Source organism: Sminthopsis crassicaudata, chromosome 1 (genome assembly GCF_048593235.1).
Source record: "Sminthopsis crassicaudata isolate SCR6 chromosome 1, ASM4859323v1, whole genome shotgun sequence".
In the NCBI taxonomy this organism is placed as follows: domain Eukaryota; kingdom Metazoa; phylum Chordata; class Mammalia; order Dasyuromorphia; family Dasyuridae; genus Sminthopsis; species Sminthopsis crassicaudata.
In genome coordinates this window covers 528,194,120-528,266,208 of record NC_133617.1, presented here as the reverse complement: position 1 = coordinate 528,266,208, position 72,089 = coordinate 528,194,120, and positions in this window count along the sequence as shown.

Here is a 72,089-nt window from a genome sequence, read left to right as displayed (position 1 = left end):
TAATATTCTAATCATCCTATTAATGAATACTGTTATTCTTGTATGCTTAGCATTTTATATCAGTAGGAATTAACCACCTTCCCCACATCTAATTTTTAATAATATGTGGGGAGAATTGTCCCCTATATGCAGTATCAATGGTATTGTTGTATGACTTAAAGGAAGGCAGAAGAGACATTTTAGCTTTCCCTTCTTCCCCTCTCCCTACCCTCTTCTCCAAAACAGACTTTAATTCCTCATAGGAAGAAAGCAGGAGTTTAGAACCAGAAGCTTGGCCACTCTACTCTCCTCAAAGAGAGAAGGACACTAGACTAGAATTATTCCCTTAAATTATCTCCTTAAAATTATTCATTTAAATGTTGTTAATCTAGGGGATATGATTTTCAGATTCAATCTAACTTTTGATCACTCTTTCATTATTGGGAGAAATGGGCCCCCAAACTTTATATCTAAAGCTTAAACCCTTTCTCACCAAACACCAGTTTCACAATTAACATGTACATCAAATAGCAAAGAAAGCCATTTATTTAAATTACTGCAAAACAGAAATCAGAGATGGTATAGATAAGGGATTATATAGCAGACTATAATATAGAGTGAAGAAGCATTCCACTGGAAGCAAGATAACTCAGCTCAACCAAGAAAAAGATTCCTAGATTTCACTTAAAGGCAAGTTGCCTAAAATCTCTAGTGTGGCAAGTTGAGGACAAGGACATGATGGAGACTGCCAACTCCTCCCATGCCAACATCTGCCTAGAATTATTTTCCCTTTAGCAATCTGAAGTGACATTAGCATCTTCCATTTCTCTCTCAAAGCAGGAAGCAGACTTGGCAGAAGTTCATGAAGAATCTGAAAAGCCATGAAGAAATCTCAAGAGCTAAGAGACTAGTGTTCTCTGGTTTTTACCAACTCTTCCCAGCCCTTCACAAAGGCATGGATCATTGATCTCCACCAATAAGGAAAGAATCTTATACTAGGGACTGCAGTCACACATGTGTATGCATGCATATGGGTATGCACATACATATAATATAATATAATATATGTAATCTATTTATATGCATGTGCATATGCATGTGTGTGATCCCTCTTTTTCCCTTTGGGAAAGAATTGGACCTCAGCCAAATTCCAATATATGGTCTCTTTGACCCTGAGTTCAGAGTTTAATGAGTCAAATGAACATGAAAATAATGAGCCTAATTCCCCTAGGTGGAGCTCCGACTCCCCCCAGAACCCATAGTCACTAGGCTAGGGTACCTACTCCTTCCTATTTTTATGGTCTCTTCAGCCATAAAAAGTAAATATAAGGAATTCAGAGAAACATGGGGAAACATTAAGTGTTACAGAATTAAATAAGTAGAAAGAGGGAAAAATACACAGAATAATTTGAATAATGTAAACATAACACTACAATGAAACCAAATGTCAATCTTGGCCCCAGAGGAAAGGTGAAGAAATTTTCACCATTCTTTCTTCTAGAGATGGGGGAGATTATAAATGAAAAATAATTGGAGCAGTTTTATTGATTTTACTTAAATCTTCTTTGTGAAAAGTTTACTCACTGGGTCCTAGCCTCCTCTTAGGTTCAAAGCCTAGTTTGATATAGAATTGGATGACCCAGCAAAGTGAAGTAGCACAGGTACCTTATGTATATGTAACACCATTGGGTTGTATATTGTATATTATCAATAAACCTAATCATCAACAATTGATTTCAGAACTATGCTTCTATTGCTTAAAAGCAGAGCTAGATCAAGGCTTCTTAAATTTTTTCCACTCATGATCCCTTTTCACTCAAGAAATGAGCCTGGGTGTATAGATTTATGTAAAAGGTATACAAATTAAACATTTTACTGATAATAAATCATAATTTTGCCACCCTCACTTTCAGTTAAAAGACCCCATATGGGGATATTGAACCACATTTCAAAGAAGCTGGGTACTACATGATAGAAGTAGAATTCAAAAATAGTTTTGAAAGACTAATTTGATGGGTTGAACCTAATAAGATAAAATTTAGCAAGAAAAATAAATGTAGAGAATGTTATGTTTACAGTTACATTCAAAAGAAATCAATGACACAACTAAAAGATGGGGATTAGATTCATGTGAAAAAGATCTGAAACTATTCACAACCCAGGGCACTTGTTCAAGCTATGCAGACAATTAAGTTCCTAAGTAAATTTGGGAACAAATCAGTTTTCAAGAGTGAAGATGAGGGTATAATGTGAAGAAAATGTAACTTTGATTCATAAATAAAATCCTTGTTTACCACCATGTCCTTAGTCTCTAGGGACAGAGGGATTAAGCTCAGTCACAAAGAGGCAAATATACAGATCCCAGATGAATCTTCATCCTCATCATCATAAAACAAAACTCCCACAAAATCTTTCCACCTTTCTCAGGAAATTTTCAGTTAGGTACCACACAGAGAGAGAACAAATGCATAAAAAAGGCACAGGACAACAATAGTCCAACTATTTCACCAATTCTCAGATTCATAATTCAACCACCTGCTTCCCACAGTTTCCCATATACTAGATGATAAATAGCCTCCAAAGCCAGCCAGTTTGACATCTATACACAGTATTTTCCTCCACATTTTTTCTATTCCACCTGAAGCAGGGCCAACAGGTGCCAGTGATTAAACAAATCCCTGGTTTGGGGTGTAAGGAGGAGGGGAATAGTAATTTCCACTTGGGAAAGAGGAAAAGGCATCCAAGTTGGGAGTATTGGCAAACAACCTGGGAAGACAGGCTGTTCTCTTCTGTACTTATCTGAATGCAGGATAGGACTCAGCTGAATTTGATTGAACAAGCATTTATGAGGCACTTAGAGTATGCTAAGCCCTGTTCTAGAGATTGAGATCACAAATATAAAGCTAATGAAGATTTAAAAATCACAAGGATGATTTTTATACGCTTTAATAGAGTTTATATTCTTCTGTTACAAAGAAAAACAAATATGCACACAAATAAATAAAAAGTTTTGGGCCTGGGAGATGACTTACAAAATGGAGAAACAAGAAATGCTTCTTGATGCATGAAAGAGCTTTGAAGAAAGTGAGTCAATAATCAATAAGTTTTTAAGTACCTAATGTGTACCAGGTGCTATGCTAAGCACTAAGTATTCCAAGGGGCTGAGGTGAGAAAATAGACTAATCAAAGCATGTGCCTAGTCACCCATGTGAGAGACAAAATTCCTTTATAAAAGGAATTTAAAAATAGGTCAATGGGGCTGGAACAGAGAAAATATGAGGAAGATTAGAAAATAAATTTTAAAAGAGAATTGACGAGTTTTAAAAGCCACACAGAGGTGTTTGTATTTTGCCCTGGAGGCAATAGGAAATTAATGAAACTTATTGAGAAGAGGAATGGAATGACCGGTCAGACCTACTCATGCTTTAGTAACATAAATTATTATAGCTAGCATTCATATAATGCCTTAAGGTTTTAAAAAATGCTTGTTCTTCACTATAATGCCAAGAGATAAATGCTATTATCCTCATTTTACAGATAAAGAAACTGAGGCACAGAGAGAATAAATGACTTACCTAGTGTTATAAAACTAACAAGAATCTGAGGTATATTCAAATTCTGTCCACTGTACCACCTGGCTACCTGGGCAGTAGTCATGTAGAAGATGATGAAGAGGAAAGAGAATAAAGGTGAGGAGTCTTATAAGGTAGGTAGCTACTTCAGTAATCTACATGAGAAATAAAAAATAAAAAAAAAAGAATTGTCCTTTCAGGTGTGTGAAGTGTAGTAGGGCCCATCTATAAAAATAATTTAATTTTAAAATGTATGAGAAAATTCATGGACCTGTGTGATGTATACTAATTTGTTAATGATGATTTATAAGAGTTAGCCTAGAACATTCATCTTTGCATAAGAAATATTATAATTTAAAACACTGAACTCTATAGAGCTGAAATGAATATCTAATTACTATTATGATCCACACAATCACTCTATAATTTAAGAAAATGAAATTAAGTAGGATTTATGTTTCATTCATTGAAACAAGCGTCTATGAATATTTCCACATTAAACATTGTATTATACCTTGGTTGGGTTTTAGAGTTTCTTGTTTACCACAAGTTATATTAATATGAACATGAAAAATATAAAACAACTAAAATATTCCAGTTTATACAAATATCATTGAGCTTCTAATTTAATGTTATTTAATGAAGGATGCCTTTGTACCAAATATGAACAGCTAGTGTATGTGATTTACTTTGATGATAATATTCAATTCGCCCTTTCTTTAGACAGGAAATTTTTAAAATTTAAGCTTCTTGAAGTTACTTTCATAACATTAGTGATTATGGTATCTTTTATTTTATTTTTAATAACAGCTTTTTGTTTTCAAAATATATGCAAAAAAGATTTAAACATTCACTTTTGCAAAATCTTGTGCTCTAAATTTTTCTCTCTCCCTTCCTCCCACCCATCTCCCCTATATAGTAAGTAATCCAATGTATGTTAAAAATGTGCAATTTTATACATAATTCTACATTTATTATGCTGCACAAGAAAAATAAGAATTAAGATATATTTTAAAAATAAATTTGAAGAAATAATATTTTGTGAATAAATAAGGATTTAGGTAAAAACAGGGAAATTTTTAAAGCAACCAATGTAAGATATGCTAGAAATACAAAGAAGCAAATACAGGATGTCAAAAGCACTTGACTGCTCAGAACAGAGTTGGGTACTAACATCAGTAAAGATTTTTAAAATAATATTTAGTCAAGAACGAAAAGTATTTGTGCCATTAATGAAAAAATTATAATTAGTTCACCTTTATCTCCTTTTTGATATTATATATGTTTCATGATGTGACATATTAGTAGAATAGTACATGTATATAAGGGCAGTTAGGTGGCACAGTGAATTAAGTACTGGACCTGAAATTTTCTTGAATTCAAAAAAAGCCCCAAAGCTAGGCAAGTCACTTATCCTTTTTTGCCTTGGTTTCCTCATCTGTAAATGATCTGAGAAGGAAATGGCAAATTTTATATCTTTGCCAAGAAAACCCCAAATATCAATAATAAATATACACTAAAAATTAAAGTGAAATATTTTACTGATAGAAGTGCACTGTCAATAGTTTGGAATTTATTGATCCAGAGCACTGAGACTTTAAGCTCTAACCTAAGCTACTTTTCAACGGATCCTTACATTTGCCTCCTTTAAGATCAAATCTTCTGCTCCTAGCAACTCCCACTGTGATCCCCAAATCAAAAGAGAACTTAAAAATGTTTCCAAATACAAATATACTAGTTCTGAGGTTTCAAGGATAATGATAATAGAAAAAGAGCAAGACTTAGACTCAGGAAGACCTAAGTTCAAATGCTTTCTCATATATGTACCATAATTATATGGCTCTGGGCAAGTCACAATCTTTTTCTATCTCAATTTCCCCACCTGTAAGGTAGGGATAATAATGTCATCAATCTATCAGAGGATTGTGAAGATTAAATGATATAACATATGGAAAGTACTATATGAATGTTATATAGATTTGATGGTGATTGATAATGATGATGATGATGATGATGATGATGATAATGATGATGATGATGATGATGATGTCATCTCCATAGTATTCTTGGTCCATTCGATGGTGTTTAGGGATAGAAGGGAAAGAAATACTCAGAGGAGGGACATGATATTGAAAAGCCTCTCTTGCATTTACCCATCTCATCCTGGTGTTGGATAGAAGATCCAAGATGCCTTTAGTGATGTTATTTTTCTCTACCACTTCCACAACCTCCCTGGCTAGCATGGAAGCTCCAATTCATGCAGGTCTATCTGGGTATGTTGGTCAGGTTCTAGACAAACAGGGGACACAGTGTGCAGTTATGTCAGCACAAGGATTTTCTTGACCCATTTCTACTCCTACCTAAAGTTTCTTTACCACAGAGATTACAGAGGGGTGAATTTTAAACTCACTTGGAGTTAAGTTCATTCTGAGTGAGCTGGGAGTGGAAATCCACTCACTGATGCCTCTACAACTTGACAAAACATCCCCTTAAGTTCCAAATACAGAAGGGAGAAAAGCTTCAAGTTTTGTAGAGCATTAAATATCAATAATTTTGTATTTGTTCCTAGAGGTGATAGAGAATTTTTGAGTTTATTGAATAAGGGGAAGAGGGAAGGGAAGGAGAAAAGGATGGAGGGGAGAATGGGGAAGGAATGGAGGGATAAAGGGAGAGAAGGAGGGAGAGAAGTATGGAGAGAAAGAGGGAGGGAAAAAGGGAAGGAGGGAGGGAAGGAGGAAGAAAATCCTTCTGCCTTGGCTTAGACTATCTTGAAAAGTTACTGATATCCTAAGAGTTGCATTTCTCCTTGGACTGTGAAGAAAGAAAGCTAACAGCCATTAGAACCAGAAGGGAACATTTTCCTCCTTTAGCAAAAGTGGTGAGAATGATTTGTAGATGCATTGATGGGAGAGAGGTAGCTCCCTCAACTAACTTTGCTGATCCCAGCTTGGGAGGAAGCCATATAACTTTCTCCTCTGAATGTTCTCTTTCCATTCAAGAAAGAGAAATCTTTAAAACTTCCATTATAGAGAGAAAACTTTTTTCCTTAGTCCTGATCTCCAATAACTTTTCTTCATGAGCTGAAAAGACTTTAACAACTTAGGTCTCCTGGTAAGGCCATTACTAGTCTATGCCTTTTCAGAAGTAATGTTAGGCAGGCAAACAACAAAATCAAAACAAAACCATATCTGAAAATAGGCACCTCATTCTACACCCATAATTCTATTACCTCTCTCTGCCAAGAGGCAGAGATCTTTTTCATAATTAGTCTTTTGAAGTTATATTTAATCATGAATTGATTAGTTCTAAAGTTTTTCCCAGTCATTTCCCTTTACTTTATTGTGGTAATTATCTAAATTGTTCCTTTTGGTTCTATGTGTTTTATTCTGCTATTTCATCCCAAGAGTTTTTGAATTCTTCCTATTTGTCATATGTTACAGCACAATCCTGTACTATATTTATAAACCATTGTATATTCCCCAATTGATAGCAACAATTTCATTTCCAATTCTTTACTACCAAAAAGAATGCTACTATAAACTAATTTTGCATATATGAGGACTCTTCCTCTTTATTGACTGCCAATGGAGTTGGGGACACATCTCTTCCATTGTCCTTCCTTGCCAACTCATCCTGTGCTATGTCTACCTCAGCTTTTTCTTCTTCACACTATATGACCTCAATACTATTAAACCTATTGCTCTTCAGATCTGGAATCATTTTTGTTTTCCTCAGAGCCCCTCCAATTTCTCTATAGTTTTCCATACTGAATTATAATTTTGATAAAAAATAATATTTTCCGATTTTCTTGTACAGCAAGATAACTGTATAAATATGTATACATATACTATATTTAACATATACTTTAACATATTTAACATGTATTAAGCTACCTGCCATCTAGAGGAAAGGTTGGGGGGGAAGGGAGAAAGTTGAAACAGAAGGTTTTGCAAGGGTCAATGTTGAAAAATTACCCATGCATATGTTTTGTCAATAAAAAGCTATAATAAAAAAAATTACAAAAAAAAATTAAATAATATTTCTACATAAAGCAGTTATTATTATACACATAAAATATAAGGGATCTTCAAAACAATGTAATAATTCACCTTCATACCAGTACTCGCTAATTTTAAAAACTTTGTGTTGTTTGGGTCAATAAAATACTTTAGCTTCTATGTCTCAGTAAGTCCTGACTGTCACCGAAATGAGGATAAATGTTGTTTCAGTCTTCCAATTTTTTAGCTGGGCAGCAGAAAGAACAGGAGAGGAAGCAAATAGCTGAGTATGACAGATGGTTTATTATGCAGCTATGCAAGGGCAAGGTGAGGACAAACCAGAATAAAGGAAAGTAAGAAGTCTATCTGCATGTGTCTTCCAAGTGTTGCTTCTAGACCAGAATTCCAGGCTCCCATTTAAATTATAAGCAATTGAGATGAGAACCTTGGTATCTCTGAAATACCCACACTCTCTCTGAACATGCCTTTTTTTCCCATTAAGATGAAAAGACCACCCAATGCAAGACAAATGACATATTAATTCAACTTTCATTCCTCTCCCATTCCAGAAAACCTATTCTCTTCTAGGTCACAAATGGATGAGATGATCTTCTTAGTTCAGTTCAGTAACCACTGCCTGCTATATCTATTGCAATGTAATGCGCTAGCCACTGGTAATATGAATAGAGCAACCCTACCAGGCTGAAGCAATGACATCAATTTCACAGTCAAAGATGGGCCTAGGATCCTGTGGGAGATTACAGAGGATTAAGATAACTTTTTAAGTGATTGGGAAATTTGGAAAGTGGCTACTGTTATAGTAACTGCCTGTATCTACTACTACTAATAATAATGTCTCATGTTTGTGATGCACTTTGAGAGCAATGTTACCTCATATGATCCTCATAACAATCCTTTGAGTAAGACCTATTATTATCCTCAATTTACAGATGAAGAATGTTTAAAGAAGAATTTGAATTCAGATATTTCCAACTAACCATCCAATGTTTGATCATTGTGCCACCTTTTATCTTCAGACTTTACTAGTGTATCCATGAACCAGATCTAGGAATGTAAAGTGAATACACTTAAGTAAATGAGGATTACCTGGAAAAGCTGGGTTGTGGGCTCCCATGAACAGTTCCAAAATCTGGGCAAAATGATAGACACATAATAAGCATGCTGTGCCTTCTTTAGTAAGAGAGCAGAAGTATTTCCCTGTTCCAGCAAAATTTACTTCCATATTTCAGATTGTATGACATAGGATAATTTGAGTGCAGAAAAGTTAGACGGGTGGTTGTGGGGATAAATAAATGAGAGGTAATGATGATCCTCACTGATGCATTTGTTTTATTGTGCTTCTATAAGATACACTATGGGCTACTAGATGGTGTACTGGATTGATGATGTGGCTATGAATCAGGAAGATTCATCTTCATGAGGTCAAATAGGGCCTCAGACACTTAGTAGTTGTATGACCTTGAGCAAAACATTTAGCTTTGTTTGCCTTAACCTGAAAAATGAACTGAAGAAGAAAATGGCAAATCACTCCAGTATCTTTGCCAAAACAAACAAAAACAAAAACAAAAATCAAATGGGCTCACAAAGAGTCAATGAAATTATTCAATAACAAGGTACACTGTCCTTTTAAAATAAATGAATAAGTTTGGTGATGAAAGAGCTAAAGGGTATTTTAGTTTCATGAAAAATAATTTATTGTGACTGTCAAATATGTAGGATATTACTGATATTATGGATGAACATTTTCATACTTAATTTAGAAGAGATAAACCTTTAGTTTAATATACACTGTTAGATAAGCATTGTAATCCATGCCTGTAATCCTAGCTACCAGAAAAGCTGAAGCCAGTGGATTTCTTGAATTCTGACTTGTAGTAGGCTATGGTGATTAGGTGACTGTAATAAATTTAACATTAATATGATGAGCCCCCAGAAATGGAAGACTGGTGGGGAAGGAGAAAGAAGTGGAACTAAATTATCTAACAAGGGACAAACCAGTCCAGTTTTTAAAAGTAATATATGAAATATGTCAAGGACTAATTAGTAGTAGACTCAGGACATGGGCAAATTCTATGCTTATAGTCTGGGTGAGTAGGAAAATATGTGTGTGTGTGTGTGTGTGTTTAGATATATATTTATTTTTAAATGTGAACCTATGTATGTATCCCAATATGTTTTATCTGAAAGGAAATGAATCTACTTTACTTTTTACAAATCCATTTTCTTATTATGATTGAGTATAACTTGGGGTGTGACCATTTGAAAGAAAGAGAAAAAAAGAGGATTGCTTACTTCCAATACATCATCTACAGGCTAAATGAGTGAGTCCAACAGGACCAAGAAGCAATCCAGAATTTCCTATACTTATAAACCAAAGGGGCAGATTTTAATTCAATCTGGTTTCAATAACCAGTCCCTTCTTTCTTTTCTTCTAAGGATTGGTTGTTCTGGATCTCTCCCCACTACTCTCACCTTACTTTCAACCAGGGTTTCTTCCTCCTCTACTCTCCTCCTCCACCACCACAAAATAAATGAAATCTCAGCTTTTCCCTTAACACCCTGCTCTGAAGAAAGCATTTTGACTTTTTCTAAGATTTTTTGACAGCTAGTAGCATAAGTTAATAGACAGGAGTTTAAAAGGGTCTCTCATATTCTCCCCCACTCCTCCTCCTTATTTCTATTTTTGGCTTAGTTGTGTAAGAAAGCTAGTCATATATAAGTAGGAAAAGTGTTTGGTACTTTGAGTGTACAAAGAGCTAAGGAAAGATTCATTAAAATTCAGAGTCAAAAATAGTGTGAGGAGTTTCCTGAGAATTTCATCTGAGGTGAAAAGTAGAGAATGAGATGCCTGCACTCAGGTATTAGGAGAAGAACTGGGACTTGCTGGTTCTGAGACTACAGTGGGTATGGGAAAAAGAGAAGCATTTCCACGACCTTGAACTTTCTGTTCCTGGCCTTTTGGGGCATTTTCACTTTCAGGAGAAAGTCCATCAGAAAGTTTTTCTTTTACTCTGGGGGCCACATCTCTCTCTCTCTCTCTCTCTCTCTCTCTCTCTCTCTCTCTCTCTCTCTCTCTCTCTCTCTCTCTCTCTCTCTCTCTCTCTTTTGCAGGTTCTTTTTAGAGTCTAAGTTCTGACTTCAGAGAATCAAATTTTAAAGATTACACTTTCATATTTCTTCATAATACCCATAGCATCTCCTTTACTATTTTTCTTAGTTGTAGTGATGGGAGTGGAGCAGCAGAAGAAAGAAAAATCAATCAACAAGCATTAATTAATGTGCTGGACATATAATGATTGTGACTCTAGGAAAATCACTTAATCCATCATTGGCCTAGATGACTCTAAGACTGAATGAAGTGCAGAAGTCATTGATCTGAATTGGTAGAAAAGGGTTCCTTAAAGGGAGCTCCCAACATCAAAGGTGTCAAACATACAAGAAGAGGCATGCATTGACAACATCCAAAAGCAAACTAAATATAAATGGGAAATATTTAACAAAATAAATAAGAATATAATAAAACATATTTATGGCCAGCAAGGGATCTTTATGTATGGTTTAGTGGCTTCCATTTCTATTTGCATTTAATACCACAGCCATAAACCAATCTAATTTTACTTCTAGACAAAAATGTACCAGAGCCTCTGCTAGGCATTGGGAATAGAAATCAGAAGTGAGACAGTATCTGACCTTAAGGACCATAAACTGTTTTAAAGACTTAAAGGCAAAAATTAAGGCAGAAAAAGAGAGGGAAGACAAAGAAGGAAAGAAGGAAGGAAGGAAGGAAAGAAGGAAGGAAGGAAGGAAGGAAGGAAGGAAGGAAGGAAGGAAGGAAGGAAGGAAGGAAGGAAGGAAGGAAGGAAGGAAGGAAGGAAGGAAGGAAGGAAGGAAGGAAGGAAGGAAGGAAGGAAGGAAGGAAGGAAGGAAGGAAGGAAGGAAGGAAGGAAAGAAGGAAGGAAGGAAGGAAGGAAGGAAGGAAGGAAGGAAAGAAGAAGGAAGGAAGGAAGAAGGAAGGAAGGAAGGGAAAGAGAGGGAGGGAAGGAGGGAAAAAACTTTAAGAAAAAGAAGAAGAGAGAAACTAGAAAGTAACATACATATGGGACAATTCAGTTTCCTTTTAGGTTAGAAGCTAAATTTATGGTTCTTACAAGCCCTTGAACAGAATAAGGAGAAAAAAGGAAATCTTCTTCCCCTTTACTTCTCAGTGATAGTATAACCTCAAGCATTCTGTAAGACTCACTTTCTTTGTAAATGTTGAACAGGTCACCTTCATGTCTGAGAGAAAGTAGTTACTATGACTATAAAGCAAGTGGAGCTCACAGCAAAGACAGAATAGATTCTTTTAATCCCTTAATGGATTCCAGAATGGAAGCTCTTCTTGTGGCTAACCTGACATCAGATGCCCTGCAAGACATCAATTGTTTTAAAGGACTCATAAGTGCTTTGCTTGGAACATAGGGCATACATATTCATTCTGTGGGATCGGGGTCAATACCCTCAATTTTTTAATGAGAAGAAATTCTAACCGGGGATTGCCTAAAGAGACTGATCAATGCCTGAAAATAAAAGGCTCCCTGCTGAAACCAAATACTCATTACTAACAGGACTGGCCACATTAATATGAGTATCACAAGATGGTGAGCTAATAACATAGAAGTGGAGGAAGCTGGCAACTCAGTGACCTTACCCAGAAGGTGACACTTTTCCTAGGACTGCATACAAAGGATGCTGCTAAATTGAAAAAAGCAGCTGATCGATTCCAGAGAACTGTTAAGAAGTCTCTTGCAGCAGTAATCAGATAGAAGAAAAAAATTCTCAAATGATGGTCCTAGCCAGGGTTAGAACAAGAGAGAAGTGTTAAGGACAGATCACCTCTGACCCTAAACAAAATGGTGAACTAAGCCTCCCTTATCTAAATGCTTCCCTCCCCCGCTACTACTACTTTTCAGGCACCCAATTTCCCCTGCTTCCTTTTATGTCATCTGAGGAAAGGATTTAAATTACATCTTAGTATGGTATAAAGCAGAGCTGTCAAAGTGAGTCTGGGATACAGACAGTCTAAAACATTCTCAAATGCAGCTTGAACCAGAATAAAAAATATAACTGAGAAATGTTTAACAAAATAAATAAAAGTACGATAACACATTTATTGTTGTTCAGTCTTAAGTTTCATTCAATTCTTCATGATGCTATTTGGGGTTTTCTTGGCAAAGATACTGGAGTGATTTGCCATGTCCTTCCCTAGTTCAATTTACAGACAAGGAAACTGAGGCAAATAGGGTAGAGTGATTTACCCAGAGTCACATAGGTAGTAAGTATCTGAGGCCAGATTTTAATTCAGAAAGGTGAGGCTTCCTGACTTAAAGCTTGCAAAAAGCCAAAAAGGGCGTCTTTTTTTTTTTTTTTCCTGAGGCAATTGGGGTTAAGTGACTTGCCCCAAATCACACAGCCAGGAAGTATTAAGTATCTGAGACCAGATTTGAGCTCAGGTCCTCCTGACTTCAGGGTTGGTGCTCTATCCACTGTGCCACCTAGCTGCCCCCAAAAGGGCCTCTTTTAGAAGGAATTTGAATTGAGCTCTGAAGGAATCGAAAATGAAGACATGGTGAGGGAAAGCATGGAGGAAAGCCATTCTAGTATCTCTGTGCAAGTACAGCAGAAAGTCCTGTTCTGAAGTCATTATAGTCATGTACAACTTTCCCTGACCCCATTTGAAGTTTTCTTGATAGAGATACAAGAATGGTTTGCCATTTCCTTCTCCAGATCATTTTCCACATGAGAAAACTGAGGCAAACGGGGTTAAGTGACTTGGCCAGCACATATTTGGTGAGTCTCTGAGGCCACAGTTGAACCTAGGTTTTCCTGTCTCTAGGCCAAGAACTCTATCTACTGTGTAACTTAGCTGCCCTGTCTCACTGGATCATATGATATATGAAGGAAAAGTATACGCAAGAAAACTGGAAAGGTAAGAAGGGTTCAAGTGATAAAGGGTAAATGCCAAGCAATTCCTAGAGATAATAAGGAATCAGAATAACTTACTCAATATGGGGCAGTGTGGAGGATGTCAAGGGTGATCTGACTGAATAAGAACAGAATTTGAAGTGAAATGACCAGGTGTTTTGTGTCTGAGGAGTTGTTTTTTTGCCTTTTTTAATTATTCCTATGTTTTCTTTCCCAATAGCATATGAACTCCTTAAAGATGGAGACTGATTTTGATGTCTTTGTACTCCCAGAACTTAGCACAGTGCCTGGTCCATACTAAACCTTAATCAATTCTTGTTGATTTAATATCTATATGATATTTATAATCTCTAAAAATCAAGCTCTAAATCCTATGATCCTGTCCTCTTTGGGAGAAAGAAGACCTTTCCTAGCTTTCTAAGATTATCAAGTAGGTAAGTCTGGTCCTCCTGGTAACATGAGTATTTGTATTTTTTAAAAGGTATTTTTAGGTTTTCTTTGGTTGAGGAAGTAGTGGGTTCTCTACTGAGTTCAGAAAAAAAGCATCCCTAAAATAAAAGGCTCCAAAAGGTTTTTCAAGATTTATTTCACATTCTTTCCAGCCAAACAGATCCATTTGCTGTTCCCTATACATAAGATTTCATTTCCTAATTTTGTGCACAGGGTGAATCCATGGACTAGAATGCACTCCCATATCACACTTGAATCTCAGAATCCCTAGTTCCCTTCTAGGCTCAGCTCAAATACCTCCTATCTCAAGAAAATGTCTTTCTAGCTCCCACCAGTTACTGGTACTCAGCTTTTGAAACTGAGTTTCAAACTATAGAATTCTCAATTCATTGGTAGAGATTGATGCCCTGCACCTATACATAGGGACAGGGTGAGATTGGTTACAGCAGGAAAAAAGGGAGCTTTTAGTTTTCTGTGCATCTTCAAGTTTTTTCCAACCATGGAGTCACTTCAAGTACTTCTGGTGCCCAGCTTTGAGAAAGAAGATGGAAGATGCCAATTTATCTTCAGGCTTCTGAAGGAAAAGATTCTAGGAAGAAGCCAACAGAAGAGGTATTGGCAATCTCTATCAACTTATTACACTAGAAATTCCAGAAAGCTTCCCTTTGGGTGAGCTCTAGGACACTCTCTTGGTTGAGTCGTTACTTTGCTCCTCATGGGAAAGCTGCTTTATTCTGTATTATCTGGTATACATTCTCATATGCATGCTTCTGATTTTTGTTTTGCTATATTTAGGATAAATTATTTGCTTTGTGAATTGTTATGTTCATTGCAGAACTGATATTTGGTGTAAAAGGAGTCGAGCCTTGGATATTAAACTTGGGATTCCCCCTTAAATTAATTAAATAGCTATTAGAAGTTGGACTAAATATGAAAATCACTTTCCCTTAGATTAATAATATTTAAGGGACCAAAGAGATAAAATTATAGCCAAGAGCCTTCTCTCTTTGAGGAGAGCAGGATTGCCAAGTTTCTAGCCTCCAATCTCCTGCTTCTAGCAGTGATTAAAATCTCCTTTGGAAAAAGGTTGGGGGAAAAGAAGCTAGAAGTCTATTTTGTTTCCCTTGCTTCCCCAATTCTACATGTATGGAACAGACCTCATTTTTACATATGTATGTTTACATATATAGAGATATAAAGATGGATGTAGATATATATATATGCACATATACATACATATATCATATATAATATTATCTATATACATCAGATTTAGTTATTCATATATATACCCCCACCTCCTATATCCATGCAAGCTCCTTAAGAAGAACTATTTCTTTTTCTTTTGTATCCTTCATGCTAACATGGCACTTTCCTGCATGTTAGATACTTAATAAATGCTTGTTGGGCTGAATTAAATTGATATATGAAACTCATTCACAGCTTATGGCACAGTGAAAGGTATTGGTATTGATGGCACAGCTAAGAGGAACAGTGGATAGAGCCTTGGACTTAAAATCAAGAAGAGCTGAATTCAAATTTCACCTTGGACACTAACTAGTCATATCTTAGTTAAGTCTATGTTTGTCTGCATTTACCCAGACATAGAAGGGGGAGAATAATAGCACCAAATTCCATGATTATCATGAACAACAAAAAGATAATTGTAAAGCACTTAGCACATAATAAGCTCTATATAAAGGCTAGCTATTATAATTATTATAAAATTATTTTTAAATGGTAAAATTAATCTTTGGGATGTCAGACCTATAGTCAAGAAAACTCATCTTCATGAATTCAAATCTAGCCCCAGATACCAACTGTGTGACCCTAGGCAAATCAATTAACCCTGTTTGCCTCAGTTTCCTCATCTATAAAATGATCTATAGAAGGAAAGATTAAACCACTCTAGTATCTTTGCCAAGAACATCCCAAGTGGGATTACAAAAAGTCAGATATAACCATAACAATTGAACAATAACAAAGTTAATCTTTATTGACTTCTTGTTTGTCCTTTCACCTTCCATTCCTCAGAATTCCTTTAGGGTACCCAGAGATGTCTGGAAGTTCTATTTTATGACATTGGTCATTCTAAGAGTCCATTTTCCTCAGACAGCCTGAAGACTATGATGAGTATTTTATAAAAAACTGTAAAGCATCCTCAATGTTAGGTAGGCAGGTATAGTAGATTCTGAAAATTCTGAAAAACAGAATCTGTGAAATGGAAAAATAAATCCATTGAACAAAACAATTTATTTAAAAATTCAGTTGGTCAAATACAAAAAGAATTTTAAAAGGTAAATGAAAATAATTCACTAAAAATCAGAACTGAACAAATGGAAATGAATGACTCAATGAAACATCAAGAATCAGTGAAGTAAAACCAAAAAAAATGAAAAAAATAGAAGAAAACATAAATACCCACTTCAGAAAACAACTGACCTGGAAAATAGATCTAGGAGAGACAGTCTAAGGATTATTGGACTTCCTGAAAACCATGATGAAAACAAAAAAAACAAACAAACAAACAAAAAGAGCCTAGACATTTTCAGGAAATCATCAAAGAAAACTGCCCTGATGACCTAAAATCAGAAGGTAAAATAGCCATGGAAAGAATTCACTGATCAACTCCTGAAAGAGACACCAAAATGAAAACTCTAAGAAATATTGTGGCTAAATTTCAGAACTATCAGACAAAGGAAAAAATATTACAAGCAGCCACAAAGAAACAAATGGAAAAAGAAAATTATAGACCAATTTCCCTAATGAATATTGATGCAACAATCTTAAATAAAATATTAGCAAAGAGATTACAGAAAGTTATCCCCAGAATAATAAATCATGACCAACTAGGATTTATACAAGGAATTCAGATCTAGTTCTTTTTTTTTCTGAGACTGGGGTTAAGTGACTTGCCCAGGGTCACACAGCTAGGAAGTGTTAAGTGTCTGAGACTAGATTTGAACTCAGGTCCTCCTGAATTCAGGGCTGGTGCTCTATCCACTGCACCACCTAGCTGCCCCAGGGCTGGTTCAATATTAGGAAAACTATTAGCATAATTGACTACATCAATAATGAAACTAACAAGAACCATATGATTATCTTAATAGATACAGAAAAAGCATTTGGTAAAATCCAACACCCATTCTTATTAAAAACACTAGAACATATAGGAATAAATAAACTTTTCCTTAAAAGTTAGTAGCATCTATTTAAAACCATCAGCAAGCATCATATGTAATGGGGACAAACTAGAAATATGCCCAATGAAATTGGGGTGAAACAAAGTTGCCCACTATCACCATTACTATTCAATATTTTATTAGAAATGTTAGCTTTGGCAATAATAGAAGAAAAAGAGATTAAAGGAATGAGAGTAGGCAATAAGGAAACCAAATTATCACTCTTTGCAGTGGTATGCTTATGATGGTATTCTTAAAGAACCTAGAGAATCAACTAAAAAAACTACTAGAAACAATCCACAACTTCAGCAAAGTTGCAGGATACAAAGTAAATCCACATAAATCATCTTTATATATCACCAACAAAGTCTAGCAGGAAGAGATACAAAGAGAAATTCCATTTAAAACAATTGTTGATAATATAAAATATTTGGGAATCTATCTGCCAAGGGAAAGTTAGGAACAATATAAACACAACTACATAACACTTTCCACATAAATAAAATAAAATCAAAACAATTAGAAAAATATCAAGTGCTCTTGGATAGGTCGAGTGAATATGATAAAAATGACAATGCTATCTAAACTAATCTACTTATTTAGTGCTATGCCAATCATATTTTACAGATCTAGAAAAAATAATGACAAAAGTCATCTGGAAGATGAATAACAAAAGTCATCTGGTCAAGAATTTCAAGGGAATTGATGAAAACAATGCAAATGAAAGTGGTTTAGCTCTACCCGATCTAAGACTATATTATAAAGTAGCAGTCATCAAAATTTTGTAGTTTCATGTACAATTATCTTTTTCATTACACTGTGTTATAGAAATGCTTACTTTATTCCATAAATTTAAAATAATTTTCTTAAAGTGACTTAGAGTTTGAAAAGTACCAAAGACAACTTGAACCTCAAGAAATCCTTGGTGAGGGCTGGAGAAAATCAGGATTCTCCAAATCTCACTAATTCCATTCCACCTCTTAGGCCAGATAGAGCATTCCTTTCCAAAAAAGAGAGAGTCCCAAACCAATGGACTTTCAGACAAATGTTACATATTCATTGTGTATATTGTTTTCCTGATTCTGCTTACTTCACTCTATATTAATTCATAAAAATCTTTTCAAGATTTTTATAACATTATTCCCAGAAAACTGATTATACTATCCTTTCATAAAAAAATAGCTTTTTATTTTCAAAACACATGCAAAGATAATTCTTAACATCCACCCTTGCAAAACCTTATGCTCCAAATTTTTCTTCCTCCCTTCCTCCTATCTCCCCCCCCTAGACAACAAGCAATCCAGTGTATGTTAAATATGTATAATTTTTCTATACATATTTCCACATTTATCAACCTTCACTTGAAAAATCAGATCTAAAAGGAAAGAAAATAAGACAGAAAACAAAAAGCAGCAAACAACAACAAAAAAGATGAAAACACTATGTTGAGATCCTGTAATGTTCTCTTCTCTAAATTATAATCGTTCTCTTGGGGGCAGGTTTCTTGGGGAGCTTCTGAAGGCAGCCTTAGTTTCAGTTCAGTTCAATAGTCCCAAATGCAGCCAGGAGTTAAAGTCCAAATCACGTATTGTCTCTTCCAAAATCTTATCTCCTTCACTTGGGGCTCAGCTAGTTTTCTGGAGGCCTTCCTCTCTCCTTGGTTCCTGAGAGCTCTTGTCCGAATGTCTCCAGCCAGCACAAAGGTAGAAGTCGGAATGACTCTTGACTCTGAATCTCCTTGAAGTTCTCTCCCAAAGTTCTCTGAAGTTCTTCTGAAGTTCTGAGAGCTTTTTGCTTATATGTCCCACACTGAGTATACACCAATCATTATATCATGAGGAAACCATTATTTGTTGTAGGATTAAATTAATGCTATATTAGATTTAACCATTATCTCCTCAATTCTACTCAGTACTTATTTCAAGTTCTGGCCCATAACATCTCCTTGTAGGGTCAGATCAATCATACCGAACCATGTTAAATTAGATAATTATTGTCTCTTATCCATTCCAGTGACTTAGTACCTTGTAAGAATCCGAATATGATCCATATTCAGTGTCCACAGTCCTCTATGCAGATGGCTCTCTCTATAACAAGTTTATTAGAACTGGCCTGAATCACCTCTATTCTTTCAAAATTACAGAATCTCAGAGTGGGAAGATCATCTCATCTAATTTATACCTGAACAATAATCCCCACTTCAGCATTCCTTACAAAAGTCACTTTATCATCTATTTTAATACCTTGAATGATGGGAAACTTGTACTTTCTGATAGAACCCATTTCCTTTTTAGATAAATAATTATCTAAAGTTTTCCCTTCCACTTAATTTTGGTCCTAGCTCTGACCAAATTCTTGTTCTAAACAAAACCTATTTCTTCTTCCATAGGAAAGCCCTCCAAATACTTGAACATAAATTTCAGATCTCTTCCAAGTCTTTTCTGGCAGTACTTCTGACCAGAAAGAAGTGTCCAATTACAGAATGAGGAAAAAAATTCAAGAGATGCTACAGTCTAAATGGAAACTAAGGTCTAAACAGCTTGTCCAGAGTCTAGTGGTAGAGCCACATGTGCAAAAATGTTTGTAGTAGTTCTTTTTGTGGTAGCAAAGAATGAAAAATTGAGTAGATGCCTATCAATTGGGGAATAGCTGAATTAGTTATGGTATATGAATGTAATGGAATATTATAAGAAATATAATAAATGATGAGCAGACATTTTAGAAAAGCCTGTAACTACTTATATGAACTAATGCTGATTGAGATGAGCAGAACCAGAACACTGTCCACAGTAACAATGTATTGCAATGATCAACTATGACAGATTTAGCTGTTCTCAGCAATGCAGTGATTCAAGACAATCCAATAGACATATGACGGAAAATGTTACCCTCATCCAGAGAAAGAAGTATGAAAACTAAATGTGGATTTTCACCTTTGTTTGTTTGTTTTTTCTTCCTCACAAATTTTTCCTTTTGTTTTACTTTTCTTTCACAAAATAACTAATATGGAAATATGCTTTAAATGATTGTATATGTGTAATCTATATCAAATTTCTTGCTGTCTTGGGGAAGGGAGAGGCAAAGGAAGTAGGGAGAAAAAAATTTGGAACTTAAAATCTTAGAAAAATAAATGTTGAAAACCATCTTTACATATAATTGGAAAAATAAAATACTATTAAATGAAAAAACAAAACAAAACAAACAAACAAACAAAAAAAAACCTGTGTCCAGATGCAAATAAGTACATTCTACCCTATGGTAAAATAAGCTATTGAGCAAAAAATAAGTCTTATGGCATTTATATAAAACCTATTATTTTGGGGAGGGAGGCATTCAAGGATAACTAGTATCTTTGGTGTGAAGTCTGCTAGAAGTTGAAGCATGTGCAGTGACCACACCTCAGTAAAAGTGTCTCAGCTGAAGGGCCAAACCTGGTTAAGGATGACTGAAAGGCCTCAAACCCATCAATGAGTTAGTGGAGGATAGAGTAATCCAATCATATGAAGACTTCCCTTGGGGAATAGGCAGATGAGAGCAATTTGTTCCAATGGTCAAGAAGGCAGCTGAAGCAGGAGCTGTAGAACACTTAGTTTGGTCAGACATCAAAAATACCAAAGTCATTCAGTGCAAATAAGGTCATTTCTAGTTGTCTTGCCACTCAGATTTCAATGACTAGAAGAAAGAATGATGGCTGGCAATTTGTACAACCTTTTCTCATTTAGAGCCAATTCAACCACAAGGCAAGACATGACTTTGTAGTATCATTAATCCTCTTTGAAAAAGAAGGATTAGCAAGATTATTATCAGGTATTAATGGGGTCTAGCAGGATCTGACCAAAGCCACCATAATCACTTAAAGAAAGATTTCTAGAATCTAAGTCTGGATCTCATCACACCCTGCCTGAGAGGTAAGATAAATGTATATTGCTATAAACTGAAGGGCTAGAGAAAGAGCAAAGAACTCCTCTAGAAGCCTCCCTTTAAAGAGGGTTCAGAATTTCCAGCTGACTTTTCTTCTTTCATCATCTTCTCTACTTAATTTTGACTTCACCAAATCCTGTCCCCAGACTGGATACCCTCTGCTATCCCCCTTATCTTTATTCAGATTCTTCTTGTAAATTGCCTTCCCCATTCAATTGTAGGTCTCTTAAAAGCAGGAGCTGCTTTCTATTTTCTTTATATTTCCAACTCTTAAAACAAGGAGTGACACACAGTTAAGTGCTTAGTAAATGTCTCTTATTTTGTCGATATAAACTGCATGCCCTTATATCCCCAGGACCTTTGTTTCTCACATATTTCTCAGTACTAGTGGCTTCCTTTTAATTCATGTAAGTACATTACAGGGGATATTCAGTGGAATTCAGCTCCAATCTTCTTTATTCAGGGAAGTTAGATGTGCTTCCCTACCTTTAAGGAACCTGAAGCTGAACCTGGTTCCCCCAATTTGTACCTGTGTATGTTCCTACCCTATACTTTGGAGTGAGGGCAAACTGTGTCTCAAAAAAGTTGATAATCCAAAAACATCTTTCAATCATTAAAAAAGTATGGATATTCAACAGTCATTTGAGCTCTTCTTGCAACAAGACCAGGCATAAGCAGAATATTCAATTTATAAACACCCCCAAAGTATACAATTATGAAAGGAATAAGTAATATAAATTATCCCCATATCTTGAGGGTTTTTTTTTAATTAAAAGAAGTAATAAAGAGTAAAGTTGATAGAGTTTTATAAAAAGTATTTTAAAGCTCTCCAGATTTTCTTCATAAATAGAACAAATTTGCTCCTCAGGAATATAGACTGGTGAAAAATCAAGAAGTTTTGGGGCAGGACAGGAATCTTCCTGATACAACCCACCAAGATTTGACAAAAGACCCCAGGCAAGGATTAACCCATGTGAAGTGAAAACACTTCTAGGCTAGCTCAGTTGAAACATCAAGTAGGGATCCCTCAAGCTAGCTAGGTATTACAGGAGCCTCCCAGGAGTCACAGAGACTTTCACTCTGGGACTGTTGGACAAGTTGGGATTTGAGTCTGAGAAGATGAAGTAAACCTTGGCTGATTGGGAATGCTAGGCCAGATTGTGCTGCTGAGACACAGTCCTGGGCCAGAATGAACCAGCACCTAGTGAGTATGCAAGCAATGGGGCAGAGATGCTGCTGGCTGTGGACACTTATAGGAGGGTGAAATTCTTGACTTGGGGTTCTTGGTAAGAGAGGAGTGCTGAAGTGAAGCCAGAGGCACCATCCCCAACACCACAATTAGAGGAGCTTTCACTAACACCTCTTATTAAAAAACATGAACTAGCAAAGAAGAAAGAACTCCATTGAAACATACCGTGGAAACAGACTAGGGTTCATTTTCATAGAGGACACTTTAGTTTAAAAAAAAAAAAAAAGCTTCTACCCCAAAATGTAATGTGAAATGGGCTCCCAGCCCAGAGAGAATTATAGAACTAGAAAAAGAATTTAAAAATCAAATGGGAGACATTGAGGAAAAAGCTTTTTAAAAAATCCAAGAAAAACAAGATTATGGGGGGAGGGTAAAACAATTAGAAAAGAAAGTATAGAGCCTCAAAGATGAAAATAATTCTTTGAAAATTAGAATTGGGCAAGGGGAAGCCAGTGAAGCTATGAGAGACCATTAACAAAACAGATTATAAAAAATGAGAAAATAAAACAGAATGTGAAAAATAAGAAAAATGACTGAGTTGGAGAACAGATCAAGAAGAGAAAAATATAAGGATAATTGGCCTGCCAGAAAGTTGTGACCAAAAAGAGAACCTTGACAGAATAATGCAGGAAATAATCCAAGAAAATTGTCCTGAAGTGATAGATCATGAGGGGAAAGTAGAAATAGAAAAAATTAACTGATCACCCTCTCAAAGAGACCCTTTATATAAAATACACAGGAATATTATTGCCAAATTTTGAAACTCCAAGATTAAAGAGAAAAATTTACAAGAAACAAGAAATTTGCTGGAGCAAAAATTTAAATTGTATGAGACTTATCAGCAACTACAATAAAAGGCTACAGTGTAATACTAGAGAAACTGAGGCAAGATAAGAGATTAGAGAGTTTTTAATATTTTATTTGAAAGGGAGAGATTTACTGGGACCAAATGGATCCATGGTATGGTCCAGGGCTGAATGAGACTATTCTCTCTTAGAATCCAGTAACAAATGTCAGATACAAAGATTCTTTTATGACATATTGCAAAGAGGCACCTGAGATGGGGGATGACATAATGGGGGAGACACTGGAGAGGGAGAGCACCTGATATTCTAATGATGTCTAAAATATAAGATCTGTATCCTATCAAACATTCTAATGATTAAGACAGAAGGGTGGTATTGCAGGATTGAGCATTACAATTAGGAACTAAGGAAGAATAATTTAAAGAAACTGGGTCAGAAAATTAGGGAAACTGAATCAGACAATAAAAGGGAACTTTGGCACAACAACAGGTCCTGGAATGATATCTGCAGACAACCAAAGAACTAGGCCTGCAGCCAAAAATATCATACCAAATAAAATTATCTGTAATTTTGAACAAGAAAAAAAATGGGTGTTCAATGAACTTGCAGATTTTCAGGACTTTGTGTCAACCAAATCTGAACTTAACAGAAAATTTAACATATAAAAGGAAATATCAAAGATCAATTTTAAAGAACTCAACATGGACAAACTATTTTTTTCTCTTAAAAAAATGCAGGGGCAGTAGATAAAGCCCCAGCCCTGAATTCAGGAAGACCTGAGTTCAAATCTGGTCTCAGACACTTAATACTTCCTATCTCTGTGGCCCTAGGCAAATCACTTAACCCCAATTGCATCAGAAAAAAAGAGAGAGAAATGTATACTATATTTTAAGATTCACATCAACAATAGTGTAGCTCAAAAGAAAAACTGGTTGAATTAAGTAAAAATAGTAATCATGTTATACAAATGAAGTGCAGATAGAAGCATTAGAGGGCAAGAAGGGCCAGTGACTCTCAAAACCTACTCATATCAAAAATGGATTCAATAGGCAATACTATATATATATACCATAAAGGTTATAGCTGCCTCCAAAATCTTTGAAGAAATAAGGGGGAAGGATGGGTAGATAGGGAAGCAAAGGGTCAGGCGAAAAGACCAGGGAGGGATCCTTTGATAAAAGGATAGTTAAGTAATAGTAAGGCAAGTTATAGAGTAGAATTTAAGCAGAGTAAGCAAGGATAGGAAAGAGATATGTGTATGTGGGGGGGATGTGGGAGGAGGTGTGTGTATCTATCCATTTATCTATTATCTATATATATGTATACATAAATATATCTTTTCTTCACTTTAGCTCACTTGGGATGGGAGGGAGATAAAAGGAGATAAAAAGAATAAAGTAAGTAAAGTTCATATCAGAGAACCAAAGAAAAATTTACAAGAAAGTAAAGAAAAATAGACATTCATGGATTTCTTCCACTAATATATATATACTTTCTTGATCTGGTAATTTGTTATTATATATTTTGAATCCTCCCTGATGTTCTGCTGGGCATATGACAATGTTCTCTTTTGTTTTGCTTTATTTTATTTTGTATTCCTTTTTTTGTTTTTTCTTATTCTGTTTTTTCAAATATTTTTTAAAAGAAAGAAAGCTTAAAAATAATAAAAACTTTTTTAAAAAGGATCAGGAGGGTTTTTTAAGATGGAAAATAATTTTTAAATTTAAAGATATAGAATTAAGAGCTAAAAAGGAATATTGAGACCTCACAATTTATTTAAATTCAGAGAAGATATACATGAGGATACAAACTTCTCTGAGAGAGTGGTATGCCACTATGAAAAAACTCTTGGCCCAGAAAAAATGGATATGAATCCATTTATACGTGTGTACTGTGTGTGTGTGTGTGTGTATAGAGAGAGAGAGAGAAAGAGGGAGCTACATAGCTATCTACACACACACACACACACACACACACACACACACACACACACACACACATATATACACAGATAGATATATAAATTCTTAGAGGCAAGTAGCACCTGTAAAGGTGGGAAGGAAATGGATACAGATGAATTTGACAGATAATGAATAAAATAATCAAGGTGGATGTGGAGTGTAAAGTCAGACTGTATGATTTGGTATTATACAGAGTAATTCCTATCACAAAACATTGCTTATATCTCCATTACTTGCTTCACAAATTGATAGTAATAAGATTAAGTTCCAAAAGAAAAGAAAACAGATGATCAAGTCAGTCACATAAAGACAATAACATAGATACTGATTAGGAATTTAAATCTTTCATCAGGAAACAAGCAATACACAGAGATATAGAAAGGAATAAAGATATAGAAAGGAATCGGAGAATAAAATTACAGAATATACAACAATAGAAGAGGATTATTAAAGAAAGCAAAACAAAGTAAACTTTTTAAAGACATAGAAAAATAACATTAACAAATTTAAGAAGATGGAAAGGAAATTATATTTTGAATTAAACACAAAACAAAAAAAAGGGAAGAAATAGATGCTTAAATAAAAGAAAAATCAATACTTTTAAGTAAAATTAAAACTAGAGAATGAACAAATAGGAGCAAAGTAATTATGTGGAAGTGAAGCAGGAGGAGAATCTATGGGGAAAAGTTACATCAAAACGGTTCTAGCATAACTAATTGCAGTGATAAAGTATTGCTTTAAAAGACAGAGTAGATTTATTTTTTAGTCTTTAAAATCTTCAATATAACAGAAGAAACAAATGGAGAAAAACAGACACCTAATTCTCACAACTTTAAATGTAAGTGGACTAAACAATCTAATGAAAGAAAAGAATGTGTCAGAATGAATAACATAAAATCCCACAATCTGTTGTTTATAAGAAACACACCTAATATGCAAAGAAACGCATTGAATCAAAATGAGAAACTAAAATAAAATTCAGTAGGCATCAAGTAGATTTTTTAAAAAGGCGGAAGTTGCAATCCTTTTAGACAAATCAAAAATGAAAATTCACATCAATAGAGACAAGAAAATTATATTGTGACTAATGAAAATATAGATAAAAAACAAATCAGGCTAAACATATTTGTACCAAAAGTTATAGCATCTAAATTTATGAAGGAAAAATTAACATTTGCAAAAGGACAATATAACAATTCTCTAAGGTGATTATTCCAACTCCTACTTTAACTGATGAATTAGGTCCCCAGAGTATGGCTACTATGACTCCCTCAGGGTTCTTGGGATTAACACTGGGAGGTTTATGGGGTGCCTCTCAAATGTAACAGATCAGAAGTCCCTATCAGTGTACTCCTCCTCCCATAATTATTAGTTGAAATCATTTAATTAGTCAGTTAGCTTTTAAAAAGTAATGTCGAGTTAGGTAGCTCAATAACAGCCAAATACCAACCAACCAATCAAAACACCACCAACCACAACTACCAATAAATACAGTGTATACTCCTTATTATTCAGTTTTTGTTTTTGTTTTTTTGTTTTTTTGTTTTTGTTTTTTTAGTTTTTTTTTTTTCAGTTTAGTCTTATTCTTCACTACTCCATTTGGGATTTTCTTAGCCAAGATACTGGAGTGATTTGCCCTATCCTTCAGCTCATTTTATAGCTAAGGAAACTGAGGCAAACAGAATTAAGTGTCTTGTCCACGATCATACAGCTAGTAAATGGCCATATTTGAACTCAGCAAGATGAGTTTTCCTGACTCCAGACCTATCACTCTAACCACTACAATCCCTTAATAGAGTACAGCTTTTCTGTACAGTTCATAAAGCCACAAATCTGTTTTTGATGTGCTAGACTACCAATCCAGATATAACTCCAAATGGTAATGGGAAGAAGAGTAGTCCCCTAGACTTCTGAAATTCATGAGATTTTTCATTGTCGAGAGAAGGGTATGGAATAGGAAACCAAAACCAAAGCTAAATCTTGGGGTTCTCCTTCCTTCACCCTCCCCTTATTTTATTCCTTTTCAGGAGGTTGGCTGAAATTTTCTTTTCTTTCTTTTTGCTCGAATCATTGGATACAAACTAATTTCAAACTACATAGAAGACTTCCAGGGCATGACCAACCCAGACACAATTCCCATGCAACATCATTCCAATTGATCAAGAACTTCTTTTTCCTCTCATTTAGTCTAAAACATATGATTTATTGATTAGTTGGCACTTGTTCTTACCTCATCAATAGCTCCCACTCTGACAGTGATAATGCAATAACAGGAGAAAAATTGACTGTTCAAACATTTTAAATAAAATTCTTGAAAGAAGATTATAGCAATTTAAGTGAAGAAAGAAAAAAATGATCCAAGAATGGCTCCACATTAACAAATAATCAAAATAATCATGTTTAAAACCAAAAATATTGGGGGTAGTTTGGTAGTGCAGTGGATAGAGCACCACCCCTGAAGTCAGGAGAACCTGAGTTCAAATGTAATCTCAAACACTTAATGCTTCCTAGCTGTGTGACCCTGGGCAAGTCACTTAATCCCAATTGCCTCAGGAAAAAAAAATTGAAATTTTTTTTCAATAGATGCAAATAGATGCAAAAACTATCTTCCTAGAATATGATACTCATTCATGAGAAAAAAAATAAAGTGTAGACACAGAAGGATCTTTACTATGATAAAAGTATCTATCCAAAACAAAAAGTAACTTCCAATAATGGCTTCATATTTGTAAATAATCGTAACATTAAAAATAAAAATATTGAAAAATACCTGTTTATGTTAAAAGATGCAAAAAAAACTACCTTCACAGAGTATAATACTTATTCATAAGGAAAAAATATAAAGTGTTAGACATAAAGGATCTTTATTTACCATGTTAAAGGTGTCTATCCAAAACAAGAGGTAACTGTTATAATAGAGACACATAAGAAACGTTCTCAATAAAAGAGGCGTTGGGTAATGATCCTCCTTTTCCTTCTGTTATCCAAAAGAGTTCTAGAAATACTAGCAATTTCCAAAAGTAAAAGAAAAATATTATAAGCATAAAAAGGAAATGAAACTATACCTGCATATTGAGGACATGATAATTGGCTTAGAAAACTCTGGGTAATGAACAAAGAAACTAATGGAATTGATTGCTTTATAATAGTAAAGGTGCAGGCTACAAAATAAATCCAGAAATAAAAATATAATTTTGATTTTAAAAATACAAAAGATAATAATAAAAATTAAGTACTATGCAAAATGTGTGTATATTTAATGTATATATAATATAACATATAAATAATATATAAATGTACTATATATAATATATAAAATATATACAAAATGTCTAAGACCCAATTTACCAAAGAACACTCTCTCTCTCTCTCTCTCTCTCTCTCTCTCTCTCTCTCTCTCTCTCTCTCTCTCTCTCTCTCTCTGTCACACACACACACACACACACACACACACACACACACACACACACACACACACACAATTACATAAAAGGGTCCTTAAAGAAATAAGATACAACTAAACTACTGGGCTATTTAGTATTTATTGCTGGATTATATAACAATGATACTACCTAAATAAAGTTACAGATTTAATTCTATAGCAGTCAAGATTAAAAAAAAAAAAGCAAAAAAACAACAAAAACAAAAAAGCAAAATACCTAATGAGGCAAGAATTTGGGGGGTAGTGAAGGTATTGAATCACAAGAATGGACTTGGGGGAAGGGAGGATTTTTTTTCTTTAATTGTCTTTAATTGAATAAGAAGAGTCATGTGTGAGAAATGATGGGGATATTCTAAAATATTTCAGACACTAGAACTTGGTTCTGATGTGGAAGACATTTGGAGAACTTAAAATCAGATCTGGAAATAATTGGCAATATCCTGAAATGAGAAGTTTAATGGACTGGGGATTGACAGAAAATTGAAGTCTCTGATTAGAAAACTAGAGTTTCCTGTATTGTCCCATGTCTTGTAATAAAGAGCTAGGATCAGTTCATGGATGGAATTCTAATTAAGAAGGGTAAAGTTTGGCAGTATTGTTGTAGTATGGTGGTATGGATAGGAAGACTTTGGGGGTGGGAGTAATTTCAAATGAATAAAGGAAAGGAAAATTGAAAATTCTAGTAGAGTCTGTGTCCTGTCCTCCCCACCCTTTTTTACCCCCTTTCTTTTTGGGTTTCTGATTTGCTTTAAAACTAAATTTAAAAAAAAGAAACAAAAACTAAATCAAGGGTAATGATGTCTTCAGGCTAAACATTTCTCTTTTTTCTTCTTCTCCTGTTTATCACCTTGTATAGTCATAGAAAACTCCCAAAGTCAGTTCCACTAAGTGCAATCTCCCAGGAAAGGGAAGTACAGGAAGATCTATCTCTTACATGAACTGATGCTGAGTAAAATGAGCAGGACCAAGAGATCATTATATACTTCAACAACAATACCATATGATGATCAATTCTCATGTAAGTGGCTCTCTTCAACAATGAGATGAACGAAATCAGTTCCATTTGTTCAATAATGAAGAGAACCAGCTACACCCAGCGAAAGAACTCTGGAGATAACTATGAACCACTACATAGAATTCCCAATCCCTCTATTTTTGTCCACCTGCATTTTTGATTTCCTTCACAGGCTAATTGTACACTATTTCAAAGTTAATTTATACTTTAACATATTTAACATGTATTGGTCAACATGCCATCTAGGGGAGAGGGTGGGGGGAAGGAGGGGAAAAATTGGAACAAAAGATTTGGCAATTGTCAATGCTGTAAAATTATCCATGCATATATCTGGTAAATAAAAATATAATTAAAAAAAAAGAAAGTGATTCTTCATATATCACAGGTTGGAGACATGGTGCTCGCTCATGTTCAGATACCAATGGTACAAAATGGTACAAAAATACTGTTTATCCAACCTAGACCAGTTTGCCCTTCCTTAGGCATTGTCTTCCATTCCCAAGAGCTTAGTCCCAAACTTATTACAGTCATCCTTTAACACTACTGATCCACCAGCATCCTCCAGGAGGAGGGATTTAAGACTTGTTCTACTATGCCCAATATTTACTCTTTTATCCAAACTGCTATCACTCCCACCCTCTATCCCATTTTTAACACACACACACACACACACACACACACACACACACACACACTTGCTAATTTACTTTCCCTAACAATAGGATAACCAAAAATTATAGATATAAACAGAAAGCAAAGTTAGAGTCCATAAATATTTCTTAAACACCTACTATGTATCTGGCACTATGCTAAACCCTGGGGTTACAAACACAGACATAAAACAGTCCCTGACTTCAAAGAGCTCACAATTTATTGGAGGAAATAGCATATTAAAAAAAAAAAAAAAAAAAAAAAGGAAGGAGGTGTTGATGAGGTTGGGGTGGGGCATGATAAAGTCATGTCCTTGTGGAAAATAATCTGAGGAAACTCCAAAATAATAAGAGTTTCTGAGCTGATTTCATCTTGCAGAAAGATGCAGAAAGAGTTCCTGAAGATGAGGACTAGGAAAGGAGATTTACTTGAGTGCCATCTTTACATAGTGAAGCATCAAGAAGGAGCTCTCCCCTATGTACATCCTCAAGTCTCTCCAGTGAGAGACAGGAATCTCAGGGAAGGAAGAGCATTAAGGGTTGGTCCTCACAGTTTAGTTTAGCCAGAGGTAAATGTAACTGCCAAGACAAGAATGGCTAAGTTGGACTTAGACATGAAAGAGGAAGCTGATAATGCAATTGCCGCCTCTATCCCATAGTCACAGGAGACAGAAAATATTATTGAGTAACAGTCTTACTAAATTAAATCCATTCAGCAAAGCAGCCACACCAGTCACCCTCAATACTCAAAAAGGCAGCAACAATCATCTATTCATCATTTTATTTCTAAATGAAAGAACTAGGGAAAACTTATGCACCAGCATCTTCTCATATGTTTTCAAGAAAAGAAACAAGTATTTATTAAGCACCTACTATGCTCCAGGCACTGAGCTAAGAATCTTACAAATATCACCTCATGATCTTCACAACAACTCTGTAAGGTAAATGCTATTATCTCCATTTTATAGATGAGGAAACTAAAGCAGACAGATGTCGAGTTATTTGCCCAGGATGACACACTTAATAAGTGTCCATGACTGCATTTGATCTTGAGTTGTCCTGTCTGCACCAGCAATATCCACTGAAGGATAGCTAGAGGACACATTTGCCCATGTGGAGAAATCTGCCCCCACCTCTTTTCTCTTCCAGAATCTTTCTCCCAGAACTCTTCATGAACAATCCCAGATGCCTTCACACAGGAATGACTGTTTCAAAACATCTGCAGCTGGTGGATGTTCAGATGGCTATGCATCACCATGCAGGACTACATAAAAGGGGAACATTCCACAAGAATAAGGTAATGGCCACAGAGTTAAAGATTTGAATTTCAGTTTTGACTTGGAAGCTGAAAGCTATTTAAGAATCTAGGGTAAAATAATAAATAATTCACATTTATGTAGCACTTTGGAGTTTATCAAGTATTTCCCTTATAACAGCCCTATAAGGAACCATCCCAACTTCACATATCTATTTCATTCTGTTTTGTACCGTACTTAATTTTGCATATTCCAGGATTCCCCTATTGGATTCAAGCTCTTTGAGGATATAGGATTGTGTGTCTAATCTTGTGTGATACAGGTGAACTGGACTATAGATTTGAAAAAGTCTTTTGCATAATCATTGAAAGCTTGAAATTCTTTTAAGAGCTGTTTGCTCATATAATTTGTCCACCTAACTTAGGCTTATTTATTAGTTTTAGTTCCTATATTTGGGTGTATTTGTATTCAAAGAAGACTAGCACCTGTGGTATGAAGGTTTGCTGAGACATTTTCAGGGCTACTCAACCATCTCTGATGTCTGCCTTTACCCAGCTCTCACCTGTGGCTCCAAGAAACAGTAACGTAGGTAGCTACCACCCCCTAATAAATTGCTTCAGCAGATAAGCAGTGGTGAGTGGGGAGGTATTTATACCAAGCACATGAAAACATCCCTGGGTAGAATGGACAGGATAAAATAAAATGTTCCAATAACCATAAAAGTGACTGAAGCAAGCATTGTGGAGGTCTTAAAGCTTGGTCAGACATTAAAGATGTCAAGATCATTCACTGCACTGAGGGCCATTACTTGTCATCCTAACTTTTGTATTACCACTAGATTTCAATAACTCTCAGACAGAGTGAGGCTGATGACTTTGTGCAACTCTGTGTAACTTAAATCCAATTCACATACAAGTCAAGACATCATCTTGTGATATCACTGGTTCTCTTGGAAAACAAAGAACAAACAATAACAGTTCCCTCTATCTTAAATATATTGTTATCAGAGGCTTTTGGTGCAAAGTTGCTTTTTCCCCCCAATTAATAACTTCTTTAATTAAAAAATTTCAAATATATGTAATTAAATTCTGTTTTAACTTTTGTAGTGATTTTTGTCTCTTGTTTAATTAAGAATTCTCCCCCTTATCTAAAGCTCAGAAAGTCAGCTATTATCATTTTCTTCTAGTTTCTTTTAGTATGGCTGTTAATATTTGGATAACATACTCATTTTGAGCTTATTGAAAAATATTGTTTGAGATGTTGTTCTAAATTTATTTTTTGACCAATTGGTTTGCAGTGTTTGGTTTGTTTATTTGTTTTTAGCAATTTTTGTTAGATAGAAAGTTCCTCCCCAAGTATTTGTATTCTCAAAAAACTAAAATTGTTTGTTTGTTTTTTTTCATTTTCCTTATCCAATGCATTCCACTTATCTATTTCTATTTTTATCCAGTACCAAATTGCTTTAATGCTTACTGTTTTATCACATAATTTGAGATCTGGATATTTCCCCTGTATGCCTACTTTAAATACACACACACACACACACACACACACACACACACACATATATATTTTTCTTGAGAACCCACATCTTTTTTGTTGTTGTTGAATGAATTTTGTTATTATTTGCTCTAGTTCTATAATATATCCTCTTAGTAGTTTCATTGGTATAGTATTAAAATCTCTAAATTAATTTAGGTAATATCATTATTTTTGTTGTTTTGACACAACCCAGACATATATCCCCCTCAATGTTAAATAATGTTTTGTATATAGAAGATAATTTACTAAATTTGTTTTTAAATTGAATCAAATTGTCTACACATGAATGCCTGCTCAGCTTTAGGCTCTCTGGTCAACAGAATTAATTTTATTGACATTACCAGCCTTCACTCCTTTTCCTTTCATAATTCTACATTTCCCGTTTAAACCCTATTTTTATCATAATTTCCTTCATTATTTTTTTCCAATTCCCATTATCATGTTCTAGGATATTACTAGAGAAAGATATGGAATTGTGAAAATCTGATCCCCTCCAAATGTATGCCTTCAAATTTCAGCTAGATTGTTCTCTGCTGCTTGATTTTTTTTCCATCTCTTAACTGATTTTCTAACCCCCTGCCTGTTTATTTCAAAGCACATCCACTCCTCTCAAATTCCCCCTCCCCATCCTACTCATTTAAACATTATGGCCAAAAAAAAAAAAAAACCACCCTCTATACTCTGCATTTTAGTCAAGAGCTATCACCGACAATTTATTAATATACAAGGGTTTCTGCTTAGAAAAAAATGGTCCAAATAGGCAGCGTTTGACTTACTAATTGGAATTTTCTCTGATGACTCAAGCAATAACTGTTTACATTTCATAGTAGTCATGAAACAAAAGACAAAATTGCACATGAAGGTAAAAGATAAGTATATAGTTTAAGTTTAAAGTTTGTTTATTTGATTAAACAGCAATAATATGTCAATGTCAGCTTACTCTTAAGGAAATATCTTCCTAAAACCAATAGCTCTCCCTTTTTCTTGGGTTTCAAGTGGTCAAGAGTGAATAAAGAGATACTGAAATACAGTTGTCCTTTTCACAGCATGACTTTCCCCATGATGGTTTCAATATATCACAGAGCAGCATAAAAAAATTAAATGGGAATTTGGCAAGAGTTTTGCAGAAGCCACAGACAACACATAAAGGCCAACTAACAACACTGAAAAAATTAGAAAACTCAGAAATGCATAAAATATATCTATAGTATTATATAATATCAATACAATATCAAGTTTTACAATAAGATACTGTAAACACTCCATAAAAGAAAACGAATAAATTCAGATTTCTTCTCTGGTACAAAAGGAGGGCCAAAAAAAACTATGCCAATTTTCCAAATGACTGGGAAGTTAAGTAAGGAGGTAGGGGGTATGTATGATCCCCTAACCTCAATGATTTAGAAGGGATACCTCTACTGCTCTTAATTGGATTAATCAAAAGACCTCCCCACTCTTAGTTTAGTCAGCACAAATAAGACAAACTTTTTCTCTAATTTAACTTTCACAAATTATGATTATATGAATGTAATGGAATACTATATTCCATAAGAAATGATGAGTAATCAGATTTCAGAAAAATATCAAAAGATTTATATGAATTAATGCTGAGTGAAGTAAACAGAACCAAAAGAACACTGTACACAGTAACACCATTGTACAATAAACAACTATGATAGACTTAGCTCTTCTCATCAATACAATGATCTAAGATAATTCCAAAAGACATAATGGACACATACCACAACCAGAGAAAAGAACTATAGAAAATCAAAGCATACTTTTCTTTTTTTTTCCTTTCTTGTAGTTTTCTCTTTTGTTTTTATTCTTCTTTCACAACATAACTAATGTGGAAATATGTTTAAATAAATAAATAATAATTTTGTTTTTGAGGAATCTTTGAACTTGATTAAGTCTTCCATTCAAAGAAATTGATGAGGTTTTTCCTTAAGATCAAAATATTCCATAACCCAATTGAGGCCTTAGTACTATATGCTTATATAAAAACCCATAATTACACTTCACATTTGACCTTGCTTCTAGTGAGATGGAGACAATGTCCTCCCCCATTCCCACCCCCAGTGATCTCATTTCACATCTCCACCTTTTTCCTTTTTCAGGCATTCTTCTCTCCAAGTTCAAAAGTAATGTTGACCCACTTACCAAGATGAACTCTGAATCCACAGAAAATATGCCAGCAGCAAATCTAGCAATTTTCTTTTTTAAAAAAAATTGCCATTTTCATTTTTAGCAACCCACTTATCTAATTAAATAAAAATGTAATGGGTGTTTGAACACCTCAGATGATACCATTTAAGTGGAAAATGATGGTGTTCTTCTTCCAGGAGATGTATCATGTGAGGACATTCTGTATTAGTTTACTACATTATTGGGAGCAATTTTTTTTCCATTAACTGCATAGCAAAAAGGTGTCTTTGAAATGGATTGGCCTACTTGTGATGAAGAAAGCCATCTACATCTAGAGAGAGGACTGTGGGACTGAGTATGGATCACAACATAATATTTGTACTTGTTTTCTTGTTGTCTGCTTGCACTTTGTTCTTTCTCATTATTCCCCTTTTTAATCTGATTTTTCTTGTGCAGCATGATAATTGTGGGAATATGTATAGAATAATTGGACATGTTTAACAGACTTTGGATTGCTTTGCCATCTAGGGAAGGGGATGGGGGAAAGCGGGGTGGGGAGGGAGGAATTTGGAACACAAGGTTTTGCAAGGGTTAGTGCTAAAAAAATTGACTATGCATGTGTTTTGAAAATAAAAGCTTTAATAAAAAATGGGGGAAAAAAGAAATAGATTAGCCTAGCAAAGGTGACATTTTTGAATTCTAATACAGAATGAAAGACTTTTTCACTCATGCCACAAAGGTGGACTGAAGGCCATTTCTCGCCTCCTTCTTTAGCTTATAAACCCAAAGAAATGGACCTGGATCCTTCCTCCTTTTCCATTTTATGTACAGAAAACGTACGGTCTCCACCCCAAGAACCTGAACCACAAAAATCTAGGAATTAAGAAATTGAAGCTGAGTATGCAGCCAGCCCAGGAGTGAAGCCTTGAAGAGCAAGGATCAGGCTAATAGCCCTTTGGTGTTTGGGATTTAAATTGGATAGAACTAATGTTAGGGAGGAATTAAGTTAAATTCTGAACCTAGTCCAAACTCCGATTACAAAAAAGTCCCTCCAAATGAAAATATCCTGTTTTCTTTAGGTAGTTTTAAACTTATTTATATTTGTAAAGGGTTGTACAGGTTTATTCTATATTTGTAAAAGGCTTGGAAGTAAGAAGAAAGTTATCTGCATTCCAAATGGAATTAAAACCACAGAATAGTTTGAATCAAAAAAGCTTCCTATGAGTTAAATTCCTCATACACACCCCATCTGCTTTGCATCCACATAAGAGTTTCAAGCAATTCTATAAAACTGGTGCCACTGTTCTTTATCACACATACTGCTTCTAACCTTTTTCCATGAATACCACAGGTCTTTCTAATTTGTATTCAACAATAATTTAAAATTTTCTGAGGATTACAGCCAGGTGGATAAAATAGAATATCACTAGAAACTATATGAAGGAACAGAGAGGTGATTTCAAATTTGAAATTTTTAGAAGAGTTATGATCTAGAATTTTGTCCATCATTATTAAATGCAATTGGGGGGAGAGTAGACTCTAGAACAAGAAGAATCTCTCTCTCTCTGTCTCTGTCTCTGTCTCTGTCTCTCTCTCTCTGTCTCTCTCTCTCTCTGTCTCTCTCTCTCTCTCTCTCTCTAACATTCATTACATAGTTGGAATTCTTAATAGAAATTCTAAGAAACTCAAAAGTCAAAAATTGAGGGAAAAAGAAGAAAAAAAATTACATTTGTGGGAAGAGATATTATTATTTAAAACAAGCAGAATTAGAAGCCCTGAATTTTAATCCAGTTTTTGCCACCAATTACCTATGTGATCTTGGCTAAATTATTTTATCTCTCTAGGACTTGGTTTCCTCACCTGTAAAATGGAGGGATTGATTTTAGTGATCTCTTCCAATTCTATAATTATCATTCCCACAATGCTTTCTAATGACCTGTTAAATTTATCTTTGTCAAATGCTTTGGTTTTCTGAAGAAGTAGAGCAAAGCATGCCCAAGCTATTCAATTTTACTCAGACTCAGAAGTTGTGATCTTTGACACATTACTTCACCACACTAGTGAAATTCCTTAATCTCACTGTGGTCTCTTCTGCATCTGAATTATTGTGTATATTATCAAGCTTCCTTGCATGTGACTTATTCCTATCATGTCTTTAAACCTTTCCTCTTCTTCAAGTCTCAACTCATAAGTAACAGTAAGTTTTATTGGCAAGGAAGTACTATGGTGCAAATGAGGAGGGAGAGAAGAACATTAACCTTGAATTCCTGAAACTGAGTTTAAATTCTATTTCTGCCAAACTGGATGACACTGGGCAAATCAATTCAACTCTCTGAGCCTCAGCTCGAAGAGGATTCTAAGAAATGAAAGGTTTAGACTAGATGACTTCAGAAGTCCTTTTCTAGGTCTAGATTTATTGTCTTATATTTTCTTCTTCGAATCCCTCCCTGATCTTTCCAACTAAAAGTGATCTTGTTCTTCCTGGAACAGGTCATTTCATTTCTCTAGGTATGTTTCTTCCTCTGTAAATAGGAATACTGAGCTAGATTGCCTCAAAGTTCCCTTTCACCTTCTTATCCATGATGCTTTATGTACATCTATGTGCAAGGGCATTTCTGACATGACATTGACATGAACTAAAATTCTAAATAATAGAAATTCTAGGAAACTCTATGATCTCCAATGTTAATCACACCATCCAGGGTTACCTTCCCTAAGATCTTATTTCTTCAGTGACTCCTTCCTGCTCTTCAATTTCTCTATGCCCTGGCTCCTTCCTTTCTGACTTTGAATTGACTTTTCATACAGCTATTAAATGTCTGAAACTGACTTTGAACTCAGAACTTTCTAAATCCAGTTCAACACTCTATTTACCTAACTGTCTTTCTCTGAAACCATAATTCCTTAATCCCACAAAAATCTGAATTTTGTCTTAATATCTTACAAGGGATTACTTACTTGAATATTACTGAAAAATTCTGAATTATTAAATTTAATGGCTATTTCTTTTAACTAGAGGAATAACTGTGTAAAATGGTGGTTCTTTTCCCCATTACTGGGTAGAATGCAATCTTTGTCAACAAAGCTTGTTTCTTAAAATAGAACCTCACCATCTCACTGCAAGGAGGTAAGAATTTTAGAAATTGGTTGATTTTAAAAAGATTTTTAAGCCACTGATTTGTATTCTGTATTTCATCTTGTGGAGCTCAAACGTATCTCCATCATGGCTTTCCTCACTAGTGAAGAAATCTGGAAGATATCTCCTTGTCAATAGCTTTCTAAGTCAGGGAGAACTATAGGATAGAATTAGATTCTGGGCATCTTCAGTGTGTCAAAATTGAAGCAGGACATGATAGTGAGCCTTCTTTAGAATGACATTTCTAGGAGCTCTGTTTTCTTTCCAGTTCACTGAGAAAATGTTTATCATGGAACCATGATAACAGACCACAGAGAAAAAACAGAATTTTCATTGTTTCCATTTTCTTTGACAAAGAGAGTAATTTTCATCTCTTGATTCATTTCTTCTTTCTACTCTTGGAATCTTTGTGGCGAAGTCCTCCCCACTTCACCCTCACAAAAGTTCTTCTTATATTTGTTTCAGAGTTACTCTCTTGGGTGTGTTTTTAACTTGTGGTGTGCCTTTATTGTGTTCAGTCTGTTTGCTTATACCTCCAGCCTCCTGGTTTGAGACTTTGTGTCAAGGGGCAGGCTCTGTCTTCTTTCACTCTTAAATAGAATGTTTATCCATATGAAAAGGTGTTCTAAATTATTATTGATCAGAGAAATTCAAATTAAAACAACTCTGAGATACCACTACACACCTCTCAGATTGGCTAAAATGACAAGAAAAGATAATGACAAATGTTGGAGGGGATGTGGGAAAACTGGGACACTAATACATTGTTGGTGGAGGCGTGAACTGATTCAATCATTCTGGAGAGCAATTTGGGACTATCCTCAAAGGGCTATCAAACTGTCCATTCTCTTTGATCCAGCAGTGGTTTTATTGAGTTTCTATCCTAAAGAGATCATAAAAAAGAGAAAGGGACCCACGTGTGCAAAAATATTTGTGGCAGCCCTTTTTGTAGTGGCCAGAAACTGGAAACTGAGTGGATGCCCATCCATTGTAGAATGGCTGAATAAGTTATGGTGTATGAATGTTATGGAATATTATTGTTCTATAAAAAAATGATCAGGAGGATGATTTCCGAGAAGCCTGGAGAGACTTATATGAACTGATGCTGAGTAAAATGAGCAGAACCAGAAAATCATTATACATGGCAACAGCAAGATTATACGATGATCAATTCTGTTAGACATGGCTCTAGTCAACAATGAGCTGATTCAGATTGGTTTCAATGGTTTTGTGATGATGAAAGCCTTCTGCACCCAAAGAGAGTACTGTGGGAACTGATTGTGGACCATAGCATAGTAGTTTTACTCTTTTTACTGTTGTTTGCTTGCATTTTGTTTTCTTTCTCTTTTTTTTTTTTTCATTTTTGATCTGATTTTTCTTGTACAGCATGATATTTGTGGAAATATATAGAGGAATTGTGCATATTTAACATATATTGGATCACTTGCAAACTGGGGGAGGTGTGTAAGGAGGGAGGGAAAAAATCAGAACACAGGGTTTTGTAGGCATGAATGTCAAAAATTATCCATGTATATATTTTGAAAATAAAAAGCTTTAATTAAAAAAAAATAAAATAAATAGAATGTTTATGTCCTATTTGACCCTATCCTGAATTTTCTAGGTTTCTTCCATTGGCTTCCACCTCATCCTTAGCATGTTTGCATTCAAAACACCAACAGGTCTCAGGCTCTCTGGAATATCTTCAATCAGAGCCTCAGCATCATTCCCAGTTTGGTATCCCTTAAACTTCTGGTTTTATTAGAAGTTCCATACCAGGGAACTTCAGTCTTCTAGCCCCTCAAAGTGTTTTTGATCAGTGTTGAATGCCTCAGTGTAGTGGGCTGTCCTCTCTAGAAGCTGCTGGATTGCTCTCTGGGAAGAGATCTGCTGTGTCTACTCAAATCTCTCCGACAGATTCTTCTTCCTGTAATGAACCGTTGTCTCCAGGCAGTTGCTGTTAACTCTTGTCCAAAGAAGTGACTTCCCTTCCTGCAGAGAGCTCCGTCAAGCCTGATGCAATTCAGAGTCTCCTCCTCTTCCTGGAGTGCTGTCCTCTTTATCCTCCCAGAGAATGGGCGTGGGATAATGCAAGGGCTTCTGGGAAGAACCACTTCAGCCAATGGGCTTGCTCCTTCTATCAAGTCAACCTGAGTTCTCACCTTGTAATTGTCCAGAAAACCTGAATTCTCACCTTGTCACTGTCCAGACAACCTCAGTTCTCACTTAGTAATCCTAACACCTCAGGAACTCCTAGAGCTTTCCTGGCCACTAATTTGAAATATTCACCTGATATGGTCCTGGATGCCCTCTCAAGTCACCTCTCCAATGTCTCTAGGTTTGGGGTTTTTTGTTTTGTTTTGTTGTGATTTTTAGTTTTGGGTTTTTTTCCTGTTCTAGACTTGATAAAGGAGTTTACTATTATTTCTCTTTATATTTCTTTTCCAAATTCATTCTGATAATTTCTATATCTCTCAGAAAAAGATGCAATTCACAACCCAGGAGTCATTCTCCCTTCCCCCCATATATTCTATTCTATATGTCAATCTTACTTTCTCAACATTTCTGATATTTCTTTTTTTCTGTCCACTTACATAGCCATCCCTTCAGTTGATGCTCTTATCACTTCTCTCCTAGACTATTAAAATAACCCTCATAATTGATATCCCTATTCTCTCTCCCCATTCATCCTCTACACAGCTGCAAAAGTGATATTTCTAAAATACAAGTCTGATCATGTTCCTTCTCTTCTCAAGGTGCTTCAGAGTATCCCTGTTACTTCTTGCTTAAAAATGTCTGTGTTTAGCATTTAAAATTCTTTAATGCTTGGATCCATTCTACCTCTCTGGACTAATTAGATGTTATTCTCTTTCATGCATTCTGTGCTCAAACCTAACTGGCCTATTTATTCTTTCCTATATATCGCATTAATTATAGCTCCTACTTTCATGTCAATGAATGGAATTCTCCCCTTTATCCCTATTTCTTGAAACTTCTATCTCCCTTCAAAGCGCAGCTCAAGCCATCATCAAGAAACCTTTCCTCATTGCCCCAGCTATAAAAATCTTTCCTCAAATTATTCTGTATCTTAAAATATATATTCTATGTAACTCCTCCTCCAGAGTCATTGTCATTAAAATGTTGTCATCATAAGCTAAAAGAGTGCAAGTCATAGAACTAGTTGTAAATCCTTCCACTTTTTTACTGCTTTCAAGAGAAAATTTCACTAAGAAATTGGAAGACAGACAGATTGCAAAAAAAGAAGGAGAAAGGAGGATAGAATTAGAAATCAATGTTGGCTAATATAATAGGATTCCCTCCTCTGTTCTTTTTTTGCAAAGACATTCTAAAGGATAGCAAAACAATTGTTTGGAGGCTGTTGCTAACTTGATAAGCCCAAGTAGAGGAGAAAGGAGTAGAACAAAAATGGTATCTGGATCCAATCAAGAGATAGTAGAATGAGACCATCAAAGAAAGTGGGAGCACATAGGGTAGAAACTACATATAAAGTGGTCAATAACATATCCAGAATATAGAACATAGCCCTCTTTGTTTTCTGCCTTCTTCTCAGAGTATAATCCAGGGAGGTTCTCATTTATCTCTTTATTCACTTTCTTCCCATTTTTTCCTGCCCACCCAGAGAGAGAGAGAGAGAGAATATAGAGTGTTAGAGAAGAAAGATTTTTCTCCACCCCCATCCAAGTCATATTGCAGCTTGCTATACCTCATTTTAATACTCATTTGCATTTCTATGTTGATCAAAATTCCTATAAAAGCATATGACAATTTCTAATGAATTTTATCTGAGTGCTTGATTTGAGATTGGTAAATCAAAAAGAAATAGATTTTCTCTAAGAATGATGTGTTTTACACATGAGCTGGTGAAAAAAAGAGAGAGACCAGAAAGCAGAAAGTTCTAGAAAGGGAAACAAAAAGAGATAAGAAAAAGAGAGAAAAAACAGAAAGGGAGAGAGGAAAGAAAAAAGGGAGAAAAACAGACAAAGCCAGAGAGACAGAAAAAAGAAATCGAGGGAGAAAGATAGACAAAAAAGAAACAAAGATAGAAAATCAGAGACAGAGAGAGAGATTATGTAGACACAGAAAAAGTGATAGAGAGAGAAAAAAAGAGGGCAGGAAAGTGGAGAGAGAGAAAGACAGAACGAAGGAGATTGAAATGGGGAGGGAAAGAGAGAGGAAGGGAAGGAGATAGAAAGTAGAAAGAGAGGGAGAGAGAGGTAAGGAGGGAAGTAGAAAAGGATGGAGAGGAAATGGAGAGATTTCTGAAAAAAAGTAATATTTTAATCATATTCTAGAATGTCTTTTTGAAACTCAATAACTTCTTTTTTTATTAAAGCTTTTTGTTTTTCAAAGCATGGGTAATCCTGCAACATTAGCCCTTGCAAAACCTTTTGTTCCAGTTCCCCCCTCCTTTTCCCATCATCCTCCCCTAAGATGGCAAGTCGTCCAATATATGTTAAACATGGTAGAAATATATGTTAAATCCAATATAGTCATACATTTTTATACAATTATCTTGCTGTACAAGAAAAATCAAATCAAACCAGAAAAAATATGATGGAGAAAATAAAATTCAAGCAAACAACAATAAGAGTGAGAATGCTATGTTGTGAACCACATTCAGTTCCCACAGTCTCCTCTCTGGGTGTAGATGGCTCTTTTAATCATAAGATCATTGAAACTGGTCTGAATCATCTCATCACATCGATCAGAATTGAGCATTGTACAATCTTGCTGTTGTCATGTGTAATGATCTCCTGGTTCTGCTCATTTCACTTAGCATCAGTTCATGTAAGTCTCTCAAGGCCTTTCTAAAATCATCCTGCTGGTCATTTCTTATAGAACAATAATATTCCATAACATTCATATATCATAACTTATTCAGCCATTCTCCAACTGATGGGCATCCACTCAACTTCCAGCTTTTGCTTCCTGTTTTCTTGCAAAAAAAAAAAAAACAAAAAAAAAAACAAAAACAAAACTCAGAAACTTCTTAAAGCAAAAACTCACAAGCAGAATTGTGTTGAAGGGTGAAGCAGAGACACCAACAATGTACTTTGACATGGCTATGGGTGACAATGTAGCTTTGCTTTTATTTGAGGATTCCTGGTACCAAAAGCCCACAAAGCCTATTTTGTGTATTTTCCTGTATTTGCTTACCTGTGAATGTCATGGGAGACATAGAAGAGTGCAGGCTCCTTCAAGGGAGGATATGTCCCCTTTTTGTATTTTTATTCTCAGTGCCTAGCACTTATGCCTGGCATATAGAGGGCACAATAAATATTTGTAGATTGATTAGCTGATTGATCCTAAAAACAAAACAAAACAAAACAAAAAAAAAAACAAAACAAAACAAAACAGGCATTTGTTCATCATACCTGCAGAAGGAAGGAACATTTTTTCAAGAGTTAAACAATGAGTCTGATATTGGCTAAAAATTCTGTATTGAATTAGGGCCTTGTTGAAGTCCCATTACTTCTTCCAATTATGAATTCCCATTATATCAGGCTATGGGACAATGTGTTATATTCTTTAAAAAAAATTTAAATTTAAAATGTTTGTGCTGACTTGCCTTGTAATCATGCAAATAAATAAATAAATAGCTAAGGAGGGAATAATTGTAGCCTCCCAGAGAAAAGCTACATCAGCCCTCAAGATGCTTATTCTTCACCTCCTCTTTTTCAAAATTAAATTTTATTTTTTCCAATTAACAAACATTTATTTTCTCTCCCTCTAATCCTCTCTGAAAAGAAAAAAAGAAAACCCCTGTAATAAATATGCATAGTTAAACAAAACAAATTCCCATATTGGTCAGGTCAAAAAACACATATTTCATTCTGCACCAAATCTATCCATCATTACATGTCTGTAAGAACCTGGTAGGTAACTTGCTTCATCATCAGTCCTCTGCAATCATGGTTGATCTTTGCATGATGACTTCTTAAGACTTAACAAAAAAGGGAATCCATCCCAGCCCTTCCAGAAAAGAAAGCTCTTAGGATTATCCAGAAAATCCAGCACACAGTATGTTTCACAGCAGTCCTTAACAGACAAACCAGCACTTGAAAACAGTCAGTGTGTTAGGGGAGTGGAGGGGGGTGGGGAGAAATCCCTCAGGACCCAATAGCTCCCTTCCGACAGCTAAAATGCAGGGTTAATTACCAACTACCCATTTGTAATAATTACAGTTTTTGTCTAGAGATTTATGTACTGATTGCTCTCCTTTAAAACTCCTCATCAGTGTAAGGGGGCTTGATTCTGAGAGCTTGAGATTGATGGCTCCTTTTGTTAGCATAAACATGGAGAATTTGCCTGCCTGCCGACATATTCCAGTTTGAAGGGGATGGAGGGTGAGGGAGGAGGTTGGGGAGTGTCTGCTTTATCATCAATGGCAGTTTTATCGAGATTCAGTTGCTGTCTCACTACAAAGGTGTACAGGGATGACCCCTGATTAATGAGAGCCAAGAAGGTAATTGCATTATGGAGAAGAGCTCCTGCATAATTTCATTAAATTGATGCACAGGGTCCATATTTCATTTTTATGCTACTCTTAATCTTAACCCAGTTTGGGTTTGCCTAATGTTTTATTATGTAAATAAAACAATAGATTTTTTTTTTTCTATGTGTTATTCCTCCCCTTCCCCCCCAGGAAACTTTCCTCATTTAGCTAGCATTCTAATTGAATTTCATGGATGGACTCTTCCAAAGCATATTTCTCAATTAAGAATTGGTACAGACAGCAATTTTTTTTTTAAACAAAGGGGAATGGAGGAAGCATGTTACTAATCTATTATCTCCTCTTTTCTTCAGTTTTTGTGTATTAAAACTTAATTTCTGCCATCATTAAATCCCTCATTGCTAAGTAGCATTATTCTGATTTAAATAATCTAATTTGTTTGTTACAATTGGTTACAAGGGGCTAGAGCCATTCTCATTCATCACCTCTGATAAGAAATCAGAAATCAGGAGATGAGATTTCCCTGGATACATAATTTTCCTTGAAAGGAAACTGCTGAAAAAGAAAGGAATCTCTAAGTTAAATTACAAAACAGTGCCTTCAATTTAGGAGCTAGCTAAAAAAATAAAGAGGAGCAATTTTTATTAGTTCAATGTGAATTATTCTTGTAAGATGAAGTTATATTCTTATCTCTTCAGTGCTGCTAGAAATTACCTTTAAGGCATTTTCTCGTCATTACCTCATCTGATGAGGGTTTGAAGTATGCAGTTGATAATATCCTGAAAATCATTTCTCACATTTACTCCAGACAGTAAGACCACTTTGCTTGATGCTATCTATCCAACCATTCTTCTCCTATAAAATGTTAGGAATATCTGTTGCCTAGTCCTGCAAACTGAAGATGGGTAAAGAAATAGTTCCTGATAAAGGCTACTTTCTCCTTTCCCCTTTCCCTCTCCCCCTTCTATCCCCTCCCCCACCTTCCCTTGTTTCCTCAGCCTATATTCTTTCAGGAAAAATTATTCCAGTTTGTACAAGGTGGTTCCCCCCCTTTTTTGTCCCTTTCCTCTCATCTGATTCTTCTACCTCCAATTCCAATACTTCTAAACCTTACCTAAAATTTGTCCTTAATTCCTTTCAAAAGAGTCATCCTGAATGAAAGGACAAAGTACAATTAGATATTTTGCTCTTCTTGAAAATTTCTAAGTCCATTCTTTGGACTTTTTCTTTACATTCATCTGATTCCCTTGTTAAATTTTAATTTGAATATGTGACATAGTCACATGAGTCATAGGAAATGTTTGTATGACTTTAAACAAGACATTAACTCTTTCTTGAGAATCTCAGCCATTTTAAGTGAGATATTTATGTTTCCTTTTTTCTGAATAAATTATTATAAATGAAAATAAAAAAAGAAAATTTCTAATTTGGATTCCAAATTTGCCTCCATTGATATTACTTAGATAATTATTTTTCTCTCTCTAATGATTTGATTATACATAAAACAGATAACGCAATTTCACTATCCTCTGAAATCATAACATATATACCTATATTTGTTTATTTTTTTAATTGTGGTTTTTCAGTTGGGGCTGTTGTATCTGACTCTTTGTGACCAGCATTTTTTTTTTTCATAAAAATATTGGAGTATTTTACATTTCCTTTTCCAGCTCACTTTACAGATAAAGAAACTGAGGCAAATAGGGTTAAGTGGCTAGCTCAAGATCACACAGCTGAAAAGTGTCTGTGACCAGATTTGAATTCAGAAAAATCAACCTCTCTCTCCATCTCCCTCTCCTCTCCTTCCCTCTTCATCTTCCTTTCCTTCTTCCCTTCCTTCTTCTACATCCCCCAGGAATGTTATAGCCACATTCTGGAACTCCCAGGTCAAGGAGAAAATATTGCAAGCATACAGAAAGAACAATTCAACTGAAGTGTACCCACAGTCAGGACAACACAATATTTAGCTGTTTCTACATTAAAGGATTGGAGGGCTTGGAATATTTTATTCGGGAAAACAATGGATCTAGGAATGCAACCAAGAATCACCTATCAAGCAAAACTGAATATAATCCTTTGGAGGAAAATGTGGTCATTCAATGAAACAGAGAATTTTCAAGAATTCATGATGGGGGCAGCTAGGTGTCGAAATAGATAGAGTACCAGCCTTGAATTCAGGAGGACCAAGTTCAAATCTGATCTCAGACACTTAACACTTCCTAGCTGTGTGACCCTGGGCAAGTCACTTAACCCCAGCCACAGGATGGGGGGGGGGGGAAGAAGAAGAATTCATGATGAAAAAATCAGAGCTGAACAAAAATTTGATTTTCAAATATAGGACTTTGGAGAAGCATAAGGAGATAATCAGGAAAGTAATAGCATAAGGGTCTTAAAAAGGTGTATCTGTTTACATTCCTACATGGAAGGATGATACTTGTGATTCAATAGAATGTTCTATTATTATGGCAGTTAGAAAGAGTATATATAGATAAAGGGCATGGGTGTGAGCTGAATGTAAATATATATTTTTTATAAAAATTTTGAAATTAAGTGATGAGAGAAGAATGTATTGTGAGAAAGGGAAAGGGAGAAGCTGAGTGGTGCAAATTCTCTGCCATAAAAAGAGATAAGAAAAAGTTTTCATGGTGGAGGGGAAGAAGGGGAGCACAGGATGAGTGAGTGAACCTTACTCTCATCAGAATTGATTCAAATAGGAAACAGAATACATACTCAGTAGGGGTATAAAAATCTATCTTACCCTGCAGGAAAATAGGAGAGGAATGGGATATGGGAAGGAGGCGATGGTGATTGAGGGAGGAAGTGGTTGGTAGCAAAACATTTTTGAGTAGGAACAGGGTGAAAGGAGAAATACAGTTAGCAATAGTAATTGTTAAAAAAAAAATTCAAAGCAAGAATCTCTGATGGAATATTATTGTTCCCTGGGAAATGATGAGCAGGAAGCCCTCAGGTTAAAAAAAAGAAAACTGGAAAGTCATCTATCAACAAAGTGAAATGTACTATATACAAAGTAATAGCAATGTTCTGGCATGACCAGCTGTAAATTACTGTTATTCTCAATAGTACAACCATCCACAACTATTCTGAAGGACTTATGATGAAAAATCCTATCTATATCCAGAGGAGGAACTGATTGGGTCTGAATACAGATCAAAGCATTTTCTATTTCTTTTTCTATATTTCTCTTTAATTTTAACTTAATTTTTTGAGAGTTTTTATGTGTTTTCTATGTTTTCTTTTACAACTGGAGTTTTGTGGAATCTCATATGTGCATATGTGCATAATCTCACATGTGGTTTCTTAATTGTAGGAGGGGATAAGGGAGAGAAACTAGAACTCAAAAATCTTAAAAACAAAAAAAAAAATCTTTTTTTAAAAAATTGTTTTGGTAGCAGCTAGGTGGCACAGTGTATTGAGCACCAGCCCTGAAGTCAGGAGGACCTGAATTCAAATGTGACCTCAAGGGAAAGGGACCTGTGTGTGCCAAAATGTTTGTAGCAGCTCTTTTCGTAATGGCTAGAAACTGGAAGATGAATGGATGTCCATCAATTGGAGAATGGTTGGGTAAATTATGGTATATGAAGGCTATGGAATATTATTGCTCTGTAAGAAATGACCAGCAGGATGAGTTCAGAAAGGCTTGGAGAGACTTACATCAACTGATGCTGAGTGAAATGAGCAGAACCAGAAGATCATTATATACTTCAACAACAATACTGTATGAAGATGTATTCTGATGGAAGTGGATATCTTCAACATAAAGAAGATCCAATTCACTTCCAGCTGATCAATGATGGACAGAAATAACTACACCCAGAAAAGGAACACTGGGAATTGAATGTAAAATATTAGCACTATTGTCTATCTACCCAGGTTATTTATACCTTCGGAATCTAATACTTAATGTGCAACAAGAAAATTGGATTTACACACATATATTATATCTAGGTTATAATGTAACACATGTAAAATGTATGAGATTGCCTGTCATCTAGGGGAGGGAGTAGAGGGAAGGAGGGGAAAATCTGGAAAAATGAATACAAGGGATAATGTTATAAAAAAAATTACTCATGCATATATACTGTCAAAAAATGTATAATTACAAAATTAATTTTAAAAATCTAAAATAAAAAAAGACTACAGCCAGAGATTAAAGTCCAAATCCTTTATTGTCAAAAAAAAAAAAAAGTGACCTCAAGACATTTAACACTTCCTAGCTCAGGGCAAGTCACTTATCCCCAAATGCCTCAGGGGAAAATTTTTTTTGAATGTAACTGGGGAAAATGTTAAATAAAAAGAAAGAAAGAAAGAAAGAAAGAAAGAAAGAAAGAAAGAAAGAAAGAAAGAAAGAAAGAAAGAAAGAAAGAAAGAAAGAAAGAAAGGAAGGAAGGAAGGAAGGAAGGAAGGAAGGAAGGAAGGAAGGAAGGAAGGAAGGAAGGAAGGAAGGAAGGAAGGAAGGAAGGAAGGAAGGAAGGAAGGAAGGAAGGAAGGAAGGAAGGAAGGAAGGAAGGAAGGAAGGAAGGAAGGAAGGAAGGAAGGAAGGAAGGAAGGAAGGAAGGAAGGAAGGAAGGAAGGAACAGAGAGAGAGAGAGAGAGAAAGAAAACAAAAGAAAGGAAAAGAAAAAAAGAGATGCAAGTTCTGGAAGGTATCCAGAATACACCTGTTTCATTCACATTAAAATTTGTAAATTTGTGTCTCTATCTTCTTTGGTGATATTTTTTTTTCAAAACATCAATAACTGCTGCAGACTCATTTACACTGGTGCCTCTTCAATATTTTTAATATTTTGCAACAGAATTCAATTTTTAGAGCAACTGATCCAACCACCACTTGTACTAAAAGTTTCTTCTAACTACTTCATTTCCATTTTCTTTAACTGTATTTATTAAGTTGACTTGAAGTTGTTGTTTGAATGATAACTCTGCAAAGAGAAATGTGTTTATTGTTGCAATCTTCAATATATCCAGCTAAGGGATACTCTATTTCCATTATTATAACACTTCTACTCCTTATAACTGTTTTCAAGCCATAAAAAGCTTAAGTTTACATGTAAATGTAAGCTTACATTTTCCTTTATTTCACTTGCAAGTATTAAAATGTTCTGTATCATAGATTCAGGTATTCCTACATCTCAGCCTATTTTAGAGTTACTATGACCACATTCATGCCATTCAACTACAATAAATCTATATTCTAATGTAACAACAAATCTTTTCTTTTTCCACTGGCAGTGTCTCCATCTGAGGTCATGACAATGACAAATATATACATATACATACAACATGCACTTATATATAATACAATATGTTCATGTACGTGCACATATATGCATGTTACATACATACACACAGGATACACTGAAAGTCCTAATGTACTCTAAAGTTGTTAAAGCTTATATAAATACAAATATGTGTATATATACATGTGTGTTCATATTTACACATATGTGTATATACAAATGTACATGTGTGCATAGTGTATACCTTTACATGCATTTATATTTTTAGAATTAGATATACATGTACATATAGAAAGACATTTTTAAAAATTGTCTTTTAATCAATCCACTTTTATCAGCCTTTTATCAACCCCTTTTAGTTATATGCACAAATGCATGTATATGCCCATACCTCCATGCATTGTGTCAATACATCTGATCTGTGTGCTGATATAGCCATGTTTTCATTTTCACATATCAATACACACACACATATATACATAGACATATGCACATATGAGTGTATACAAACACATTGACACAAAAGATCAACCGCAAGAATAATTGCTTATGCACAAATGACTTGTCATAGACATGCATGGACACAAATTATTATTTATTCCTTTTTTCTAGTTACTTTTGTTGCTCATGTGACTGTCTCCAATATACAAAGAGAACTGCAGGGAGTGTAAGGTTCTGTATTCTCTCTGAGTGCCAGTGATTAGCTAAGTGGCTTATAAACTTCTCCCAAATCTCAATCTCAACATAGTTTGATATGTACAATGGGAAAATGGAAGAAAATACCCCAAAAAAGCAAATAATAAAGGATTGCAAAAGTTATTAGAGATATTTTTGTGTTGTTTAATTTTTTTTTTAGAATCTGAAAGCATTGCATGCTTTCCCCTGTTTTGTTTTCTTTCCTAATAATGCTATTTCAAGGTAATATTGAAACTATTTCTCATTTGCACAAGAGATTTAGGAGAAAGGGGGAAAAACATAAGGTCATTATAAGATAGGGAACCTGGAAATGAGCTAGGTGGTCACTAGGGTTTAGTTTAGTCATAAAAGTCTTTTAAAGATTTTCTCTTGAATAACAAACAAGCCCTTGGAAGCAGACTCTGAGGCCTTTGTAACAATTGACCTTATGATAAAGGAATGTACATAGAAGTTATAGGGAGAAGGGAAGAATGTTCCTCTTTACCTAATTATTAAAAGTCTATTAGTATCAGTTCAGACTTGTGGGAAGTAATCTAAATGAACCTTAGTGGACTCCAGAAGATCTGAAGAATGACTGCCATTTACTAGTTGTGTGATCTTAATCAAATAATAAACTTCTAGGGATCTCAATTTCTAGTCTATGTAGAATTCATTCATTTATATATTTTATTGAGAAGTAAATAATTATTAAATATTTACTTGTAAAGAGAATTATAATGGGTTCCAGTGAAATAGAGCTTACAGTCTAGAAGGAGAATAAAATATAAATGTGTATCACTAAAGTACTCATTAATATTATTATATTATAATGTATTACATAAAATTATAGGATGAACACATTATAAAATTGCTAAATAGAATTTTAGTTTATGTAAGAGGGATAAGGTCTCTATCAACGGGGAAGATTTCATGAAAGAGGTCACCATTGAGTTGGGGTACAAAGTATAAGAAGAAATTCAATAAACAAAAAAAGAAAGAGTTGACATTATAGGTACAGCAAATGATAAAAGTAAAGATACAGAGGTGAGAAAACTCAATGTATATTTACAGGAGAGTGAATATTAATCCAGTTACATATTGAAAGCCTCAGTAGTTTATAAGTGGTTGTAGGAATGAGAGAAGGACAGGAGTTAGTTAACAGGAATTAAAGTTAGTAACTCTAGTATCAAGGACAGGAATGAATAGAGTAAGGGAAAATGGACTTGGAGAATAGAATGAAGGGAAGATAAGTCATGACAAGTTCAAAGAATGGTTAAATGATTTGTCTAGCATCACACAGTATACATCTGAAGTCAGACTTTCCTAAATCTAAGTCCAGCACTAGGAATACACAGAGAAATGAAACAGTCCCTTCCTTAAGGAATTTACATTCAATGAGGGGAAATAACATTGCTCATATATAAGTTATATGTGATAAATATAAATATATATAGAATGATTTTACATATATATGTACATGTGTATTTTACATCATATGTGTATATATACACCTATTTGTGTTTAATGGTAGTCATCTCTAGAAGAAAGTTGTTTGATAACTTTATTAGATATTAAAAAGGAATAGCAAGTTATACATAATAGATTTGTAGTTTCATGTACAATCTTTTTTCTATTCTACTATATTTTGGAAATGCTTGTCTTATTTCTTAAGTTTAGAATAAAAAAATTAAAATTTCAAAAATAAAATGTATTTAAAAGGGGGAAAACACATACATGCAAAGCAGATTGGTGAAGAAAGATACTGGTATCTAGATGGATCAGTGCAGAAGGTGATATCAGGATTATTCTTTGATGGAACCTAGGAAACTTAATTGACCAGGGGAGTACATTCCAGGCAAAGTATGGGAGGGAAGAGGGATTAAACTGCCTACCAAAATAAAGTTCTGCAGAGCTGTTGTGCTGACTTCATTGTTGTATGCCTGTAAAATCTGGACAATATGCCAGCACCAGGCCAGGAAACTAACTGCTTCCATTTGAATGGTCTTAGGAAGACTCCAAAGACTCCATCTGGCAAAATTAGATAACAGACATTGAGGTTCTTTTTTGCATTCAGACTTCTGTGGAGAGCACAACTTGGATGGGCTGGCCATGTTTTTCAAATGCCAAATGTATGTTTGCCTAAAAGACTATTTTATGGAGAACTCATACAATGCAAGTGCTCACATGAAGATCAAAAAAAAAAAAAAAAAGTGATACAAGGACACTTAAGATTTCTCTGAAGAATTTTGGAATAGATGGGGAGATACTGGCATGGTACCATCAGGGTAGCATGCCCTCATCAAATAAGACACTCTGCTCTATAAGCAAAGCAAAATTACAGTAATAAAAGAAGCCAGTGATATGCACATTTAGAAATATCTTTACTCCAAATATTTATATGGACTATCTGTGCCAGATCTGTGGTAGAGATTTCAAAACTCTGATTTGGTGGTCTTTTCAGACACAGCCACACTATATCTTGACCATCAATATAGTGATGTCATTTTGGTTCTTTTTGAGAACAAAGGACAACAACCAACCAACATTCCAGGTGGAGGGGAGAATCTATTTAAAGGCAGAGATGGAAGGTAGAAGGTTAGGCGTTACATGAAGAAGGCCAGTTGGGCTGGACTAAACAGTGAAAGGACTAAAAGAAAATAATGCACATAATAAATCTTGAAAGGTAGATCGGAGCTAGGTTGTTAAGAGTAAAAGGAAGAATCCATATAGTCTTCTTCCATACACATAGTTAGGACAGGTTTCAGTTGATAGGGAAGTTGTCCACACAGAAAAGAGGAAAGATTCCTTTTCTTACTTTCTTTGGCTTGTTAAATCCTTTGATCCAGTGTTCCAAGGGGAAAATGTTACTGATCCATATCTACAGTCTCTCTAAAAGGAGAGAGAGGAAAAGGAAGAGGGAGAGGGAGGGATGTGAGAAAGAAAAAGAGAGGGAGGAAAGGAAGAAAAGACAGAGATAGAGAGAAAGAGAAAGAAAGAGGGAAATAGATTACTTTTCTTATAGACTTATTGTGAGACCCAAATAAAATACAGGGTATCTCCAAAATCTTAATTCAAAGCTTAGTCTTGAAAGTTAAAACTTCACTGAGACTTTTAGACACTTGTAATATACTTTGCAAATTTTAATGCACTAAATACATGTCAGTTATTATTATAGATAGTAATGTTAAAGCCAGGGATAATTGAGGGGAAAAAATCATGGGTTGTTAGTGAAGCTGAAAGAAAGATCAATCAGGAGATGGTTAATTAATAGAAACAAGGATAAGGAGAAGCTAGTTTAGATGTGTTACATAGTCCTCAAATGTGGAGATCTTTGGAGAATGATGGTAGCAAAACTGTCTATAACTTGTAGTGGACAACATGGAATATCAGCATTCCTTCTTGGCCTTGTGAACAGTTAGGAAGTAGAGAAAAGATTGGATTAGACTACTGTTTATTTATTCCAGTCATGTCTGACTCTTCATGACTCCATTTGGAGGATACAAGAGTGGTTTATCATTTCCTTCTCTAACTCATTTTATAGATGAGGAAACTGAGGCAAAAAGGGTTAAGAGACTTGCTCAGTATCACACAAGTAATGTCTGAGCATGAAAATTCATATTTTTCCAGACTTCAAGCCCAGCACTCTATCCAAAGAATTAGACATTACTGAATTAAACTACATGGTGGCTAAATTTCCTTCCAAACTTAAAATCCAAGGATCCTAAAATTATTTGACAGACCAAAGGCCATGTGAAGAGATGCATCTTCATGGTTGTTTGGATATTGAGGCTAAGAGAAAGGTTTGGGAAAAGAGGTAGATTATCTCAGTCCCATTGATTGTCATTCCAAGTTCAGATTAAACAGAAAAGCTCAGAGCTTCTGAAAACCATTTCCTTATGGTATAGGTTTTCTAGATTCTAATATGTTCCAGAATAAAATTATTTTTTCTCTATCTCCCTTCCTTCTTTAACTTCATTTGGCTAAGTAAAGGCAAAAAAGAAAATTATCTTTTGTCTTTTTGTTCTTTTCTAATATCTCAGCCAGAACACCCAGATCCTATAATGAATGGAAGCCTTTGAAATGAGCAGATAAGGAATAATATGCAATAATACTGTTAATCTGACTTTTAAAAGGCTAGTTTTTTCTTAATCCACCTGGAAAGGACATTTCTGCAACAAAACTAGTCCAGAATTGAAAGATGGTATAAGCATTACAGATAGTAAACAGTACATTGAACATAGTTGGATGAATTCAGCTAAATAGAATAAAAGACAGCAATTAAAATGTATTGTTCTCCAAGATAATGGAACTACAAAACAACCCGCCTAGACATTTGTACTAGGCATATTATCCTCGATAAGGAGAAAGGTTTTGAAAGGGGGTAAACAGCCCCAGTGTGAAATTCATTATATCAGACAATTCCTAAAGAGACACTTAGGTCTCATTAATCCATTCTAAATCCTCCCAAAGCTTAAGGGAAAGGGCAGGGACTGGTAACCCTTTAAGGGACAGAAGTCAGATTCTGAATACCCCAGAGAGAATTTAGGAGTTAAAATAAAACCCTATTATTTAAAGACTGAAGTCCCAAGAATCAATCCATTTCATCTGTCCGCAGCCAGGGTTTGATACTCATGTGCATAACCATTAACAACAACTCAGATTTAGGGTTATATATTGGGTTATACAAACTTCTGATGTAAAATGATCCCTGAAATAATTGATCTTTTGCTACAGGACACTGTATTTTAAGAAGAAAACAACACTGTTTTGAAAGTACAAGATTTAAAATAGCTTAATCACAGCACAGGAAAATTGGTGGTAGGAGGAAAACAGGGAGGGAAGACTCTGAAGGCTGACTTTGAGGCAGAGAAATATTAATGACACATTTTTTTTCAGTTTTTTTTTCAACATTTTTTTAATGCCTTACAAAGTAGTTTTGTCACAACTATCTTGCAGGTAGCAAAAACATCAGTATGTTCATTTTACCAGATAAAGAAATTGAGACTCAGAAACTTTAAATCACTTGCACATGGTCACTTAATAAGTGTAACAGGGGATAAGAAGCTAGATTTCTTGAGTCTGGGTCCAGCATAAATCCTATTATATCAAATTGCTTTATAAAAATAATACATGTATATGATGCTTTATGATGCACAGATTACTGTCCTAACAACTGCAAAGGATACCTCTTCTGAGGGCAGAGGACCTGGGATCAAATTCTGCTTTTACCTCTGATCACCTGTGTGACCAAGGGCAGAATATTTGACAACTATCTGCTTCAGTTTTTTTCTTTTGTAAAATAAAGAAATTAGACTACTCAGAAATACCTCCACTGGGAAGAAGGAAAGAAAAAGGAAAAAGAGAGAAAGGGAATTATTATTAAAGGAAAGCAAGAGAGTAAGGCAAAAAACAATTATTTAGCATCTACTTTGTGCTGGGCATTTTTGCTAAGTGTATAGGCATCTAATAATGAGTTTGGGAGAGAGCAATTGGCACCAAAGGTTGGGGTTCACTCATGTGATGAATTCACAATGTCCTTTTTCTTTGCCAAAAAGGTACCTTTATTTATAAGAAGAGGTGACAGATAAAATGCAGAGATACATAGATATCAGGAGTGGTAAAATCGAAATAGATTTGGGGGAGCATGTAGTTAGCAAAGAAAAAGGTTTTAACAATTAACAATGGAAAAGATTAGCTCCCTACTGGAACTCACAATTAACCAGGAGAAAGGGAATATGTCATTGACTGGTAGGCCGAATCCATAGAAAAGTTGAGCACCATTAAAAAGGTAGTTAGCAAAGGCATGAAGGAAAAACACCATGGGGCATTGAGGAGGGGAGGAGAAGAAAAGACACAAAATAGAACACTCTGGCCAGCTAATCCAAAAGGGATTCATCAAAGATGGCACAGGCCATGAACAGATTTATAGGGAAAATTTTTAATCTAAGGGATTGGACATAACTTGACTTTCTGATTGGGTATAGTAAGGTGGGGTTACTGGGCTTGTAAGGTTGAGCTGATCCCCATCATTGCCCTTCCCTGCCAATATCTATGACACTAATCAATTGATCTTATTTCATAGGTAATGTCAAAGTGATGCCAGAAGGAAATCAGTGACTTCTTCAATGTCGAGTTCTTTGCTATGGCCTAGATGGAACCAGCAGTCAGAATTTCTGATTTGAATCCAAGTGTTCCTTATGGTCAATCTGCCCTGTTTCCATTTCCCATAAGTTCTCTTCCAGTTCTAGGTAGCTAGATAATTTTCTGGGTTGCCAGTAAGGAGGTTCTAGTACATACAAATTATTGCCCTATAACATTTGTCAAGCTGTAATAATACCAAAGAATTTATCTGGAAAATAGAACTTGATATTAAATTCAACACTAGATTGTTGTTGTTGTTGTTTGCATGTTGTTTGCAACACCATGTTTTTTTTAATTATGTTTTTATTGTAATGCTAATTTTAGGAATTTTTATGAACACAATAGCAATTTGACAATCAATTATAAAATGAGATTGGTTTGTATTGTTACATTTAATCCTTACCTTCAAAGCTATCCTAGAACATCATTTGGATTTACTGATAAAGCTTTAGACACATTCATGTTCATTCTTCCCAAAGTCTAAAGACCTGATTTTAAATATCCCCAAGAGAAAATCAATTCATTTCAGAAACTTCTCCCACCCCCAGCATGCTGAACAGGTACAACAATCTCCTTACTACTCTTTCTTTTCAAAACTCTGCTGCCATTTTGTAGAATTGATCTGTAAAATTTTTTATTGTTTTTTGATTCTGTAAATTTTGATTAGTAAACATTAGTAAATTTGTAAACTTGTGGTGCAGTTAACAGAGCATCAGGCCCACAGCCAAGAAAACCTAGTTCAAATCTGACCTCAATCAGATTATTATTAGCTGTGTGTCCCCAGGCAAGTCACTTTCTTATTTGCCTCAATTTCCTGATCTGGAAAATGATCTGGAAAAGGAAATGGCAATGACTCCAGTATCTTTGTTAAGAAACCCCAAATGGGTCACAAAGAGGTGGAAAAGAATGAAATAATTCAACAACAAAAAATAAAATAAAGTAAATCCTTACCATTCCTAGTTTAATTTTCACACCTTCAAGTATTCACATGATTTTACAAATTATTACAATGAATATTTGCATCCATGCATAGCAGGGGGAAAAAAATACCATGCACAAGTTTATATCAATAAAAAGAAGGTAAGAATTTGTAAAAGTGATTATGAATCTTCTCCAGAAAGTGATAAAGTAATCTTTGAAGTACATGTTGAGGGAATTGAAAAAAATAGAAAAGAAGTTTTTAGGTAAATGAGGTGGTGACCACCACCACTCTTTTGCTAGAACTTCTGCCCAAGCTAGTACTTATTTTCCCCTCTCTTCCACTATCTGGTTCCCCAGTGATCCCTCCAGACTAGGCAGCGCTCAAGACAGAAGTTCCTAACTCAAACCAGGGGAGAATTCATCCACATGCTCTTCTTCAGTAAAAAGTTAAACCATAAAGCTAAAAGAGAGATTAAAGAGGACAGCTTCCTCATTTTTTACTTCAAGATTCTTCCTATATCATGACTTCTTCCTCTCCAGTCCATCATTGCCTCTCTTCTCCCCTGTATACTATGGGTTATTTTATGGATAGTGTTAGGAAAATTATACATTATCAGAATTGTGTTTTATAGGAAAGAATAATTTGCAAAAAAGTATATTTTCAGCATTATCTAGAGAATGATTATAATTTTTTATGATCACAGAAACCAAAAGCCTATTTTCCATAGATTCAATGTATCAATATTTATGTTTTTACTTTTACACCATTTTCTAGAAACTACAAAAAATAAAAATTAATTATAGCTTCAATTTGAAGCCAGTCAAGAGAAATTTAAACTGAAAATTGTCAAAGAGGAAGAAAATGGCCTTCATCTGTGGTCTGAGCCAACTATATAATGGAAGAATATCATTGGATATTCATTATCCTTGGTTGAGTCATTCAGTTATGTCTAACTTTTTAATGACCCCCTTCAGGGTTTTCTTCCTAAGATTCTGGAGTAGTTTATCAGTCAATACTCAAAGAAAACAATTCAGACTAATCATTGGAAGGTCAAACTGCCCTACAAACAACCTTAAAATAACACCTGAAATTCCAGAGCTCCTGAGTAAAGTACAAAATATTGCAAGAAAATGGAAAGTCACAATTCAAAAATCATGGCATTTGATAATAAAACAAGATTTAGAAACTTTTATATTAAAGGATCAAAGATCTTGGAATATTATATTCCTAGCAGAGGAGCTAGGATTAAAACCAAGAATCATCTACTCAGCAAAACTGAGTATAATCCTTCAGGAAGAAAATGAATATTAATGAAGCAAAGGATTTTCAAATATGACTGATGAAAAGACAAGAGCTAAACAGAAAATTTGACTTTCAATAAAGACTCAAAAGAAGTATAAAAAGATAAATGGAAAAGAGAAATCAAAAGGGATTGAATAAATTTAAATTGTTTACATCCATACATGGGAAGAGAATACACATAATGACTAAAATTTTTATCATTTTTAGGGCAAATAAAAAGACTATACATAGCCAGAGAGCATGGAGGTGAATTGACAATCATGGGGTGAATTGACTATCATGGGATGATTTTTTAAAAGTTTAAGGGGCAAGAAAGAAGGATGCACTGGGAGAAGAGGAAAAATAGAGATAAAATGGGGTAAATTATTTCACATAAAAGAGGCATGAAAGGAATAGATTTTATAGTGGAGGGAAAATGGGTAAGTAATGCTTAATGATACGCTCATAGGAATTGGCTAATAAAGGTAATAACACTTTGTATTCAAATTTATGTTCTGATATGAACAAACATTTTTCAGACAAAGAAATTAAAGTCATTTCTAGTCACTTGAAAAAAATGCTCTAAATCGCAATTGATTAGAAAAATGCAAATTAAGGCAACTCTGAGGTACCACTTCACACTTTTCAGATTGGCTAAGATGACAGGAAAAGATAATGACAAATGTTGGAGGGGATGTGAGGGAAGTTGGGACATTAATACATTGTTGGTGGAGTCGTGTGCTGATCCAAGCATTGTGGAGAGCAATTTGGAACTTAGTTTAAATGGCTATCAAACATGCAAATCCTGTGATCTAACAGTATCTCTACTGGGTCTGTATCCTAAAGAGATCATAAAAAAGGGGGAAATGTGCAAAAACATGTACAAAAAATGTTCATACCAGGAATGCAGGGCTGGTTTAATATTAGGAAAACTATTAGTATAATTGACCATATTAATAATCAAATTAATTAAAACCATATGATCATCTCAATAGATGCAGAAAAGCATTTGATAAAATCCAACATCCATTCCTACTAAAAACGCTTGAGAGTACAGGAATAAATGGACTATTCTTTAAAATAATAAGGAGCATATATTTAAAACCTTCAGTAAACATCATATGTAATGGCTATAAACTGGAACCTTTCCCTGTAAGATCAGGAGTGAAACAAGGTTGCCCACTATCACCATTACTTTTCAATACAGTACTAGAAACTCTAGCCTCGGCAATAAGAGCAGAGAAAGAGATTCAAGGAATTAGAGTAGGAAATGAGGAAATCAAACTATCACTCTTTGCAGATGACATGATGGTATACTTAGAGAACCCCAAAGACTCTTCTAAAAAGCCATTAAAAATAATTAAGAATTTTAGCAAAGTTGCAGGATACAAAATAAATCCACATAAATTCTCAGCATTTTTATACATTACCAACACAATCCAACAGCAAGAGATACAAAGAGAAATTCCATTCAAAATAACTGTCGATAGTATAAAATATTTGGGAATATATCTACCAAAGGAAAGTCAGAAATTATATGAGCAAAATTATTTAACACTTGCCACAAAAATAAAGTCAGATAAATAATTGGAAAGACATTCAGTGCTCTTGGATATGCCGAGTGAATATCATTAAGAAGACAATACTCCCTAAACTAATCTATTTATTTAGTGCTATACCAATCAGACTCCCAAGAAATTATTTTAATGACCTAGAAAAAAATAACAACAGAATTCATATGGAACAACAAAAGGTCGAGAATTTCAAGGGAAGTAATAAAAAAAAAAATAAATGAAGGTGGTCTAGCTGTACCTGATCTAGAACTATATTATAAAGCAACAGTCACCAAAACCATTTGGTATTGGTTAAGAAATAGACTAGTTGATCGGTGGAATAGGTTAGGTTCACAGGGCAAGATAGTGAATAAAAATAGCAATCTAGTGTTTGACAAACCCAAAGATCCCAACTTTTGGGATAAGAATTCATTATTTGACAAAAACTGCTGGGAAAACTGGAAATTAGTATGGCAGAAACTAGGCATGGACCCACATTTAACACCTCATACTAAGATAAGGTTAAAATGGGTCCAAGATTTAGGCATAAAGAACAAAATCATAAATAAATTAGAGGAACATAGGATAATTTACTTCTCAGACTTGTGGAGGAGGAAGGAGTTTGTGTCCAAGGGAGAACTAGAGCTCACAAAATAGAAAATTTTGATTATACCAAATTAAAAAGTTTCTGCACAAACAAAACTAATGCAAACAAGATTAGAAGGGAAGTAACAAATTGGGAAAACATTTTTACAGGTAAAGGTTCTGATAAAGGCCTTATCTCCAAAATATTCAGAAAATTGACTTTAATTTATAAGAAATCAAGCCATTCTCCAATTGATAAATAGTCCAAGGATATGAACAGACAATTTTCAGATGATGAAATTAAAACTAGTTCCACTCATATGAAAGAGTGTTCCAAATCACTATTGATCAGAGAAATGCAAATTAAGATGACTCTGAGATATCATTACACACCTGTCAGATTGGCTAAGATGACAGGAACCAATAACGATGAATGTTGGAGGGGATGTGGGAAAACTGGGACACTGATGCATTGTTGGTGGAGTTGTGAAAGAATCCAACCATTCTGGAGAGCAATCTGGAATTATGCCCAAAAAGTTATCAAACTGTGCATACCCTTTGACCCAGCAGTGCTACTACTGGGCTTATATCCCAAGGAAATACTAAAGAAGGGAAAGGGACCTGTATGTGCCAAAATGTTTGTGGCAGCCCTTTTTGTAGTGGCTAGAAACTGGAAAATGAATGGATGTCCATCAATTGGAGAATGGTTGGATAAATTATGGTATATGAATGTTATGGAATATTATTGTTCTGTAAGAAATGACCAACAGGAGGAATACAGAGAGGCTTGGAGAGACTTATATCAACTGATGCTGAGTGAAACGAGCAGAACTAGGGAATCATTATACACTTCAACAATGATACTGTATGAGAATGTATTCTGGTGGAAGTGGATATCTTCAACATAGAGAAGAACTAATCCAATTCCAATTGATCAATGATGGGCAGAATCAGCTACACCCAGAGAAGGAACACTGGGAAATGAGTGTAAACTGTGAGCATTTATTGTTTGTTTGTTTGTTTGTTTGTTTTTCTTCCCAGATTATTTTTACCTTCCAAATATAACTCTTCCTTTGCAACAACAACAACAACAAAATTCGGTTCTGCACATTTATATTGTACCTAGGATATACTATAAGATATTTAATATATATGCAAATGCCTGCCATCTAGGGGAGGGGGTAGAGGGAAGGAGGGGAAACATTTGGAACAGAAGGGAGTACAAGGGATAATGTTGTAAAAAAAAAAATTACCTATGATTATGTACTGTCAAAAATGTTATAATTCTAAAAATTAATTAAAAAAACAATGAATAGGATTCAAAATTGTATAGGAGAACAAGTGAGATTAGTGTGCATATAGAAAATTATAGTGTGCTCTCAATGATTCTCAATAACCCCACATATTAGATAGGCCCTCTGTGAAAGGCTTATGGAAAAATATGGAATTATATAGAATGGGAAGGAATGGGTGGGTGGTACACAGTACAAATCTAGAAAATACTGACAAAGAAGAGAGATATCAAAATCAAAATGAATGAGAAAAGATGTCAATTTTTCTATTAACTATCTCTGTGGATGACCTGGTTGTATGGACCATGATTTCAAGCATGGTGGGAGATTATATTAAAGTTTGATGTTTTTCAGTCACGTGTGAATCTTCTGACTCAATGGACCATACTGTCTGTGGAATTTTTCTGGAAATATACTACAGTGGTTTCCTATTTTCTTTTCCAGTAGATTAAGGCAAGCTAAGGCAAAGGAGGTATGTCCAGAGTCATATGCTAAGTATCTAAAACCAGATTTGAATTCATCTTCCTAACTCCCAGTGCTCTATCCATTGGGCCACTTAGTTACCTCCTTATAAAATGACAGCCTATAATACATAAGGAGTTTATCAAGATCTAAAGTGTATGTGTGCATATGTGTTTAAAGGAAAGGGAATGGGAAAGATGACATTTTTGCCCTCCACTGAGACAAATTACAAGGACAAAGCTGGCGCACGTTAAGTCATCAGTGCAAAGAAAAAAGCATAAAAACTTCCTCCTATCACTTTACCTAGTATCTCTTAGCTCATCAACCTGCATGAACCAATTTTGTTTAAATTATTGTCCATGTGCTATTATTGTGATTTAAGCAATTCTATAATGAAGTTGGCAATGATAGATCCCACAGAGGTCTGTAATTTGTCAACATCACTGATGCTTATATCTCTTTGTTCCCCGGAGGAGAAGAATGAAGAGTTGATTAATTACTTAAGAAATTTCATCCTAGGTAAAGATTAATAAGTTATTCCTACATTTTATCCTTTCCTAGCAGACATTTGGTCAGCAAGTCTATTCATAGAATCCCTGATGATTTCAAAGAGATTATACTTCCCATTATAATGATGTTGTCCATTTCCTGGATTCAAATTATCATCATCTTATATAATGTTAGCCAATTCAATCACTTTCCCCTCAGTTCCTCAAAGAAGAAACCATAATGTCAACTTCCTTCAAAACATCATGCAACAACTATATTTACCATGACCAACAGAGGTCTCTATTCTTAAAATTATCACAAGATTTCTCATTTGTGACTTACTGACTTGGATTTTCCTTATGTGTTCCATCTATTTTGGTGTTACATCTCTTAAAAACTTGTTTCCTTTGGATGCAATTTACATTACGATTATCCTCAGTATTCTTTGCTGTCTCCTTTATCATTACTCATGTCCCACATGTTCCATAGATAAGATTCCTTGCTTTTTACCCTTCTGTATGGCAGAAGATAATTGATTGTTATTCTCTTCACTATTAGATCAGTTGAAACCATGAATGTTTGACAGGAGTTAGAATTTCATGTTTAAGAGAGAGCAGTAAATCCAGTTTGTCTAAACTGTAGTGTTGTTGTTTTTTTAAAGAACTCTTTGTATCACCAGGATCTAGTGCACTTTCTAGTCTGTGACAAGTGATTAAAAAGTGTTTTATTGACTGGTAGCATTTCTTTACAAAGCATCCTTCTCTCCTCTTATCATTTTTTATAAAGAAAAAGGGGAGTAGATTCAAAGTCAATCCAATTCAACAAGTATTTATTAATCAGCTACTCAGATCAAGATATTGTCTTAGGCACTAGAATACCAAGACAGTATATAGTCTCTCACCTAAGAGAAATTACATTCTGCTAGGATTGAATAATTGCAAAGTAAAGCAGACACTAACCATAAAACCTAGCTCTGCATACAACAGACAATACTTCAATGAATAAAAGTCTATATTGAATAAATGGGTGAAAAAATGGAAGAATATGAACTTGAACTTCTTAGTTCACAGGGGCTGCTATGTAACCCTCAAAGTGTAAATTTGAGTTATTATAATTATTAGGTGCTGTGACAAACAATTCTCAGACCAAATAGCTTATTCCAGGAATAGGTTATATTAACACTACAATATTCAGAATATTCAGAAAACTTCTTAGTGGTAAGCTCTCTCTATGCTTGAAATGGCATGCTTTCTGACAAGGTATTTGTAGAACCAAACATTCTCCTTAAAGAAGATCCTCCCCCAAATTATTTTCTTTAAAATTCTTTAGGAGTCCCACAGTGAAAGGTATGGCTGAATACACATTGATAAACATTTTTCTTTAAGAGCTTTGCCTAGACTAACAGGCTCTGATAAAGACAGCTATTATTGGTTCCCAGAATACACTTGTCCTTTCTCTTTTGTGTTATTGTCAGAGGCAAGAGTTAGAAATGCCAAAGGTCTGAGATTCTAGAAAGAAAAAAAGCTATTGGGTTTGGGTGTGGATTTTTAGGGGGGAGGAGGGAAGGAAGCAAGGAATGGAGCTTGGGGTGAGAAATAGTAATTGTCTGAAACTCGGGATATATATCTACTTTCTTACTAGTTTACAACTAAAAGGTTTCCCTTTTCCTCTAATTTTATCTTTTCCTGACTATTCTTTCCCCAAACAACAATAATAATTATGAAAAGAATGATAGCCTTTATAGAGCACTTCAAAGAAGTGAAATGAAAAATAGTAAAATATTTTAAAGAACACTATAAGATTTTAATAACTTTATTTTTAAAGGATGTAGGGGATAGTATACTAGGAAGAATATTTGACTAAAAATTAAGCAAGAGACCAAGCTTTTGTTCTGAACTCTGTCATTAACTTGCTGTGAGCTTCACTGAGCCCCAGTTTCTTCAATATAAAAAGAGGGAACCAAAGTAGATTATCTCCTTTTCAACTACTAGATCCTAATAGACTATGATTTAAAGAGTTAATTATCTGTAAATGGGGAGAATAGTTCTTATACTAGTTGTCTGACAGGATTGTTGTGAGAAAAGGGTTTTAGCTAAGTATAAAAGGTTGTGGTGAGCTCTGGCCAGGCCTTGCTGCAAACCCCATTAAGTCTGGTTGCTTTCATACATTCAGAATAAAGAAATAACCCCCACAAAAGCAGTAATGCAGCAGAAACTTAACTGGGAAAAACAAGGTAATTAACTCTGCAGAAACAAAAAAGTTTGTAAATTTAAGGGCGGGGAGGAGTCCAAAGGCACACAGCCCCAAGACACAGAGCCAAGATTCTTTTAATGACTGAGGAGTCCTGGAGTGGTAAGACATCCCTTCCCCTCTTAAAAACAGTCTTTGGGAAGCAGTTGTCCTTACTCAGTCCTGGCAGAATCCTCACTCCTTACAAACTGCTGTCATTCAAAGATCTTTAGATTCTGCCTCCATGAGGAATAGGGAAGCAAAGAAAAGCTATTCTGAAGCTGTCAACTTTCTTTATGCATCCGAGAATATCTGTGCATCTATGTCTTTGAAGAGTGATTTTAAAAGGTATTGTTTGCTATGATGGAATACTATTGTTCTGTAAGAAATGATGAACAGGATGATTAAAAATCATAGAAAGCTTGAAATAATGAAGAGCAAAATGAGTAGAACCAAAAGAATGTTGTATGTAGTAACAGCAATATTGTTCAAAGAATAACTGAACCACTACATTTTTCTGGGTATTAAAAGTATTCAGATCAAATATAAAGAAACTATTAAGGAAGATGCTATCCATTGCCAAAAAAAGGACTATAAATAGAAGTATGTATATTATGACTTTATGTATGTGTGAAATGATGTCCTTCTGTAGTGTGTGGTGAAAAGGGAGTGAGGGAGGTAATTTGAAACTTAAAATGTAACAAGAATAAATAAGTAAAATTTAATTTAAAAAAATTAATCTAGTTTTAAAACAAATTCAAAGGGGTTCTCTGCCAAAGCCTAACAATTATTAATGGTCATATGCATTTGAATTCATACTATTTGAAATTATTATGTAAAAATCACAATTGGTTACAGTTCAGTGGAAATATGCAGTGAGAATAATTACAACCTGAGTGCTTATTCTTGCTATATTTAATATCTAAGATAAACTCAGGCCTAATTCTATAAATATAAGCTATTAATTAAGGTTAAATAGTATAGTAGAAAAGGTATAATGGATCCTGGGGTCAGGAGATATTAAGATTTGAATTCTGTCTCTGATTTTTAATTTCTATATAACTATGAGTATTTCACTTAATTGCTCAGGCATTTTCTCTTTCTGTCCCTCATGCCTGGAAGACTCTGCCTCTTCAGTTCCAACAACTTACTTCTCTGGCTTCCTTTAAGTTCCAACTAAAATTCCACCTTCAAAAGTTCCACCTTAGGGAAGGGAAGCCTTCTTCTCACACTTTTTACTTCCAATGTTTTCTCTCTCTTCATTATTTTCTATTTATCCTATATACAACTTGCTTTGTATATATTTGTTTGCTTATTGTTTTCTCTATAGTAAGCTCCTTAAGGACAGGGATTGTCCTTTTTTCTCTTTTTGAATCCCCAGCATTTAGTATGATGCTTGGTACTTAGTAGGCACTTAAAAAAAAAGATCCTTATTAAATGTTTATTGGATTGAATTGAATCTTGAGTTTTCTTAGTAAAAACAGATGACAGTCAGAGGGCCTGAGTTTAAATCCTGAATCTTTACTTGAAATATGTGAGTCCCTGGATAACTTAAAATCTCTTGATCTCAGTTTCCAAAAGAAAGACTTCAAATGAGATGACCTCTAAGGTTTCTTCTGATTCTAATTTCATGATCCGATAATCCTATGAGAGCACCAATAATAATTATAGTTCTCTTCTCACAATGTTTCTGCAGTAATTATATGAAATAATGAATTTATAAGTACTTTGTAGATCTTAGCATGCATGCTTATCACAGTGATAGAGCTGAAAGAAAATTAAGAATATCTAAGTCCAAGTCCCATATTCTATAGATCAGAAAATCAAGGATCAAAAAAAGGTTGACATTACTCCTCTTCATGTGCTTTATTTTATTGTCAATCTAAGTTTTTTTGTTACCAACTATACAAAATATTCAACACAAACCTCAGTGTCCCATGCTCAAAATACCCTCTTATCTCATCCTCTTGAAATTTCTAGCTCTCTTAAAAGCTCAGTTTGTGTCACCTGTTCTACAAGGTCTTTCCTAGTCATCCAAGATTGCTTGTACTCTCCCATCCCAATGGACTGCATTTACTTTTTTTTTCCATAAACACATTATAAAATTCTTTCACTATTACAAAATAAGCATTTTGAGGACAAGGACCGCTTCTTTTTTTTTTTTTTTTTTTTTGGTCTCTATACCTTCAGCACCCAGGACAGTGCCTTATACTTGTCAAGGCTTAATAAATTCTTGTTGAATTAAATTCAGGGGAAGCTAGATGGCACAGTGCATAGTGAATCTGCCCTAGAGTCAGAAGGACCTGAGTTCAAGTTATCCCAGAAATCATGAATACATCCAGCCATTCTGGAGAACGATTTGGAACTATGCTCAAAAAGTTATCAAACTGCATACTTTTTGGAACAGCAATATTACTACTGGGCTTATATCCCAAAGAGATTTTAAAGAAGGGAAAGGGACCTCTATGTGTAAGAATATTTGTGGCAGCCCTCTTTGTAGTGGCCAAAAACTGGAAAATGAGTGGATGACCATCAATTAAAGAATTGTTAAATAAATTGTGGTATATGAATATTATGGAATATTACTGTTCTGTAAGAAATGACCAGCAGGATGATTTCAGAAAGGCCCTGGAGTGATTTACATGAATTGATGCTGAGTGAAATGAGCAGGACCAGGAGATCATTATATACTTCAACAACAATACTATATGATGATCAATTCTGATGAACATGGCCCTTTTCAATAATGAGATGAACCAAATCAGTTCCAATAAAACAGTAATGAATTGAACCAGCTACACCCAGTAAAAGAACTCTGGGGGATGGCTATGAACCCACTACATAGAATTCCCAATCCCTCTATTTTTGTCCTCTTGCATTTTGAATTTCCCTCGCAGGCTAATTGTACACTATTTCAAAGTCCGATTCTTTTTGTACAGCAAAATAACTGTTTGGGTATGTATACACATATTGTATTTAACTTATACTTTAACATATTTAACATGTATTGGTCAACCTGCCATCTAGGGGAGAGAGTGGGGGGAATGAGGGGAAAAGTTGGAACAAAAGGTTTTGCAACTGTCAATGCTGAAAAATTACCCATGCATACATCTTGTAAAAAAAGTTATAATAAAAAATCTATATTATAAAAAAATTACCTATACCCTTTCACTCAGCAACACTGCTACATGCTCTATCTCCAAAAACAATTAAGATAAAAGGAAAAAAAACATATGTTCTAAAATGTTTACATCAACTCTATGGTGATAAAAGACTGGAAATTGCAGGGATGCCCATCAATTGGCTGAATTGGTATATGATCACCACAGAATATTGCTGTGATATAAAAAAAAATATGAGCTCAGTGATATTAGAAAAAAATCATGGATAGGCTTTGCATGAAATAATGAAGAGCAAAATGTTCATAATGAAGAAAATGCTGTATACAGTAAAAAAATATATTTTTAAAGAAAAAGAAAACAAAACACATTACTTCCAAACACTTAATAGTTGTGTGATGCTGGGCAACTCACTTAACTCTGATTGCCTGTAATAAAAAAAAAAAAAAAAAAAAAAAACAAAAACAAACTAAATAAATGGCTAGATTGATGTCACATGGCAGAGATAGGATTTGACTACAGGATTCCTGACACTAAATTAGTATTCCTTTAGTTGAACTGAACAAAGCTACTATAAATTTGGAGAAGATGGTTGTTCACATTTGTTTCTATATCTCTGTTCCCATAACTCCCCCAGGTCTGGATGTCTAGCTCTGGTTCCAACTAGGGAAGAATTAAAGTATGCCTTTTGTATATGTGTTACCTTTCCCCATTCAGGCTGTGCATTTCCTGGAAGTGATGTTAAGGATATTGACACTAGAAAAAGTGAGGAAGCTTCTAGATCTTTATAGACCCATCAGAGGCTAAGAAAGGAAGCAGAGATTTTTGGATTTACAGTCTCATTTACATTGCAGATCACTTTCTGAGTCTGGTACTATGAATCTGAAGGGATTGTGAGTTTTTTAATAGGAAAAGAAACTGAATTCATCTGACAAAGGATACCATTTATCTAGAACTATCCTAAAGGAACTCACACATAATTCATTTCTACTTATTAGCCTGCTTTATTTAAGTTCTTTGGATGCTTTATGCTTTCAAAGTCTTTTCTCAGAGAAGGCAACATGATATAATGGAAATATTCCTGGGTTTGGACGTCAAACTCTTGCTCTGGCACTTATCTATTTCATGTGTGACCTTGGGTAAGGTGGCTCAGTTTCAGAGGATAAAAGAAATATAGGAAAATATATTTAGAACTAGAAGGGATCTTAGAGTTTATCTAGTATAATGTGCTCTCATTTTACAGACAGAGAAACCAAAGCTAAGAGAGATTAAGAATTGGACCAAAAGTAATCAAGAATAAATATTAGACTTAGGATTTGAACCCAGATCCTCAAACTTCAAGGTCAGCAATATTCCCACTACATCATGCTGCTCTGCTCAAATGCTATCCCTCAAAAATTCACTGTACTGTGATTTTTTCTGTCTTGTGTCTTCAATGCCTTCTTTATGCTCCAAACCTGCTTGCAAGATCTTTCCTAGTTATCCAAGATTGCTTATACTCTCCCATCCCAATGGACTGCATTTACTTTTTTCCATCTACACATTATAAAATCCTTCCCCTATTATAAAATAAGCATTTTGAGGACAAGGAATGCTTCATTTTTTTTCTTCTATTCCTTCAGCACCCAGGACAGTGACTTATCCTTGTCAAGGCTTAATAAATGCTTATTGATTCCTTTCCAATCTATTTCTATGATTCCTTTAAAATCCAACTCAAAATCTTCTTCATGAAGACTTTGATGGTCCCTATTACTCAGCAATCTCACTGAACATAGTATTTGTTTAGTAATTCCGTACTTAATTTAATATGAGATGTTGTTTGTCACAGTTACAGATGTTGCATTTATTTATTATAAAATCTCTGAAATCAGGGACCACATCTTGTTTAAACTTTATCTTCCTTAGAACCTAGGACCCTCATATAAGAGGGGCTTAGTAATTTTTTTTAATATTGAAAAGTATTTTCTGGTTTGTAGAATAAGAAAATAAGATTACATGATCTCTAAGGTCTTTCTTCATGACAGTATCACCTACTAGTTATTTAAGTAAACAAACAAGAAGATTCTCAGCTGAGAGTGAAGGGGAATATGCGGAAGGCTTGAGGAAAGAAGGGAGACTCTGGAAACACTTCTGTTAGGAGCAAGATTAGAAATCAATTAAGGAAGAATAAATGTATTATTTTACTGTAGTGAGGACCTAGGATAGATAACATAAATTTCTAATATATGCAGCCAGTTTGGTTTTATGATTTCCTTTAACTCTCTTCAATAACATGTGAGTGAGAATGGAAGAGAGAAGTAATGGAATAATCCAAGGTTGAGGTGACCAAATATAAGATATGGAGATAAGACATTAAAAAATAAAAGAGAGTGGGGAATTGAAATGATTGACCAGAAGACTGAGATTAGAAAAGGAGATGAGTGAAATCAGAGATGGAAAAATCAAGGTAGAAGGGTTAAAGGTCATTCTGAGGGCAAAGAGTTTGGGATTTAAGAGTAATGAGGCATAAAGACAGATGGAATGATAGGAGCTTATAATCAGAAAGAAGTTTTTGATCTAAGAGGTGGAACACATATGTAAAGATTAGTTCCGGGATATGACCATCCTTGAGAAGGACTGATATGGAGTGGAGAAACAAGTCATTGTATTTGAGGAGACTGGGGAACTGGGAGGTTAAGATATTTCAGAAAGCTTCAACACAAATGCGGAAGCCCCTTAGTTAGAAGTTAGGAAGGAAAAGAAAACTGAGCTACAGGATAGCAGATAACAGTCACTATGATCTGCTTGAGTAAAAAAATATATTAAAAGTGTGAACCTCTTAATGATGAAAAAGTGATTCTGGAAGTGACTCTTTACAATAAAAAATATACTAATTCCCCTTCTAACATTCCCCTTCTTGTTGGGGGTTGGGCAGATCATTTTGGTGGTCATAAGATACAAGCAATACTACAGAAGATGGTCAGGGAAGCAGTATTATCCAGGAGAAGCATGATACTGGACAAGTAAATGGAAGAAGTATGAAAAGAGGAAGTCCAGAGTAAAGGGACATTTTGTCCAAAACATTATGACTAGAAATGAAGGCTGATACATTAAAACAAGTCATAAGAAAAAAGCAGTGACATGGAAAATATACAAAGATGCTGTAGTTATTGCTGTAGTGAAAGATAATGGAGTCAGGGAGGCATAAAGATAGCAAGCACCAGAGGTGACCCAATACCCAGACACTTCAGATCTTAAGATAGTGGTAATTGCTTTATCTTCTCTTTTCACATATCAGCTGTCACTTCCAAGCAGTGGCTTTTTCCCAGATATTTTTGATCCC